A 72,089-nucleotide genomic window follows, 5' to 3' on the forward strand; every position below is an offset into this window, starting at 1 on the left:
CCAATTGCATGTTTTTTAAAGGAAAAAGAATTTTTAACTTCTATTTTTTATTGCTTTTGATTTCTAAGCCAGGCCTTCCGCTGTTCTTGTTTTTGGTGTGGTTTCGGGCCTTCAGCCCAGAAAGCATCTCAAGTTCTTTAACTCTGTAGCCATATTGTTTATTTGTGATTTTTTAAAGTAATGTGTAAATGAGTGGTTTTTAGAAAAATAAAGTTGTGTGTTTGATTGTGCAACTCACAGTAACTGTTTACCTTATCTTGTGCGCACTCTGAGCACCTACCTACCTAGTCTCACTGCCAATGTCAGCAATGGTCTATCTGCAACGTTCGGTGCCATCCTGCGTCATTGGTAGAAGACTAGTAGGACCCAGACTTGGTGATTTCTATTCCATGTGAATCTGCCGATAATATGATAACACACTCGTCTTCGTTTGGGACCGTGTTTCGTGTCGCACTGTGTTCAGCGATGACCCTGGCTTCTGAACATCTCAAATGGCTATCGTCGGCGGGTATGGCAGCAACTAGGACAGAGGTCCTATTCTTCCAATGCTTGGGAGTCCTTGCGTCATGACGTTTGGAGCCATCGGCTGTAACTCAAGTCACAGCTGGTAGCGGCTGAGGAAACTCTGGCCATTATGTGTCTTCGTGTGTTACCTGCTGTGCGACAGTATTGTGACGCCATTTTTCAGTTGGAGAATGTTCGCCCACATATGACACGTACATGATGATGAGGTACTCCTGTGGCCAGCCTGATACCCAGATCTGTCCCCAATAGAACATTTGTGGAACCAGCTCGGACTTCAGTTCTGTCCCAAGGCCAGTGTCCAGGACACTAAGGAATTGTTACAACAGCTGTGGGCCAAATTGCCTCAAGAGAAGATACAAGGTCTTTATCACACCAGTTCAAACCAAATCAGTGCGACCAGGTGCAATGTCATACTGATAAGTGGACTCTTCATGAATATGACTCCATCTTGTAATCACCAAAGAACCATCACATACCTCCTCAACCCGTGAAGGTCCATTTCATTCCTCCTCCCCTTCTCCGGGAAAGGAATGTTTTTTTTTTTTTAATTTTTTTTATTGAAGGGTATATAGTAGCAAATATCAACACACTCGAATAATACACATGTCTTAAAGCATGTTTCAATTTACAGGTATAAGTATTTTCTATAAGACAACCTGTTATCGACTACAGAACAAACAAACTGTACTGTAGTGTTAGCTTCTGACACCGAATGTAACAGAATCACCAAATGTAGTGGGTAGAAGGCACCACATTAAGACTTGTCAGAGCTTTCCAAGTGATTTATTGTTTCCATCTACAGTGCTGCATTCCCCTCGGTCTGTGTCACCGGGTCCCGCAATGCTGAGGACACCACTTCGCTGCCTGCAAAACGGCTTGGCATGTAATGGCTGCCTCAGCAACACGTGCACGCACTGCTGTGTGTTGGTCTTGTATGGCCGCGGAGTTGTGGCATCATCAGGATGCTCTGGTAGCCGAAAAAGCAGCCTTCTCCTCTGCCACCCCAGCGCTGTCTGGTGTGAGCTGCAGGCGGCCTGCTGCATTTCTTATTTGCCATCGTGGTTAAGACTGTGGCGACATCAAGCGCTTGCAATCAGGTGTCCAAATCTGCGGCCCTTGCCTGAGGATGCCTCCAGTGTGTGTGTGGAGCCAAGACGACTGCCTGCGGTAGTGAGCAGTGGAGTGGCCTGCTGCTGGCTGGCTATGGACCCCGCGTCGGCCTCAGAGGGTCAAACCAGCGACCCGCCAGGTACTGGAACGTTGGCGTCCCAGCTGTTGGTGTGACATGCCCTGCTGTCCAGGAGAGCTGCTACACTTGAATGCCCCACATTGGCCTCAGAGGGTCGAACGAGTGACCTGCCATGGACTGAAATGCTGGCGCCCCATCTGCTGCTGTGTGTAGCCAGTGGTGTGACGTGTCCCACCATCCATGATAGCTTTCACAATGTGGGAGATTGGTCCTATTATGTTAGAAAACCGGCATCTATTTCTAAGCAGCTGTGCACCTCTGCTTTGCTAACCCCAGCTCCGAGTCATGTACTCACAACACCTAGGTTGCGCCAGTGGGCCCCTTTTGCCTGTAACTTGCGCCATGCAAACTGCTGCGTTTACTCCGTTTACTCTTTTCAGTGATTCGACGATCCTGTGGGCTCCATTCTACTTCACAACCGCTGGTCAGCCTAACTTACTGTCAACAGGCCTGCGCCTGGCTGTAACTTGTGTGCTCAGTAATGTGGCACCAAATGTAACTTTCCTATCTTAAACTGTGATGCCGCTACATTATTCCCCCCTTCAGAAAGACTCAGTCCCCAGGTCAACCTCTAACTACTCTTAAACTTGTTTGAATTGGCATGTACTTATGATTAGGAAACTTAGATGTGGTCTAGTACTCTTAAAACACAAGACGTAAAACAAAACGTAAAGATTCCTTACTGGATAACCACTGCACTTAAGCGGGGTAGGATGTCAAACGGGCCGACTTGGAGCAGGAGAGGCACCACAGGACATTTTATTTTCTACTGTCTACACATTTACAAATAAATTCATAAAACTTTGTCAGTATGACCAGGAAGGATTCAGGTTCACACTTGTAGCAGTGGAAGTGCAAAAACATAACAAAATAAATCTTTTTTTAGATATGAAATTTCATCATTTTTTCACTTACTGTTGGATGCATTTGTTGCTATAGGTACATTTTTCTTCACAAGTAAGAGAGATTCTTTGATGAATTTTGCACAGAATACAAACCATACTTACAGGTGTATGAAACTCTAGAATTTTCCAAATCTATTAAAAACTGTGGTAAAATTGAGATAATTAACTACAAAATTTGATTTTTTTCTAAACATAAAGTTTAAAACGTAACAGCTCATTCATTTTTTCATAAATTAAATAGATTCTAGAGTTTCAGAAACCTGTAAGTATGGTTTGTATGCTGTGCAAAATTCATCGAACAGTCTCTCTTACTTATGAAGGAAAGTGTACCTACAGCAACAACTGCAGTCAATAGTAAGTGAAAAAAATGATGAAATTTCACATGTAAAAAAATTATTTTGTTATGTTTTTGAACTTCCGCTGCTTCGAGTGTGAATCCTGAATCCTTCATGGTCATGCTGACAAGGTTTTATGAATTTACTTGTAAAAGTATAGACAGTGGAAGTTAAAATGTCCTCTGGTCCCTCTCCTGCTCCAAGTCGGCCCGTTTGACGTCCTACCCCCCTTAAGGCTCGATCAGTCCCTTACCTACCTGTCTTGCACCCTCGGTATCCAATCCACTGGGATTTAGACTACTGTCGGTTCCCTCTTGCAATTGGCTCTCTGCCTGATCAGAATGAAAACAACACACAACAAGTTAAGACTGCGATGTCACTTGCCACAGTGATGCTCAAGATGATTGTTACTTGTCGTTGCCTTTCGCTATATTGAGTGACATGCTGCACAAGCTGTTCAGCTGATATGCGCCCCTCTTGCTCTGAAACGAACTGGTTTACGGATCTAAACAGACCTGACTCCAGGCTGTAATTTAACAAGGTCAGATTCTACCTTGGCAAAAACTCTAAAGTTGCTCCTGGCCAGTACAGCTGTGGCTGAGTAACATTCAAGTGCGTGACTCCTGAAGTTGACGATGGCAGGTGGGAGGTTGGTCCTATTATGTTACACACAGTTCCATTGATTAAAATTCCGCTCCCCTTGAGCTCTATACATTTCGCTTCGGCAAATACTCCCTGCTCAAGACAACTTGCTACTACTATTAGGTGGAGAAGATGCAATGCATCCTGACTCATTGCAAGCTCAATTTTGGCTCCACGATGTCCCTTGGGCAGTCTATTTCTTTCCTCCTGGCTAAAAATAACTGCACCATGCACTTGTCAGGCTTACTGCTTATCATCCTGGCTGGACATACCGTTACCTTCCCTCTATGACAGCCCCGTAATTCCTCCCTTGCCATCTCGGCGTACTGGCTGTTAACTGCCGAGACCAGCAATATCTTCTCAGTTTTTTATTTTTACCAACTTGCTCAACGCTCCCCATTTCAGTGATCTGAGGACAGGGATCATCATTACTCTTCCCCCCCTCTTCTAAACATCACTGTACCTGGCAGGCTCACAATATTCGAAAACACATACAACATAAGAAAATACAATGCCTAATTAATCTACGCAAACCCAATGATACACAACACGAAAACAAAAAAACTACAAATACTCCATTACTTTCTGGATCGCAAGGCATACAGTACATCTTGCTGTATTGTATCTTCCTGGTTTTCTCTGTGCTGAATACCTCTCTTCACTCTCTTTCTTCTTCTTCCCTTCTTTTGGTATGCCTGGAATCACATCCGGGAAACTCTTAAATAGCTGTAAACGCCCAATGTGTACTATAATTGTTCTAGTTGGCAGCAGAAGGGGGATATGGTTTCAACAACTTGGTACGGCCCCTTAATACCTAATGAGGAATTTCTTCGTTTCCCTTTTTACGTGTAGGGGCTGTACAGCATTACCCATTGGCCCACTCTATACTGTGGTAAACTTCCTTTCCGTTTCACTGCATCTTCCTGCCTTTCCAAAGCCTTCGTATTCACCTTTTGTACGCGTTTCCACACATCCCCAATTGTTCTCACGAATTGACGTACAGATTCACCGCTCTTTCCTTTCTGTAGCTTCACTAAATCAAATGGTGACGGCATATTTCGCCTGTACACTACCTCATATGGAGACAAACCGGTATTTGTATGGATTTTCGCATTATATGCGCATACAATATGCTTCAAATACTCGTCCCACTGATGGTGATGAGAATCCACATAAAAGCTCAGCATCTTCTGATTGTTCTGTGTACCCGTTCTGTCCTTCTGTTCGCCTGTGGATGCAACGCGCTCGTCCTCAACTTCTTTACGTTCAACAGCTTACACAGTTCCTTCATTAAATCCGACATGAAGTTGGTCCCTTGGTCAGTAATTATTGTCTCCGGTACACCAAACTTCAAAATCCAGTTGTTTACTAACGCTTGCGCGACCATTGCTGCCTGTTGATTTGGCATAGCGACCATTTCCACATACCTCGAAAAATGGTCTATTATTGTCAGAACGAATCTGTTCCCCGATGGTGTTCACCTGAAAGGTCCTAAGACATCGATCCCCAACACAGAAAATGGACATGTCACTTCCAGCAATCGTTGCAGTTGTACCTGTTTCCGACTCAAATCTGCTCTCTGCGCACATGGTATAAAATTCTTGACGTATCGATCCACGTCTACTTTCCTACCTCTCCACCAATACCTCTCCGTCACTCTCCTATTTGTCCTTGTACACCCTGCATGACCAGATAGCACGTGATCATGTGCTTCCTTTAAAACCTCCTCCCTCAGCATCGCTGGCCCTACTACCCTTGGTCCTAACTTCGTTTCTCTGTACAGAACACCGTCGTACATATTAAATTGTGGCTGTGTCTAACACAATTTACAATCGTTGTCCGGGTCCTGTAATTCTTGCCATACTGCTGGGTCATAACCTATGACTTCTACTTTTGCCACCTTCCCACTTAGTGCATCCATATTACTGTGCTTCTTCCCAGGCTTGTGCACCACCTCGTAGTCCACTAAGCCTCACAGCCCATCTAGCGAGTCTAGTGAACAGATCCTTCAACCCCAACAACCACTTCAATGCAGCAACATCTGTCACTACCCGAAATCTCCTCCTATATAAGTAGCATTTAAAATATGTGATTCCATAGATTAAAGCATCTCCCTCCCTGTTGTTGAGTAATTCCTCTCTGCTGCATTCAACTGCCTAGACGCTTAGGCTACTGGATGTTCTTTCCCATCAATTTCCTAAGAACACACCCTAATGCTTGATTCCATGCATCGCAAGCTAGTATAAACTCCTTTTCAAAATCTGGAAGCACAAGACCCGGACTTGATGTGAAAACTTCTTTCAGTTTGTCAAACGCTTTCTAACACTCTTCTGTCCACTCAAATTTCACACTCTTCCATAACAACCGCGTCAACGGCTGTGCCAAATCTGCAAAACCCTTCACGAACTTTCGATAGAAATTACAAATTCCGATGTATGACTGCACTTCCTTAACTGTTTTCGTTTCCCAAAAATCCCTTACAGCCTGTACCAACCTCGGATCTGTTCGCACTTCGTCCTTACTGATGACAAGACCTAAATATTTCACTTCTTCCAATGCAAAATGACACTTCTCCAGGCTCAACGTTAAACGAGCTGCTCTTAACCTCATAAAGACCTACTTTAACTGCTGTCTATTCTGCTCCATACTACTTGAAAGCACTATAATATCATCCAAATAGACCAGACACTGCCGTGATTCCAAACCCTTCAACACACTGTCTAGCAACCTCTGAAACGTTGCTGGAGCGTTTTTCAAACCGAATGGCATTCTGATGTACTAGTAATGACCTCCCGGTGTAGAGAAAGCAGTTTTTGGACGATCCTCTGGAGTCAGCTCTAACTGATGATAACCACTTGTCAAATCCATTGTACAAAAGTGCTGGTACTGTCCTAAATGATCCACAGTCTCCGATATGTTTGGAATAGGGTATGCGTCAGTTACTGTCGTATTATTGAGGTATCGGTAGTCACAACAGAACCTGTATTTCTTAGTTCCATTCCTAGGTTTCTTTTAGGCACAACGACAATGCCTGCTCCCCAGCAACAATTACTGTGCGCTATAATACTGTTCGCAAGCTGCTGATCAGTGAAATCCTCCACAATCACCTGCTGATACCTCTGTTATCTGTATGGTTTACGGTAAACAGGTGCTTCATTCTCTGTTGGTATCCTATGTTGAACTAATGGAGTTGCTGGCTACGGGCCTTGCGGAAAAAACAAATCCTTAAATTCCACCAATAATTCTTCCATATGCTCTCTTTCTCCTCCTTTCAAATGCTTAATTTTGTCGTGCAATGGAGTTCTATCAGCAGTTAGTGGTTGATCGCTTCGCCTACCTCTCAAACACCAGTCTTCGTCATCTGGCACATCCAAATTTGCTACTTAAATTCCTTTTCTCAATTTCGCGTCTACAGCGCTAAAATTATCCACGTTTACGGGAACTACTTGCTCGTTGTTCCTCTCCTGTACCCATACAATACTACGTTTCACAAAACAAGCCAATGGACCCAAAGCTTCATTATCCTTCAATGGTTCAATAACACATACTGTACCCACTGGTAGATTCGACTCCACACTTACCCAAAGCGACTTCCCAATGCCACCACACACACACTGCGGTTCATTTGGTTTGTTCATTACACTGAATGCCCCTCGCAACAGCTCTGCATCGAGAACAGTTTCCCCTAGCTGAAATAACATTCCACCAAGTTCAACAGTTCGTTGTTCAAAATCAATTTTGGTATGATGTTGATGCAAGAATGCTACTCCTAGGATCATATTGTAGCCCTCGCTTACCCGTGGTACTACCTCCATGCATGCATCAAATTGGACTTTCACTATGCGAAAGCCAACTGTCACTGACCCCAAAGGTGTGACCTCCTTATCCCCCCTCCCCCCGTCCACACAACATATAACATGATGGGTCTACCTTCCTTCATCCCATTAAACTCTTAGTAGCCACTGACACTTGCGCTCCTGTGTCCAACAAAATCTTAAAGTTTTTAGTTCCTATGGATCCTACCACTGAACATTCCACCTCTACATACGTATTTGTAGCATTGAAATTAAACGGGAGCTCCCTTAGGTAGGTCTTTGGCCCCCTCTGCCCTTTAACGGTTGTCCATCTCTACTTACTCCACTTCTCCATTCTCCACACTGCTGATTTCCACCCCTTCCTTTATTCCTCGGTGACTGGGTACATTGCCTCTGCACATGTCCCGTACGACAACACTTATAACATTTTATACCCGCTGTAAACACTGCTTGTCTATCACGTACCCTCTTTGCCACGTCTATTTCCTCACATTGGATTTCCAGCTGAATGTCTGAACACAAATTTTTCGGAGTCCTTTCACACACTTTCACCGATAAATGTGCCGATAACCCCTTCAAAAATACATCAAGTGCCCTTTGCTCGTCCTCCTGAAACAGAATACCATTCGGTTCATCGCTCTGACCCAACTCTTAAGTGTACTCGTTAATTTCTCTTATTCTGTCCGCAAATTTCTATATGTCTCCCCTTGTCTCTTCGTCACTGTAATCAACCTCTCCCTAAAGTACCGAGCACTATTGTGTTTCTTGTACCTTTGTAAAAGCCCCTCCTTGAACTGCTTAAACTGTTCTGCCTTCCTTGAGGCCTCAGAACACCTTACATATGTCTTTGCTTCACTCGTTAATCAAATCTTGGCTACATGTAACAACTATTCATCCAACCAACCATTCATTACAGCTGAAGTGTCCAAGTCCTCCACAAACGAACACACATCATCAGATGCGTTGCCAGAAAACTGAATAATCAAACTCACGGCAGCTGGTTCAATCTCCTACTGCGACACCCTAGGCAAAAACGATTGATCCGATCCAGTTTCCTGCTCACTTCTAGATGTTAATTCACTTCTCAACTATGTATTGTCCGCTGTCAATTGTACTACATTTTCCACCAAAATCTGTACCGCTTCTGGTACCGACACATCTTGCGTTCCTGACTCTGCCAATGTGTTGCTTTCGTTCCCAGTTAGTCCCTAAACAAAATATTTAAGTATAAGAATAACCTGACTCCCTACACCACAGTATCATCATATTCAGTAACATCATACTCAAACCAGTACAAAAGTAATTAAGTGCCACGGGAGGAAAAAAATCTTACTGCCCCAAATACACTAACACTTACTCTGACAACAAAAAATACTATGCCCACGCAGAACATCTACAATGGCCTGCCATAAGCCAGACTCAAAAACACAAAAAAGAAATAAAACGTCCAACACTCAAAAGAAAACTGGTCAAAACTCACCACATCTTGTGACTGTAATGCAGGCAGTGGGCTCGAACATTGTACTGTACAGATGACGTCTGCTATTCTGACACCAAATGTAGTGGGAGCTTGTGACACCGAATGTAACAGCAACACCAGATGTGGTGGGAAGAGGTAGAAGGCACCACATTAAGATTCGTCCGACGTTTTGAAGTGATTTGTTGTTGCCAACTACAGTGCCGCATTCCATTCGGTCTGCGTTACCCACATGCTAGGGACACCACTTTGCTGCCAGAGAAACAGCTTGGCATGGAGTGGCTGCCGCAGTGACATGTGCCTGCACTTTTTTTTTCTTTATTGTTATTTTTAAGCCTGCAGCAGCATACGACGCCGCTCTTTGGCCTCAGAGAAACACAAAAGATACAAATGAAGACAATTAGAGGAAAAAATATGGTGGACATATAAACAGAGACAAACACTTTTTAAAATACATGGAGCTGTTCACGGGCGTAGAGTCCAAGATAAAATTTGTTCAGACACTTGGACACATAGCCGGCCGGTGTGGCCGTGCGGTTCTAGGCGCTTCAGTCTGGACCCGCGTGACCGCTATGGTCGCAGGTTCGAATCCTGCCTCGGGCATGGATGTGTGTGATGTTCTTAGGTTAGTTAGGTTTAAGTAGTTCTAAGTTCTAGGGGATTGATGACCACAGATGTTAAGTCCCATAGTGCTCAGAGCCATTTGAACCATTTGAACTTGGACATATACATAGACGAAAATTGTCACACTCGAACGTAGGTGCACAAAACGAATAACACTGAACCACTTAAGCACAAAACGACGGCACACACAGAAACACGAGGCGTTGATCTCTGGCGCGCGAATGTTCACTAGGCGTGTACGAGTCCGGGGACCTGCCAAGAGAGGAGGAGGGGGGTGGGTGGGAGAGGGAGAGAGGAGAGCAGAGATGCCACGGGCAGAAGAGATAGGGGGAAGTGAGGAAGGGGGAGGGGGAGCTCGGGGGAGGAGGGGTGGAGGAAGGGGGATGGGGGGAAAAGGAGAGAGGTGGGAGGGAGGGTGCCTAAAGGAAAAGACACAGGAAGTGGGGGGGGAGGATCAAAGTTGATAGGAGGGGTAGATGGAGGGGAGGAGGACATCATCAGGGAGGGGGAGCTGGCGGAAGCCACCTTGGGAGAGGGTAAGGAGGTTGGAGAGATGGAGACCGGGTGGGACGTGGGAATACAGGTGCGGCAGCGGGCGGGGGTGGGAGAGGATGGGCGAGACAAGCGGGTGAGGAGGATCGAGTTTACGGGAGGTGTACAGGATCCGTAGCCTTTCAAGGAAAAGGAGGAGGTGGGGGAGCGGAATGAGATCGTACAGGATCTGCGTGGGGGAGGGGAGACGGATGTGATAGGCGAGGCAGAGAGCATGGCGTTCAAGGATCTGAAGGGATTGTGCATGCACTGCTGTGTGTCGGCCTTGTACGGCCACGGAGTTGCGTTGTCGTCAGGAAGCGCCTCTGCCACCCCAGCGCCGCCCAGTGTGAGCTGCAGGCGACCCGCTGCGTTTCTCCTTTGCCGTCGCGGTTAAGATCGCGGCGACAACAAGCGCCCGCGATCCGGTATCCGAATCTGCGGCCCCCGACTTGGGATGTCTCCAGCGTGTGTGGGGAGCTAAAGACGACTGCCCGTGGTAGCGAGCCATGGAGTAGCCCACCACTGGCTGGCTACAGACCCTGCGTCGGCCTCACAGTGTCAAACCAGCGACCCGCTTTGTACTGTAACGCTGGCGCCCCATCAGCTGCCGTGTGTGGCTGGTGGTGTGACACACCCTGCCGTCCAAGAGAGCTGTCACACTTCAATGCCTTGTTAGGAAACCGGCACCTATTTATACATGGTGAAGAGCCACATCCTACACGAGGTGACCCTGTTAACACAGAACACGGCGGATCTATAGGAGAAAACCTTGAAAAAAAATCTCACATTCCAAATCCTCAATGCGTCTGTACTCGAGTCGAGCGGCAGCGAGGTCAGCGTCTGTCCATCTAGTAGGTGCGGCTGTATTATATGCTCCAGGAACTTACAATCCCTGGTTCTAAACACCCAGTGGAAACACTGGACCATAACTTACAAGCTATCATGATTCGTGAGAGTAATGACAGAATTACCCCAGGTGGTAACCAATCCACTCGTCGACAGATGACAACTGGGTTTTCGGATTCTGGGGAACCCGGGCCATCACGATCAGAGTTGTCAAGCAAACTTCGTCCCAAGGTTCCCATGTACATTGGTACCTTTAACATTCAGACCCTAATTCAACCTGGAAAATTACACAACTTAGTAACAGAGCTAGACCAACAAAAAATTAAGATCTTAGCGTTACAAGAAACTAGATTCACGGATGAAAATACAATAGACTATGGAAACTATCGCATCTTCAAGAGCAAGACTGACAAACGAATTGCCAATGGTACGCCACTCCTGGGCATGGCATTTGCGGTGCACAGAAATATATTAGGCTCAATTAGAGAGGCCTCTTCCATAAATAATCGCCTCATGACCATGCGTATCCAGTGCGCCAACAAGAAATACACATTGATAAATGTTCATGCACCCACAAACATAGACAACAAAAAACGCCAACTACAAACTGAAAAATTCTGGACTAAACTTGAAGATGTCATGGCAAAAATTCCCCGGGATGATATCAAAATCTTAATGGGAGATTTCAATGCACAAATTGGCTGAGAGAAAGAACACCAAAAAACTGTAGGAAAATATCCAGCACACAGATTCACCAACAGAAACGGTCTGAGATTTATTGAACTATGCCAACAAAATAATCTAAAACTAATGTCTACATCTTTGAGAAAAAAAACTAGAAAACAAAAGACCTGGAGGTCCCCCATACAAGAGATCGGCGAATATCAGATTGACCACATTGCTATCTCCTATTTCGTGCAGAAAGAGATCCATGATGTCCAAGTCCGCAGAGGGGCGAACATTGACTCAGACCACTACTTAACACGCATTAAAGTGAAATTCACCCCAAAAAAATTCTATCCGAAGAAAACACACATGATGAAATTTGACACACGAACAATCAAAGAAACCAATCTGAAGGAGGAGTGGGAAAAGGAACCAGCTGACTCTTGGGAAAAATTTCGAACAAAAATTACAAAGAAGGCAAAAGAACTGATCTCATTGAAAAAGAACACAAAACACCCGTGGTGGGACTCTGGATGTGAAAAAGCGCTGGAAGAAAGAAAGAAAGCCTTTCTGAAGTATAACAGTAAAAAATCCTCAGAAAATCTAGATCACTTCCACAACACCAGAAGACAAGTGGCAAAAACAGACAAGTCAAGAGGAAGTACCTCAAGGAACAGTGTGAGTCTATTGAAGAAAATTTCCCTAACTATGATGTACGAGACTTCTATAAGACCTTTGCTGGGAGAATCAATGGATACGGCTCACGATATCTATGTTTCAGAAAACCAGATGGAAAACTACCGCTCACAAATCGGGAAAATTGTGAGGAGCTGGCAAAATACTTTTCCGGACTCCTCAATTGCCCTGAACCTTCTTCAAGATTCCCTCAAGAAACTGCTATCTACACAAATCCAGAATCCCCACCACCTACACTAGAGGAGATCCAAAGACATATTCATAGACTGAAAAACAACAAGGCATCCGGAGAAGATAATATCACTGCAGAACTACTTAAAAATCTTGGACCAAATTCCCTCAAAGAACTCACTCAAATCATCACAGACATTTGGCAGACAGAAAAACTACCAGAAGATTGTAAATGCGCCCTAGTTCATCCACTGCATAAAAAGGGAGACATGGCAAATATAAACAACTATCGAGGAATCTCCCTTCTCCAAGTCACTTATAAAATCCTCTCAGCTTGTCTTCTTCAACGAACACAAGAACAACTCGAACACAGTATTGGTGAATACCAAGCTGGCTTTCGCCCTCACCGATCCTGTGCAGAACAAATTTTCAATTTGAAGACAACACTAAAATACAAAGCAGTCAGAAACAGTCCGATCATTTGTTCCTTTGTTGATTTCGCAAAGGCTTATGATTCAATCGATAGGCAATCTCTCTTTATTATCCTTGAGGAGCTAGGACTCGATCCGAAAACCCTAAACCTTATCAAAGAAACGCTCACAAACACAACTTCTAAGATAAAATTCCTGGGTGAAATATCAGAGCCCTTCCTGATCAAAACCGGCGTCAGACAAGGTGACGGCTTGTCTCCACTCCTCTACAACCTTGTCTTAGACAAAGTAATCCGAGAATGGGAAAAAGAACTGAAGAATCAAAATTACTGGAAGCCTATACAACTAGGAAAATCTAAAGATGGTATTAAAATTTCATGCTTGGCATTTGCAGATGACGTGGCCATTCTAGCAGAAAACGAGACTACAGCAATTAAACAGATAGACATTCTCAAAGAATGCGCCGAAAAAGTTGGGCTACAAATTTCCTTCCAAAAACCCAAATTCATCTGCTCAAAATTTGAAACTCAAAAACTGACTACAAAATATGGACAAATTGAGAGAGTTCCATTCTTTAAATACTTAGGCGAGGTCCTAGAACCCACAGGGGGAGAGAAAACTGCACAAAAGTTCGACTGCAAAAACTGAAAAGAGTGAAACGTCCCCTTTTGAACAATTATACATGACTGTGCTTAAACTGACACACAATATTTTGTTAGCGCAACGCAATCTGACTTTCAAAATTCCTACAAAAGAATGGCCCTGACTAACATTAAACTATACCTTTCACAAATCACTTACCTCACAAAAATCTTCGCTGCTCAAGCTACTGCAATACAGCGAGCGCCACTACTGCCAGCTAAATAAAAGATTCAAACTATGGAAGGCACTAACTACTGATAGGGATAGTTAGCAAATGAAAGATATTAATAGAGAACAAATAATGTATTTACCTTGATATCATCATATTTAAATATAGCAGTTCATGACAAATTTCAAAACTCCGCCATCTCTCTCCCCACATCCACCACTGCTGGCGGCTCACCTCCAACTGCGCAATGCTACGCGCTGTTCACATCCAGCTGCCGCTGCCCAACACTACAATGGCGAGTATTACAACAATGCAAAGCAGCCACAGACTGCACACAGCACAGCCAGTGATTTTCATACAGAGTTGGCGTTACCAATAAAAAAACCTAACCAGCCTACTTACATAGCCCCCATGCTCCCCACAAAAAATTTTACAAATTGGATTGGGCAGTGGCCAATACAGATTTGAAAAAATTTTTCATAATTACAATAACAAAGAAATCAAATGCACACACTTATTGATACAATGTTGGTCAAAAGCTAAAATTTTCTCACAGTCCATAAAGACAGTCCTCATCATCCGTCACAGTGAAATTGCAGTGTTTTTCTCAAAGTCTGAGCAGTAAAAGAAAATGCACACAGAAGTAGTGGATTTCCATGCAGTCTTGAAGAAGTAGTGTTGTCCTTCCAACGGAAAGACAGTGCTGACTCTTGACATGCATACAGGTAATGGGCGACAACAGAGCAAACCCACAGCAGAGTCAGTCGAAATTTTGAAGAGTATTGGTAGGTCATCACAGAGCAGACCCACTGTAGCCCTGGTAGAGATTACGGTATTGGTGGGCCACCAGAGGTGCAGACCCACTGCAGTCCTTGTAGAAATAATGGCGTTGGTGGGTCATCAGAGATGCAGACCCACTTTAGTCCTTGTAGAGATGGCCAGCAGCCATCTGTTGCGATTGTGCAGGTGCACATTCACCATCGAAGAGTCTTGCGGAGAATATAGCAAGTCCATAAACCACCACTTGTGCACTCACAAAAAATTTGTTTGACATGTCCTTAGAACCAGCAATGTTGTTATCCAGTCCCTTGCTGAATTATTAACACACGTGCAAACACTATCAGTCCCTACTTCTCACATATTGTCCATATACTATGACCAACAGAAATGTGTGCAGTGAAATGTAACTTACAAGTTAATAATTTGATGAACTGGTGACAATTACAATTTTATAACATGAGAATATAATTACAAAGATAAAGAAAACATCATTAAAAACGTAATAATACAGATAACATTTGTAGTAATACAGGCTTTACAAATAGAAATAGACATATACGTCAGTGTAACAGGAATTATGACATGAGTACATACATAAAGATCAGAATAACTTTTGAAACATCACCTTCACATATGAGCATTAAAACAAAACAGAATAAATAATGTCTAAGCATCTTTACAAAGAAAATAACATAGTATTTGAAAAATTCTACAACATAAATCTTATTAGCTAAACACATAAAGACAGGAAAAAGACAAATACACAAGGGTACATAAACATATAGCGGAATAACACAAAAGGGAAAGGACAGGGTTCGTTTTCAGTGTAACATGTGGTACTGCAGTCCAACCCAAAACTTCCTATATCTTTCCTCTTATTTCATCCTTTGTTTCCACCAAAAAAATTCTATCTAAGCATGCTTTCTGTATTTATATGTTCACACATTTCTTACCTCAACATTTATTTCCAAGAAAATCCTACCTAAACCTGTTTTCTGTACTTTTTTTCGTATAACTTCTGAATGCATTTCTTCCAATTCATCGCAACTCATTCTCTTAGAGGCTACCCCCTCTTAAGCTAACTTAAATCTACTGAGCTCAGATGCTAAACTAAGGGACGAGGCAATGCAGCAGCACATAAAACAATTAATATAAACAGCAATGAAAAAAAACGCAGATTTGCAAAGCAAGCAGCATTAAGAAATTAGCAAAGCAATTGTAATATTACAACTAATCTAAGGCAATGTGCAGCAAACAGTCAAATTCAATAACACTATGCCTGGCAAACAGCAGCAACTTATACCTAAACATGACATAGCTCAAGCAGAAAAAATATTACAGTAAAAACAACAATGCAGATAAGGGAAATGTATGTTCACATCTTAATATCTATGTAATTAAAGTGGTGCACCACAACAACTGATTGTAAAAAGAAATATTACCATGTACTTGAAAAGAAAATTATGTGTTACTGTTACTACTTCCTTCTTATTGTTCTTTCCTTTCCAAGTGCTCCTTTTTTAAAGAATGTGGATCGTAAAATAATTATTTAATAGATCTGTTGACAGAAAGTGTTCACATTAGCAAATGCATTTCATTTTATAAAAGCAATGCTGCAACACAGCTGGAAACCAGATATCAAATGAAATAAGCAACTATGAAAAGCAAAGCATAAAAATATCATTCAGTAGTCATGTGACATTTCATAAGTTAGTAGAAATTCTCTCAACTCTCATAGAAAGACGCTTGTCATAATCAGGTGTGCAGATGTAAAAATATTTCTTGTCATTTTATTAGGCATTTCAGTAAATATCATATATTACGAGCTCCACATTATGCTTTCAACAAGGAAATGTCAGTAGCACGGACAATGGCTTCCCCTTTTTTTTTTTTTATCTGTGCCGCTGAAAGGCTAATGGCTTTTTTTTTTTTTTCGGGCGGCTGTCGCCCAGGTGGGTGCCCGCGACGCATTACGTGCAGGTGGTCACTTAACTTTCTTACGGAAATATTTACGACAGCAGTTTCCGCTACAGTGACAGTCTCACATAAAAATATTTCACAGGTCAAGAATTAGCGTTGCAAATCTGTAGAAAGAAAATCCTATAAATATAAGTGTCCAAATAAAATATTCGTCAGCATTGTGATACAGTCACGCATTTACACACATTTCATAACTCTTAAAGCACGATTCTTGGTTTCCAACATACTTCTTATTCCTCATATACGGTAGCCTCATCTTATTGATCATAAACATATCTCAACAGCATAGTACACATCGTCGTCGTAATAATATCATAACATCTCAGTCAATTCTCACAATCGTCGTAGCTTCCTCCAATAATTTCAAAGCCTAAAAAGAATTCTCTGCTCATTTAAATAGTGTCACCTACCTCAAACGTACTTTAAAAATCATGATCTCATACCAAATACATCATTCAAAGCTCTCATAGTATCACAATGGGTCCAAAAAAATATGAACAGTTCACACAGTACAGACAAAATACAATTTCATAAGTGTGAAGTAATCCAACTCTGTAATTGCGTAAACATCTGTCACTGACGTAGTAAAAAGAATGTTTGTTTCTCTGTCAAATAATCAGATAGCTGTGTAATTCTGTGTTAGAGAAATATGGTACCGAAGTGTAAAGTTGTATAAGCAAATACCATATTAGCTAGGGCTCTTTGTGCTTGCCAAACACATGGTACACAAAGTAAGCGTGTACCCCCCTGAGGATTATTGTAATTATACCCTCAGGTGTTACAGATTACAGCAATGGAATGAAATGTATCACGGAAAACTTTCTTTGTAATTCAAAAATCTTTAAAAATAAATGTTTTAAGTACAAAATTAATCACTCAAATACGTGTCCTGTAGCGCTAAATATGCGTCTTGCTGTAAGATAATCTCTGTGGAAGTGTCGTAGTTATCGTCCTCCGAAAGCTAAGTTCTGCAGAAGACAATGTACTTACCTCATGATAAACGAAAGTGAAATGCTTTGCGTATAGATATCTTAGTTATTACGCTTATTGTTGTGGTGAAGAACGTACTGTGCTGTAACGTATTGTTGTGCTACGGAAAACCCTGTCTCATTGTAGCTATACTACAAAAGTTACTACTAAAACATGTTTTACTTTCCAGAATAAAACAGAAAAACTGTGCAGATATAAAACAGAAACACCGCAAAAGCAACATTGTATTTTGTCACTCATTAGTAGCGTCGTGATAAAATCGTGTAGCTGTCACATAAAGTAACCACTGTGTCATCTGGTATCTCACAGAAAGTACTTTAAATCCAGAATATATTTTCAAGTAAACCAAAATGTTGCATTAAAATCTCATTAGCAGTACCAGTATATGTTTGAAGTATGTGAGCCTTATGGTCGTTACGTAATCGTGCCACTAACAAACAAGAATGTACACACACAATAACGATGTGTCGTCAGTTCACTATAACAATGCATTCTTAATTTCTGTTTAAATAAGTTCTCTTGGTTCTTGACTGGATATTTAACTTCAAACATTGTTGCATATTAACAGATTCTAAGTCTGACAAAGCATACTAGTAATGTAAAGTGAAAAGTTATATGGCAAAGACAAAGTTAAAAGGCAGATTATCTTTCAATAAACGGTTTTACATGTGAAATGTGGTGTAAACCTTTACTCTTCCTAGTACGCAGAGTTTCAACTTCAACGCAGTTATCATGTGGTATACGTCGGATTCTGTAAGGTCCATTGTAAACTAGAAGGAATTTGTGACTCAAGTGTTTCTTCTTATGTGACAATGAATGAGCTTTAATGAGAACTTTCTGACCAATATACAATTTCTTTGCATTTGCTTTACCGTGTAGTTTTCTCCTTCTGTCTGCTGAAGATTTTATATTTTTAAGAGCCAAATCAATTATGTCTTTGTGTCGAAGTTTACGTGTATTTGGGAAAGGTACAAGCTCTCTGACTCTGTTCGGTGGTTCTTCATTCTTTAGTACAAGAGTAGGTGGTAAAGCAGTGGAATCATGAGGCATTTCATTCAGCACATTTTGAAATAAGTGTAAATATCTGTCCCAATGGTGATGCTTTCTGTGACAATAAAGTCTGCAAAGCTTATTGATTTCTTTCATAATCCGTTCAGACGGGTTACAATGTGGTGAGTACAATGAAATAAAAACTGGTTTGATTTTATGATTCCGAAGCATGTGTGACCAAACAGCAGATCTGAATTGAGGTCCGTTATCTGAAATGACTTTGCTAACGTGTCCAACTTCACGTAAGAAATTTTTAACAAAGGCGTTGGATACAGATCGTCCAGTGGCTTTACGTAACGGAGTGAAAGAAACAAATTTTGAAGTAAGTTCAACAGCGACTAAAACGTACGAAAATCCATTAGATGTTCTGACAAGCGGTCCCAAGAGATCAACAGCAGCAAATTCTTTTAATTTAGAAGGAATAATAAGAAATAACGGAGCACGATGTGAGACAGTAGATGGTTTCGCCTTTTGACAAAGTTTACAAATAGACAAGACTCTTCGAATTCTCTTTTCCATATTGTTAAAATAACAAGTCGTTCGAAGAATATGATAACATTTTCGTGGACCAAAATGTGCGTAGCTGAAATGAATGTACCAAATGAGCTTATTAACAAAATCGTCTGGAATGCAAAGTACCCATAGCTTGTCATCAACAGTGCAGCGTTTGAAGAGTATGTTGTTTCTAACCAGGTAATAATGCCGAATCTGTGTGTGTGTCTTTTCATGCCATTTGCTCTTGATGTCTTTCCAAATTGGATCTTTATCTTGTTCATGAGCAATGTCCTTTAAAGATGTGGTGATGAAGTTTTCAAAGGCGACTTTCTGAATGTAAAGAATACTGAAATTTTTCTCGAGGTTGCCTTCTGTGTTACTTTTCTCAAGCCTAGCCGGTGCGCGTGACAGTGCGTCCGCAACAATGTTCTCCTTGCCGGGAATGTAGACTATTGTGAAGCAGAATTCTTGCAGAAACAATGCCCAACGTTTTAACCTGTCATGATTTAATTTTGAAGACATAAGAAATTGTAATGCACGATGATCACTGTATACTTTTACGTGCTTACCAGAAAGAAAGAAACGGAATTTGTTAAATGCCCAAACGATAGCCAAAGCTTCTAATTCAGTAACGGAATAATTTTTTTCAGATTTTGTTAGCACTCGGCTAGCAAAAGCAATGGTTTTCTGAACGGTAGTGTCATTTTCTATGGCTTCTTGAAATAAATGGGCACCAAGACCGACTTTAGAAGAATCCGTGCTAAGGCAGAAATCTTGTGACAGATCTGGATGAGCTAGTATTGGCGCGTTAAGTAGTGATTCTTTCAAAGAATTGAATTCCAACTGTGCTTGTTCGTCCCAGTTCCAAATAGTATTTTTTCCAGTGAGAGAACAAAGTTTTGGTGTAACAAGAATTTGCATATTCAGAAAACGACGGTAAAAATTTACGAGACCTAGAAAACTGCGGACTTGTCTTTTTGTAGATGGAACTGGAATGGCTCTGATTGCTTCTAACTTTTCAGGATCCGGCTGAATGCCTTCAGAAGAAATAATATGTCCCAAAAACTTCACTTTTGTCCTACCGAATTCAGACTTTTCCAAGTTAACTGTAATTCCAGATTCTGCAAAAATATGTAACACGCTGTTGAGGATGCGATTGTGTTGTTCCCATGAGGCTTCTGCTGTCAGAATATCGTCTACATATAAGGTGATGTGACGTTTTAAGAATTCAGGTAATATGGAATTTAGCCCGCGAATGAATGCTGCTGAAGAAATGTTCAAACCAAAAGGAAGTTTCCGAGACTGATAACCAACGCCGAAACAAAGGAAAGCTGTGTATTTTCTACATTCTGGATGAAGTTCGATCTGATAAAAGCTGGATCTGAGATCAATGGAAGACAACACTTTTACACCATTAAAATTTTGAAGAAGTTCTTCCATCGTCTGCGGCCTGTCTGTTTCAGGAATAATGATAGTATTGATTTGTCTCGAATCTAAGACAAGCCTGATCGATCCATTTTTCTTCTCAACAACATGTAACGGATTGTTGTATGAGCTTAATGCAGGCTCAATAATGCCCTCGTCAAGCATAGATTGTATTTCTGTTCTAACACGGTCCCTATAATGTGCTGGAATTACGTATGGTCTAACACAAAATTTAGTATGCTCACGAACACGATATTGGTATTGAAATCCCTTGATTGTTCCTGTTTTGTGAGTAAAAACTGTGGAATGTGCTTGTAAAATCTCAAAAAGGTCCTGCCTATCAGTGTCATTACAATTCTCAATTGTTTGAATTTTATTCTGAATTAACTTATTAGTGTCAAATGCGCCGTCGATATCATCCCTGTCAGTACTTGCAGAATGATTGTTAGCGTCAAGTTCCGTCGAAAATTCCGAACTGTTGTCTAACAGGAGGTAAAGCCGATTAATTTCTTCGTCATGGTTTGAGAGCCAATCTTCAAATTTCAAAGCTACTGACTTACCTTCTTTTTCTAAAGTTATTTCAGCATCGTGAAAGTTTAAGATTGCTTTGTATTCATTCAAAAAGTCTACTCCCAGTATAATTTCCGTCGACAATAATGGAACAATAAGAAAGTTCATAGAGGAGCTGTGGCTTTGACAAAAGAATTCTAAGTTGGTTTGTTGGCGTACATCTACACTTTTTCCAAAGATTGCACCTTGTAATTTAATCTTACGTAACGGAAGTGTGGGGCAATCGTTCGATTTGTTGCATTTGCTAAAGGCTGTTTCACTGATTACTGAAATGGGACTGCCAGAGTCAAGTACTGCCGTAAATTTTACGTCATTTACTGTAATGTGAATCACAGGATATGCAATGTTGTTATGTTTTACGTCGTGTTCTTGGAGTAAGATGTCCCTAATGTCTTCCATTTTTACGTAATTACTAGCTACGGCAGCTGCGTCGTCAGTTTCATAAGTACGTTTTGTGGCAGCCAGCGGTGTGAGTCATTGCCTATGGTCTCTTTGTTGGCGCGCATCGTTATTGGGGTTTGGAGACCTAACTTCTACAAATTCACCGTGACGAGAAGGCCCTGCTCTGTTTGAATCCCGCCAGTTCTGATGCAATTCAGGTCTGTCGTTACGATCACATCGTCTGTCGTCATGTCGGTAGTTCCTGTAGTTTCTTTCTTGTCGGTTAAGTGGTGGAGAATTTCTCCCTGAATCGTAACTGCGCGCTGGACCGTTGCGTCTAAAGTTATTCTGTCTCCCGTAGTAATAATTATTTTGGTTCCTATATTGTCTGTTTCTCTGATTGTCTCTGTGATAGTCACTACCACGGAGAGGTGATCTTTCCCTGTAATTATTACTACTCTGCCAACGGTTGTCGTACGGGTGGTGTCTATTTTGGTCATGATTTGCGTTGTAAGAATAGACCTGTCGTGTCCAGTTATTGTTTCTGTCGTCACGGAATTGTGACGGATGTGACCTGTAGTGATTGTTTTCCTGTTTTCGCATCCCGCGACTGTCTGTGTCAATTTCCAGTTCTTGTAACAGTCCCTGAAAAGCCTCAATGTCTTCTTTGCAACGTCCTGCTAAAATAATATGTCGTAAATGTTCAGGCAATTTGAGTAAGCAAATGCGGATGAGTTCTGAGGGGCTGTATGGGTTTGAAAGATACTGATTCTTATGCAACATGTCTTCAAAATATTTCACAAGACTGGAAAATTCAGATTGTTCGAAATGTTTCATCATTATGATGCCATGTTTTACTCGGTCTTGTGTGGCTTGAGACCAATATGCTGAGAGGAAGGCATGGTAAAATTCTCCTTCACTGTGGCAATCGTGAATGACCGATCGCATTCTTACAGCTGGTTCATTCTCTAAGTAGCCACACATAAATTCTAATCTGTGTTCTAACGACCAGTTGGGAGGAAAACAATGAGAGAATTGGTGGAGCCATGCTTGTGGATGAATGTTGTTGCCAGAATTCTTAAATGTTTTGAATTTACGTGTAGTAATGAACAGCTTATAGTCAAAATCGTCATGTCGGCGAGTCGCATGTCGGTCATTGTTACTTCGTTTCGGCGGTTCCATCTCAAAATCCAATGCGCCTTGCCAATTTCTTTCATAATTTCCGAAGTGTCCTGTGTTATTATTTTGTGGTTGTTCCGTATTTCTATGTCCCTCTTCCCGTATTGGAGCGCGAGTGTCCTCTGAAATACGTAATTCTTGTATTACCTGCGTCAACTGATCTTGTACTTCCCGGATTTCTCTTTTGTACTGTGTATTGATTTGATTTTGATTTTGTTTGAATTTTCTTATTTGTTCATACTCTTCTGTGTCAGTGAAGGCTACGGGTCTTGTGTCATTCAGATCATCATCTACCTTTGTAGATAAGTTAGTGACCTGATCCGAAAGTTCGGCTACTTTCTCCGATAGTGTACTTATTTCCTCCATGTGTCTTTCTGAACCAATTTTCAGGGTATCTACTGTGTCCTTTAAGTTTTCCTGAGTTCTTGCAAGCTGCGTAACCGAATCGGTAGATGCAACTGAGTCAATTTTAGCTTGCAAGGTCTCATGATTTTCATGAACAATAGTCTGCAGTTCTTTTATGGCTGCTTCGTGATTCTGTAATACATTTTCATGACGCGAAAAAATAGGTTGGAAATGCTCACAAATTTGTGTTTTTACGTCATTACAGACCTTTTGACATTTCGATTCGATGTTATGTAACTCAGTGGTTAAATCTTCATGTGTTTGTTCAAGTGTAGTGTCTAACTTTTTGAGATTTTGTTCCACTGTGTCTAACTTTTTGAGATTTTGTTCCACTGTGTCTAACTGTTGCTGTGTTTGTCTCTGGTGTTGTTCCATTGTGTCTAACTTTTCAAGCTTTTGTCCCATTTGTTGCATTAATTGTAATAACAATGCACTGGTGTCTGAAACATGTTCCTCAGTGCTTTTCGGCAGTGAAGTTGCACCGGCAACATTCACATTTTGACAAGCAGAAAATGTGTCTTGACTCATTTGAGAAAACGGTGAGAACCCAAAACCTGAGTCTACAGTATTTGCAAAATTGTGTCCTGTCATTCCCGATTCCTGAGGCAAGCTGTTGCCGACCGATCGATCGATAATGCGTCCCTCTTCACTAATTGTTTCACTGTCCACGCCATTGTTTGCCGCCTGCTCCATTTCCCTATGCACAGTTACCAAATTACTACTTTGAATGTCTGTTAATTCATTACTCTGCGGCGCTATCACACTGCTTTCGTCTTCACTGTCATTTCTCAGTTTACTTTGGAGCCTAGTATTACGTTTTTCACACGCCATTATTGTCACAATATTTCACACGACAACACAGAAAAGCACAATTTGAAGAGCAAAAATAAGAGAACACATTAACATAGCACTGAAAATAATATCTAGTTAATTGCAAGCGCAGCTGCGAAAAACTTGCTGCAAATCTACATGCATGCCACAACTGTTTTACTGTACAACAATGAAAGACTGCAACTACAAAGGAGATTCTCTCTACAATTACGCGCTAGCAATAAACAAAATCTACACTAACTACACAAACTACACGTTACGTGCTAGCAATAAACAAAATCTACACTAACTACACAAACTACACGAAAAAATCAGAAGATTCCAGTGAGGTATCCTCGGCTAAGGGTCGACATATGAAACGTCCCCTTTTGAACAATTCTACATGACTGTGCTTAAACTGACACACAATATTTTGTTAGCGCAACGCAATCTGACTTTCAAAATTCCCTACAAAAGAATGGCCCTGACTAACATTAAACTATACCTTTCACAAATCACTTACCTCACAAAAATCTTCGCTGCTCAAGCTACTGCAATACAGCGAGCGCCACTACTGCCAGCTAAATAAAAGATTCAAACTATAGAAGGCACTAACTACTGATAGGGATAGTTGGCAAATGAAAGATATTAATAGAGAACAAACAATGTATTTACCTTGATATCATCATATATAAATATAGCAGTTCATGACAAATTTCAAAACTCCGCCATCTCTCTCCCCACATCCACCACTGCTGGCGGCTCACCTCCAACTGCGCAACGCTACGCGCTGTTCACATCCAGCTGCCGCTGCCCAACACTACAATGGCGAGTATTACAACAATGCAAAGCAGCCACAGACTGCACACAGCACAGCCAGTGATTTTCATACAGAGTTGGCGTTACCAATAAAAAAACCTAACCAGCCTACTTACAAGAGCATACTGGAAAACCCACAACATCTACAATAAAAAGTGTCTCTCCATTCACTCAAAAATACGACACTACAATACAGTAATCAAGCCCGAAGCACTATATGCCAGCGAAACACTCACACTCCATAGAAAAGGCGACCTGGAAGGCATCCTGAAAGAGGAACGCAAAATTATCAGAAAGATTCTTGGCCCAAAAAGAACGGAAGATGGATACAGGTTACAGTCTCGGAAAACTACAGAAAAATTATCTAACCTCGCCGCAGACATCCGGAAAAGAAGACTAAAATTTTACGGTCATATCCACAGACTCCCAACACCCAGACTCTCCCACAAAATTTTAATATACATTGAAAAATTGAAAACCATACCCTGGATACAAGAAACCAAAACAGGTCTAGCAAATGCACAAATAAATTCTTCAGAAGTTATAAACAGAAATGTATACAGGCAAAAAATCAATAGTTGGAAAGTGCAACCCAAGAATGAAGTTCGCGAGAGACAGGGGACAAAATGGACAGAGGAAAGAAAGAGAATTCATGGGGAAAGAATGAGAGAAGTTTGGAGAATTAAAAAATTGAATCGGAAAAGCTTTGCGTGGTCCGTATGGGTCCAATCGCACATAATAATAATAATAATACATGGCTGTGCGCCTTTGTTTTGCTATCGCGCTGCTCTGAGTCACGTACTCACAATACCCAGGTTGCGCCAGTGGGCCTCTTCTACCTGTAACTTGCGCCATGCAAAACCACTGTGTTTACTCTTTTCAGTGGTTCGACGGCCCTGTGGTCTCCATTCTTCTTGGCAACCGCTGGTCAGAGTAACTTACTGTCAACAGGCCCGTAACTTACTGTCAACAGGCCCGCGCCTAGTTGTAACTTGTGCACTCAGAAATGTTGACCAAATCTAACTTTCCTATCTTGAACTGTGGTGCTGCTACATTACGGCAGTGATGGTGAATAAGAGAACGCAGATAGCTAACGTGATGGCGTGACTGATGTGTCAGTTTTCGTGCTTACTGGCAAAGGTAAAGCATTTAAATTAATCTGTGCACCGTATCTATAGCAACTGTAGGAAGACAGTGATTAATCTTGAGTGACTGAACAGTGCTCAGTGCTTTTATTCGTGGATGAACAAACACAGTCTTCACCAGTGCTGTGGGCGCAGATCGGAGGGTTACTGGTGAACCAATGTGTGGGCACTATCTCTGGTTTGGTAATTTCGAGGACTGTGCCTTCATGCAAACAAGGGTGAGTTGCATCAATCACTGATCTGAGGTTGTTTCGCGGCTTCTACGGAGTAGGGCAATGTATAAAGGAATATACTCGGTAAATACGTCAGTGCCTCATATTTCGTAGTGTGCGCACTCTGGAACTGCAGTCCCACGACATCAAGCTCAGAACGGCAGCTGTGATGGTACATGGGTCTTCTCTTTACTTACAATAGATTTATGATGCACCTGGAGACATTATTCTCAGTACAGAATCGTCAAGTATCAGCTTCGTAAGTCATCGTCAACACGCTTTCTCGGACTCCCAGAACGAATTGAGGTGCAGACAAAGTAGAGAACTTTGAAGAAGACTCATAAGTCATATCTGATGTCAATTGAAAAAGTCTTCTCTTTAAAATAAATTGTTGTTCCAGTTGTAATACTGTAATCTATCTATCTCCGAAAACATTATCGCTGCAACACGTAATCAAGCGTAATGAATATTAGGAAGGCGTCGATACCGGTGGGTGTCATCATGTCATTCGTAAAAAATAATATGTTTACGTAAACCGATTTCTATGTGAACAATGTACTTCGTGAGCTGCTGGATTCATCTAACACGAACAGAATCATTTTGAAGTCTTTTTGACCAGAAACATACTTATGTAAATTTCATAACGTTATTTACAACACTATTTTCACCAAAAGTTTGTTACATTTACTTAAAAATATGTGTAAAGTCAGTTCAAATACTTTTGTTGCGTTACGTAAATTAATAAATTCTTTGCCTGCAATTGTGATCTTTCTGATCTCTCTCTCTCCTCGCGAAGAGAGATTATGTAAACTCCGATATGTTTGTGCAGTCGGAGTGAGCAGCTGGAGTTTTGTAGCACATGTCAGGTAATGGAAATAATTACTGTGTAAAATTAGTGACTACTGTGAACCAATTGATTGAGTGATTAAAAATACCGATCTTAAAATGAATGAACTTTCATTATTAAGTGGATAAAGTCATCCATTAAACTATTACGATTCTGGGAAGTTTCCAGATTTCTTTGTACAGGAAAAACATACGCAGAAGATGACAACGAAGCCAATATAAATCTACATTCCAGATTCAAAAATTAGCAACGTCGGCACGAATACTTTGAAAATTACCCAAACTTACATATATCAGTAGTTCGATGTGTCAGTGGAGGTATGTTGTTGTTGTGGTCTTCAGTCCAGAGACTGGTTTGATGCAGCCCTCCATGCTACTCTAACCTGCAAAAGCTTCTTCATCTCCAAGTTACTACTGCAAACTAAATCCTTCTGAATCTGCTTCGTGTATTCATCTCTTGGTCTCCCTCTACGGTTTTTAATCTCCACGCTGCCCTCCAATACTAAATTGGTGGTCCCTTGATCCCTCAGAACATGTCGTACCAACCGATTCATTCTTCTAGTCGAGTTATGCACAAATTCTGCTTCTCCCCAATTCTGTTCAGTACCTCCTCATTAGTTACGCGATGTACTCATCTAACCTTCACCATTCTTCTGTAGCACCACATTCCGAAAGCTTTTATTCTCTTCTTGTCTGAACTAGTTATCGTCCATTTTTCACTTCCATACATGCCTACACTCCATACAGATACTTTCAGAAACGACTTTCTGACACTTAAATCTATACTCGATGTTAACACATTGCCCTTCTTCAGAAACGCTTTCCTTGCAATTGCCAGTTAACATTTTATATCCTCTCTACTTCGATCATCATCAGTTATTTTGCTCCCCAAATAGCAAAACTCGTCTACTACTTTAGGTAACTCATTTCCTAATCTAATTCCCTCAGTATCACCCGATTTAATTCGCCTACATTCCATTATCCTCGTTCTCCTTTTGTTAATGTTAATCTTATATCCTTCTTTCAAGAGACTGTCCATTCCGTTCAACTGCTCTTCCAGGTCCTTTGCTGCCTCTGACACAATAACTATGTCATCGGCAAACCACAAAGTTTTTATTTCTTCTCCATGGATTTTTATTACTACTCCAAATTTTTCTTTTCTTTGCTTTACTGCTTACTCAATATACAGATTGAATAACATCAGGGATAAGCTACAACCCTGCTTCTGTCCCTTCACAACCGCTGCTTCCCTTTCATGCCCCTCGACTTTCATAACTGCCATCTGGCTTCTGTACAAAATGTAAATAGCCTTTCGCTCCCTGTATTTGACCCCTGCCACCTTCAGAGTTTGGAAGAGAGTACTCCAGTCAACATTGTCAAAAAGCTTTCTCTAAACAAATGTAGGTTTGCTCTTCCTTAATTTATCTTATAAGTTGTAGGCTCAGTATTGCCTCATGTGTTCCAACATATTTACAGAATCCAAACTGACCCTCCTTGAGGTCGGCTTCTACCAAGTTTTCCATTCGTCTGTAAAGAATTCGTGTTAGTATTTTGCAGCTGTGGCTTATGAAACTGATAGTTCAGCAGTTTTCACACCTGTCAATACCTGCTTTCTTTGGGATTGGAATTATTATGTTCTTCTTGAAGTCTGAGGGTATTTCGCTTGTCTCATACATCTTGCTCATCAGATGGTAGAGTTTTGTCAGGGTTGTTGGCTCTCCCAAGGCTGTCAGTAGTTCTAATGGAATGTTGTCTACTCCCGGGGCCTTGTTTCGACTTTGGTCTTCCAGTGCTCTGTCAAATTCTTCACGCAGTATCATATCTCCCATTTCATCTTCATCTACTTTCTCTTTTATTTCCATAATATCGTCCTCAAGTACATTGTCCTCTATACACCCTCTATATACTCCATCAACCTTTCTGCTTTCCCTTCTTTGCTTCGAACTGGTTTTCCATCTGAGCTCTTGATATTCATACCAGTGGTTCTCTTTTCTCCAAAGGTATCTTTAATTTTCCTGTAGGCAGTATCTATCTGACCCCTAGTGATATATGCGTCTGCATCCTTACATTTGTCCTCCAGCCATCCCTGCTTTGTCATTTTGCACTTTCTGTCGATCTCGTTTTTGAGACGTTTGTATTCCTTTTTGCCTGCTTCATCTACAGCATTTTTGTATTTTCTCCTTTCATCAATTAAGTTCAATATCTCTTCTGTTAACCAAGGATTTCTACTAGCCCTCGTCCTTTTACCCACTTGATCCTCTGCTGCCTTCACTATTTCGTCTCTCGAAGTTACCCATTCTTCTTCTACTGAATTTATTCCCCCCCTTCTGGTCAATCGTTTTTGGAGGTTATAATTTTCGTGAAAGTGGGCATGTCACAAATAATACTAATATACTCTATACATTTATTGTTTCTTCCATATTCCTTCCAACAACTTTCCCGATTATTTGTAACAGGTTACTCACATACGCTCCCATTCAGTTAGCACGTTAACCAGGTTTCACAGATCCTGACCTCTCATGCAGTAAATAAATATTTTTAGAGTTAAGTAGACTTGGAAACTACCATTACACGGCGTTAGTGCGAACCTATCATAAATGAGCTTCCTTCGACTGGCCGAGAGCGGCATTCTGAATGGTAACTTAAATTGACAGCTGATGTACATGCTTTTGAGGCTGGTTTGTTTACCTTACGTGAAGTGCTGGGGTTAGGTGCATATGTGTATTTCGTGTAGCTGAATGGATTTCTGGGTCCAGAGACGCTTAGTTTTCAACTACACTGGTAATGTATACTTATGGGAAGTGTGTCAAAGACCGACGTTTCTCTTTTCCTGATAGTGCTTTACGCATGCAAATAAATGCACCGCGCTTCTACATAAGCGCAACTTTATTGCTTTTGAGACACATAGAAAATTTAATTAATGGTTTCACCTTAAAATTCTACACGTGGAATTCATTCATTCAGTTAAGCTAATAGGATTAAGTCACCATATGATAACGTGGTCACTTCCAGAATTCAAATTTAAGTCGCCATTCCATTTGTGTTATAAAATTTTGGCTGGCCGATGTGGCCGAGCGGTTCTAGGCGCTTCAGCCTGGAACCGCACGACCGCTACGGTCACAGGTTCGAATCCTGCCTAGGGCTTGGATGTGTGTGATGTCCTTAGGTTTAAGTAGTTCTAAGTTCTAGGGGACTGATGACCTCAGATGTTAAGTCCCATAGTGCTCAGAGCCATTTGAACCATTTTATAAAATTTTGTTAAGCATCCATGTAGACATTAACTAGCATGATAGTGTTTCCTGTACCGATTTCGCTATGGAGATGTAAACATCAGCACTATTTTTTTTAATTATCACGCAGTATTTATTCGGTAACCCACTTCCTCTTCTCACAGCTTCTTTGAAAACGTCTCATGACTTTATCAAAAACGTAACACAAAACTGAATTTGTCTCTGCTGTAGTGACACGTACTGCAGTTACCTGGGGTATCATAAATCACTCAGCTACTGGAGTTGACAGTAAACAAATGGAAGCCTCCTGGAGTTGACAGTAAACAAATGGAAGCACAAGGAAATGGCACACTGGTTATTCAGTCAACTCCATTCAGCTAAAGGTTTTTGTGAGTATAGTTAATGTCTGCCAACGAAGGTAGACACCAAAAACGAAAAACACGACAAAGATGACAATAAAAATTGTGCACCATGTGGATGACTTATCTGTGAAATTGAAACTTCTAAATTTATATTTTACTTAAATCGGAATAACTGAGAAGGTGAAACTTCTGCGTTTTTACTTAAATTGCTTAATGCAACTGTACCTTCTAAAACTATGGAGTGAAACTGAACCTACTGTCTCTTTGCTTTTTTTTTATCATTTCATTTCAGACAATGACATACAGAATTTTCCCTGCCAAATACAACTTAAACTTATCCTATTCATTTATTACCCACAAATTACAAGAATAGCGCATTCTGACTATTAATTAACACAAAAGAATGGTCCTGAATTAGAAGGAATCCTAGCAATAACCCATACCTTTTTATAAGTCACTTACCTCAGAGGAAATCTTCATGACACGAACTACAGCATATACAACCAGCTAAATAGAAAGAATATAACTACTGTAGGCTCTAACTGCTAATATGCATGTGGTTAGCCAAGGAAAGATTTTGTTGCAGAGCAAACAACGTATTTAGCAAATTTTACCTCAATCATGTGACTTCCAGTTTCATAAATTATATAATAGTCTGTGACATCCAATTCCAAAAATTATATACTCGTCAATGATTTCATTGCCCACATTTTACAATCCATGTCCAACCAATATTAAATCTCCATGATGGACACATGTCCAGACCATCCGCTCACACTAACACTGCAAATCTCCATCACTGCTAACCATTAACGTCTAACTGCGAGTCCGACCAGCCACAGAGTCTCTTACAGAGGGCGCACAGCGCTGTCAGTGATATTAATGCAGTCTAAAGCACTGCTGACATATAAACAGACTACTTACAAACAATTTTACAAAGTGTTTTGGGCAGTGGCCAAGACTAATTTGCTAGAAAGAATTTTATATTAACAATAGCAAATAGATCAGATGCACACAATTAGTATTACACTGTTCGTCAATAAGCAAAAATTCTCCTCACAGTCCCTAAAGACAGTCCTAACCATTCAACAGAAGAGTGGTCTATGGCAGTTTTATGCACGAAGTCTGAGCAGTAAAAGAAAATGCTCATGTAAATAGTGTACCTCCATGCAGCCTTGAAGTCGTAGTGTTGTCCTCCCAACAGAAACACAGAGCTGACTCTTCACATGAAGATTGTTAATGGGTCACAACAGAGCAGACCCACAGGAGGGTAAGTCGAAATCTAGAAGAATATTGATAGAATTGATAGGTCACCAGAGAGCAGACCCACATTATTCCTTGTAGAGATTAAGGTAGTATTGGGCCACCAAAGGTGGAGACCCACTGTAGTCCTTGTAGAGATGGCCAGCAGCCATCCATTTTGACTGTGTGGGTGCACAACCACATTTGAAGAGTCTTGAGGAGACTGTAGCAAGTCCATGAACCACCACTAGTGCAGTCACTAAAGTTTTTTTTGCAATATCCTTAGAATTAGCGATGCTGTTAACCAGTCCCTTGCTGATTTATCAAGACATGTGCGAGCACTAACACAGTCATATAACCTCTGAGATTTTGTACATATAGTATGACCAACAGACAAATGTGTGCAGTGAAATTAATCTGTACTGTTTACCTTACTTGGAGAAATAGTGTCTATACAATCACAATTTTACAGCAGAAGAATACGATTACAAAGGTATAAAAAACATAATTACAGTAAAGAACATGATAAAACAGATAACATTTGTAGCAATACAGGATTTTCAGAAAGAATGAAAATAAACATATACATGAGTATTACAGGAATTATGACATACGTAAATAAATGAAAAATGAGAATCTCCTTAGAAATATTAACTTGACACGTGAGCATTAAAAGAAAACATAATAAATAATGTCTGGACATCTTCCCAAAGTAAAGAATATGTTATTAAAAGAGATTAGATTTGAGGAGAACAGTATTCCTCATCATAGTGAATGCAGCTTAGTATTAGAAGGGAAAACAAATTCTATCAAATTTAACTTATCAGGTAAACACACAGAGATAGGAAGAACACAGACACACAAGGGTACACACAAATACATAGCGAAATAACACAAAAGGAAAGGACAGGGTCTGTTTTCAGTGTAATATTTGGTACTGCAGTTCTTGTGGTGAGCATTGTATACGTCTTTTTCATTTTTCTCCTTTCAATAATATCCTTCATCCAGATCCCTCTATAACTTTCAACCAAAACTATTTCATTTAATTCTGAGAGATCTCCCTTAGTTGAACATTTGTTCCCAAAAAGAAGTCCTATCTCTCTGTTGTCACTATACCCTTCTTATCTGTTCATTTCGTTTTTCAAAATAATTATTCCTCATTGTACAATACTCTTTGGCCAAACCTTTCTCTTATAGCTTCTCAATGGATTTCTTCCCAACTCATCACAACTCATTTTCTTATATAGCACACCGTCTCTTAAACTGACTTAAATCTACTGAGTTCTGATACATCAATTAGAGAATGAAGCAATGCAGCAGCACAAAACAATTAACAGAAACAACAATGACAAAAATGCAAATTGGCAAAGCAAGCAGCAGAATATCTAAATTAGCAAAAAATGCAACATTACAACTAATATCAAGCAATATGCAGTAAACAAGAAGGTAAATCAGTGGTAATACAAAGTAAAATTCAGTAGGATATCACCTGACAAATAGCAGCAGCAAATGCAACAACTTATACCTGAACATGACAAAGCACAATGAGAAAAAAATATTACAGTAAAGACAGCAATGTAGATAAGGGAAATGTCTATCCACATCTTAATGTCTATGTCACATCTTAACACTAGGGTAGCGCACCACAACAACTTATTCTACCAAAAAATTACCAAGTCCTTGAAAAGAAAATTATGTATGCAACTCCTGTTACTAGTCCGTTCTTCTTATTATTGTTCTTTCCTTTCCAAGTACTCTATTTTTTTTAAGAACGTGGATCACAAAATTATGATTTAATGGATCTGTTGACAGAAAGTGTTTACATTAGCATATTATTGAATTTTATTTTATAAAACCAATACTGCAGGGCAGCTAGAAACTAGATATCAAAGAAAATAAGCAAATATGTACAAAGCGAAGCATAAAACATAATTCACCAGCCATACAGCTTTTCATAAGTAAGTAAAAATTCTCTCAGCTCTCATAGAAAGACACTTGTCATAATCAGGTGTGCAGATGGAAGAATATTTCTCACCACATAATAAGCATTTCAATAAGTAGCACAAAGTACAAGCTCCAAAGTGTAATCATATGTTTCCAAGTAGTAGTGTCTCCCGGTTTGTGGTGCATTCTCCAAAGAAATATCAATACTGAGGTCGTCGGCCTCTCTTTTCTACAGCTGTGTGAGTGCTTGCAGCGTGCTTCACAGTGGCTTACATGACACCATTAAATTTGAAAGGTAACACAACAATGGGTTTTTCCAGGGTGCTAGCGCATAGCCAGTTGCAGCAGAGCATTATGTCAAGGTCACCTACAGTTTTCACCAAGATATTTGCGACGGCAGTGTCAGCTACAATCACAGTTTCATACAAATAAATTTCACAGGTGGGAAAATTAAAGGAGTAGTGTGTGGAAGCGAACTCTCATCAATAGCAGTGTCCAAAAATTTTTGTCGGCATTCTGGTACTCACACTCACATATATACTCACTTTTCATAATGATCATAACCATATCTCGACGTCATAATACACATGGTAGTCGTAAAAATATCGTCATAACACATCAATCATATCTCAAAATCGTTGTAGCTTCCTCCACTAATTTTAAAATCTCCAAAAAAATGCTCTCTTGCTCGTTTCAATAGTGTCATATACCTCAAACGTACTTCAAAAATTATGATCCCATAAAAAATACATCTCTCAAAGCCTTCGCAGTTTCATAATGGTTCTGAAAATATATGTGAACAGTTCACAAAATGCAGACGAAGTACAATTTCATAAATGTAAAGTAATCGAACTGCGTAATTACTTAGGTATGTGTCAGTGACATAGTAAAAAAAGCTTATTCCTCTCAGTTAAATGACCAGATAGGTGTGTAATTCTATGTTAGAGAAATATGGTACCGATGTATAAAATTGTATAAGCAAATACCATATTAACTAGGGCTCCTTGTACTTGCCACATGCATGGTACACAAAGTAGGTGTACTCCCATGAGGGATAATGTAATCATACCTCAGATGTTACAGATCAAGACTGCTGAATGAAGTATCGCCGAAAATCTTCTCTGTATCATTGTAATTCAAAAATATTTCTAAAAATGTTCCAAGTACAAAAATTAATCACTCAATTGCGTGTCCTGTAGCGCTAAACTGTGCTTCTTGCTGCAAGATAATCTCTGTCGTTGGCTAACGGTAAAAATGTGACAAGTGTCGTAGTTCCCTAAAAATCAATGAACTTATCATATACAAAAGTAAAGTGCTATGTGTATAAATGTCGTAGTTATTACGTTCATTGCCGTGACCTTGAAATTACTATACTGTAATGTATTGTTGTGTTAAGAAAAATACCAGTCTCATTGTCGCTATGCCACAAAAGTCATTACCTAAATATGTTTTACTTTCGAGAAGAACGTAGAAAAACTGTGCAGACATAAAACAGATGCAGCGCAAAAGCAATAGTGAAGAATGTGTCACTCCTAAGTAGCGCCGTAGTATACTCGTGTAACTGTCAAACAAACCAAATACTCCGTCATCAGTGACCTCTCAGAAAGTACTTTAAATAAAAAAAATCTCATTTCAAGTAAATCAAAATGTTGCAGTAAAACCTCATTAGCAGTATATATTCCAGGAATGTGAGCATTATAGTCGTGATTTAGTCGTGCAACTAACTAGCCAAATGTACAGACAATGAGACTGTGTTACCAGTTCTCTATAAAAATGAACTCGTCAAATTACTATCTTAAAAAATTCCATAGGTTATTAACTAGACAGATAACTTCAAAACATCGCTGCATGCGAAATGTGACAAAGCGTAATAGTAACTTGAAATGAAAAATTTAATAGCAACGACTAAGTCAGAAAGCAAACTATTTCTTAATAAACGGTTTTACACGAGAAATGTGGTATAATCTTTTGTTAATTTTTTGTTTGTTTGTACTCTAATAACCAATTAGGAGGAAAGCAATAAGAAAATTGATGAAGCCAAGCCTCTGGATGTATATCATTTCTAGAATTCTTGAATCTACTGAATTTACGCGTTGTGATGAAGAGCCTACACTCTAAGTCATCATGACGCCGAGTCGCAAATCGGTCATTCTTACATCGTGTCGGCGGTTCCATCTCAAAGTTCAGTACACCCTGCCGACTCGTTTCAAGATTTCTGAAGTACCATGTATTATTGGCGTGTGACTTTTGTGTCATAATCGTACCTAGTGCTTCCTTAAGGTTTTCCAGATTTTTTAATTTTTAAAATTTTTTTTATTTTTATTTTTTTTACACGTTTCGTGACCGTATCGGTAAATGCAACTGAGTCAGTTTTAGCCTGCAAGGCGTCGTGATTTTCATATTTTCATGAATAATACTCTGCATGTCTTTTATGTCAGCTTCATGATTCTGTAATGTGTCTTCATGTCGCGGAAAGGTAGGCTGAAAATATTCACAAATTTGTGTTTTTACATCTTCAGAAACGTTTTGATGTTTCGATTGGATTTCGGGTGTCTCAGCGGTTAAACCTTCACGTGTTTGTTCAATTGTGTTAAATTTTTGGAGCTGTTGTAGTACTCGTTCTTGATTTTGTACCATTGTGTCTAACTTTTGGTTTATAAGTTTCTGATTTTGTTTCATTTGCTGCATTAATTACAATAACAATGTATGTTGTGAATGAACCATGTTCGTTTGTGCTTTTCAGCAATGCATTTGCATCGGAAATATTCGCATTTTGAAAATCAGAGAGTGAGTCTTGACATAATTGAGAAAAGGGTGAGGTCGCAAAACCTGCATCTACGGTATTTGTAAGATTTGGTTCTGTAATCTCGCATTCCTGAGGCCAAATCGATCGACAATACTTCCCTGTTCACTGCTTGTTTCACTGTCTATACCATTATTTGTTGTCTGGTCCATGTCCCTATGCAAAATTACCAAATTACTGTCTTGAACATTTGTCAGTTCGTTACTAGATGGTGCTAACAAGCTACGCTCGTCTTCACTGTCATTTCTCAATTTGCTTTGTAGCCTAGTGTTACGTTCCAGAATGAGATTTTCACTCTACAGCGGAGTGTGCGCTGATATGAAACTTCCTGGCAGATTAAAACTGTGTGCCCGACCGAGACTTGAACGCGGGACCTTTGCAGGAGAGCTTCTGTAAAGTTTGGAAGGTAGGAGACGAGATACTGGCAGACGTAAAGCTGCGAGACCGGGCGTGAGTCGTGCTTCGGTAGCTCAGATGGTAGAGCACTTGCCCGCGGAAGGCAAAGGTCCCGAGTTCGAGTCTCGGTCGGGCACACAGTTTTAATCCGCCAGGAAGTTTTAGTGTTACGTTTTTCACATGCCATGATTATCACAGTTTTTCACACGATAACACACAAAAAACAATTTGAAAGGCAAAAATGAGAAGACACACTAAAATAGCACTGAAAATAATCAATATCTAGTTAGTTGCAAACACGACTGCGGAATACTTAGTGCAAATCTGCGTACAAGCCACAACTGCTGTGCTCATTACAATATAGTACAGTAATAGGAAACTACAACTACAAAGGAAATTCCATATGTACAATTATGCGCTAGTAATAAACAATAACTAATTTCTAATCATACACTAATTATTCAAACTACAAGAAAATCAGAAGATTCCAGTGAAGTATCCTCGGCTGAGGGTAGCCAGATGAAAATTCTAAATATTTTTTCGTACTTAAATTGTAATAACTGAGATGGTGAATCTTATACGTTTTTACTTAAACTGCTTAATGCAACTGAACCTTCTAAAGCTGCCGAGTGAAACTGAACCTACTGTCTCTTTGCTATTTTTTTATCATTGCATTTCAAACAATGACCTACAAAATTTTCCCTGCCAAATACAACTCAAACCTATCCTATTCATTTCTTACCCACAAAATACAAGGATAACGCAATCTGACTGTTAATTAACACAAAAGAATAGTCCTGAATTAGAATAAATCCTAACAATAGCCCATACATTTCATAAGTCACTTACCTTAGAGAAAATCTTCATGACAACTACAGCCAGCTAAATAAAAAGATTATAACTACTGTACTCTCTAACTACTAATTGGCATGTGGTTAGCAAAGGAAAGATTTTGCTGTAGAGCAAACAATGTATTTAGCAAATTTTACCTCAATCATGTGATATCCAGTTCCAAAAATTATATAATCGTCTGTGACATCCAGTTCCAAAAATTATATACTCGTCAATAATTCCGTTACCCACATCTTACAATTCATGTCCAAGCAATATTAAATCTCCATGACGGACACACGTCTGGACTGTCCGCTCGTGGTAACACTGCAAACCTCCATCACTGCTATTAACTTCTGACTGCTAGTCCGACCAGCCACAGAGTCTCTTGCAGAGTGCGCACAGCGCTGTCAGTGACATTAATGCAGTGTAAAGCGCTACCAACATACAAACGTATAAACTGGCTACTTAGAAAGTGACTGCATTTTATTTTTCCGATTCATAACGGGGCTAGTACAGCGACCAGTACGTATGATATGAAGAAACAAGCAGCCTTAGTTGCAGTGTTAAGTATTTTTATAATTTCCCAATGACGCGTTTCACATTTTTAAAAGTATCTTTGGATTGACTAGTATTTGGTACCGATGGGTACATGGAATACGGCACATAAAATACCCCAGCAGGTAAACGCCCCTTGTCAGAGCTTTCAAAACACTACGCGGTGAGATTTCTGCATGCAGTGCAGTCCGATGCAAACCAAACTGGATCAGGCCTGCAGTAATGCTTTACATCGTAAACATGTCAGAGGTGTAGTGCATATTGTCCGGCATATTTTCGATGTAAAGCTTTACTGCGGCCTGATCCCGTTTGGTTTGCATCGGACTGCACCGAGTACCGTAATAGGGCTTTGACAAGGAAATTTACTTGCTGGGATATTTCATGTGCCGTATCCCATGTACAAATCGCTGCCAAATATCGGCCAATCAGAAGATGCCTAAATAAAGATGAAACGTGTTACTGGGAAATTAAAAAAAATTAACACTGAAGCCAAGTCTGCTTGTTTCTTCATATGCACTTTATTCGTACGATACAAATCTGGAATGAGATTTTGGCTAGTCAAAATATATTTCGAAAGATATAGATGCATTTTACAATTAATAAATTAATATCATTATTAATTGAAGCTTTGTCTTTTAGTTGAGATGAGTTACTTGTATGGACATACTTTGATGTAATTCGTCTGACACCTGAGTTGCTTCTGAATGCTTGCCACGGAATACGTCAAGTAGTAAGTTGATCCGCTCTCTTATCAGGCTTCGTGGGTTTAGTTCATAGAAGCTGTCCACCAGAAAACCTGTTACGTCGCTGCAAATAAGAGATAGTTCTGACTTCCAATAAAGACTGAGGACAATTTCTAAATACTAAACCAGTTGTGAAAACCTGAATCACAGTATGAGAGCTAATGAAGAAGGTATAAATGATAAGACTGGTGTGAAAAGAGATGGATAATTTCATGTAGTTTTACGTTGTAGTTTGTTTAGTTACATCAGAAACAATAACTATCATTAAGATCTGATACTTGAATTTTTCCTGGCAGAGTAAGTATGCCATGAGGTTCCATCCACAGGGCGTTCTATGGATTATTCTGTCACGGAAATCTTTGCCACGACGAAACCCATTTTGAAAAAACTTTTGGTGGAAGATCTTATTGACCACGATGACGTCTTTCAACTTAATAAGGCGACCCGGTGTTTCTTTCATATCTACAGCAATAATAAATAAATTCCCTGTTTAGACATCTGAAGTTTAACTCCGCGGGATTGCAGTTGGAAAGAAGACGTGCATGTAACTCTAACGTTGTGGATGCACCTACGCGCCTCTGATGAAACAACATTGGACAGAAGCCGCTAAATTCGTCACAGGGCGCTCGTGCATCAATAACCTATGGGCGTGCTCCCCAGCGCCAATTTTGCTACCGACTTAGCGATGTGCACCATCGATTTCCAGTGTAAAACTCTCGCCTCAAGATGGATGAATGGTTTTCAGTAGAGATATCGCGGCAAGATGCCGACGCCATCCAGATGCAACCTCATGGTATAAGTTTTATCGCTGCAAAATTTAGATTATGATGAATTCAGGGCCTTCATTCAAAAGTATTCCATTAGATATGGCTGGAGAACTTCCGACTGATCTTAGATTGACAAAAATAGCGGAGAATTCAATAGAATTCTGCCTCAAGATACGCTGGAGAATTCCACAATACACATTATTTTAATGGGCTATTTCCGTCCGAACAGTCCACGAAACCCGGACGGTACCAACCGACCGCCATGTCATCCTCAGCCGACTGGCGTCATAATGTCAGTTTTCGTGAACTGGAGCCGCTACTACTCTGTCAAGTAGCTCCTCAACTGGCATCACGAGGCTGAGTGCATCCAGGTAGATCAACAGCTCTTGGCGGCCCGGATCCAAGTGCCAAAAACGCGCGACAGTGCTTATGTTCGGTGATGTGACGGGAACCGCTGTGTCCGCTGCGGCACAGCCGTCGACAACTTATTATTTGATAACCCTTTAGTTTTCATCTGTGCATTTACGAATGCTACCAGCTGTTCAGTGGCCAAGAAGAGTTACGGGTATGAAACGTATTAAATTCACGATATTTAGACCGACAGCCGTAATCGTTTTTTAAACAGTAGTTTAATCAACCTGGCTGCTGGATGTTACAAAAGCTATTTCGTTCAAAACGACTTTGTTGTCCGTTCATCGTAGACACATTACTAAGAATTGTTTTGTGACGTAAAGCGGTTCCTACGGAGAACGTTTTATGGTACCCAGTCTGCATGTTGGAATCAAAACATTCCGCTCCCTCCGCGTCGTGAACACTTCGAATCTTTCAAACCGTTGGTCCTCAGAACCCAAGCCGCCCTCGACTTCGATCTTTAGCAGTAGTAACGTTATAGACAACCGTGGCAAGTAGTAAGACGACCGAACGATACGAGACACTGTCTCACTGGAGGCAGGGGCAGCCAATTAACGAGTTAGCCACCGACGTAGCGCATTTCTCTCGCCTCAATCAAGTAGTCGCTCATTTGCTCTCTGACTCCGAATTTCTGTTTGTTAATTTTTGTAATTTGAGCATAACGCAAACTAACTTTATTGTAGTTTCATCCACCATGCTGGTCAGTCTATACACTGAGCAAGCAGTAAAGGAACTATGGAGAAATCCGGAGGAAATTACATTAAAAAAAATAGTACACTAGTTTTGCTGTTTGGGCAACATAGTAACTGGTGACGCAGATGTAGAGAGCGTGGCACTAGCGAGGGAAGGTTTACTGAAGAACAGAAATATTTCAGTATCAAATATAAATTTAAGTAAAGGAAAATTTATGGTCTAGCTGCACTGAGCGTTGAAACAATTCAACAGGTGCTGTTGAAAATTTGTGACCGGACGGGAATTCGAGCGCAGTTGCTCCTTTTCTCGCTATTGGTCGCCTTGACCTCTTCGGCCATCCAGACACCCTTCCCGTCCGACTCAGAAGCCTCAAGCGATGCTCATTCCTGATTTCCGACTCTCTTCATTTTCCGCATTGCTCGCAGCCTCATTGTATTCCGGCAAGGGGACGAACGGTGGTATGCATCCTCATTGAAACAGTCGTATTGCCCGTCGAGGCGTATCTATGCAGTTACATGTGTAGTGGTACCTGTTCTTTCGGACACGTGCTACAGAAGAATGCGTAAGTTTAGGTGAGTAGCTAATGGAGAGGTACCAAATAGCGTTTTGGAGAAAAAAGCTGAGTGGTGCAACAAACCGAAGGGATAGACTGACATACTCACTGAGGGGTCAAACAGCAGTTAATTTGCTAATGGATGGAAGTGTGAGGTAACAGCTTAGACTGTATCTAGTGATTGCTTGGCAACTTTTCTCGATGGATAGCTGAACGCGGGTAAAGGTGGACAGCAATTGCGCCTGTTGTGTACTGATGTAGAGATGATTGGCCATTGTCCGTAAACGTAAGGAGGGACAATGTGAAGCGTTAGATACGAAAGTAAAATTCTATCTACAGAACTAACAGAAAATTTTACAAAATTTTATTCTAATCAAATACCAAGTGAGGTGCTGATGAGGCACAGATACCCAGTTGGGAATCTTTGTTAGGGTTTCTCCAGTTATGGTGTTTGATTTCAGTGAAGAGAAACTTTCAGAAAATCTTGATCAGAACCTCGAGTTTCAATCGTTGCACTAACAATAAACCAACAGACAATAAGATATATGATGTGAGATAGAAAATCAGAGGGAAGGCAACTGGATCCGGTGGCGTATTTAAACGACTCTACATAAAGTACTGGGAACAACAGCAGACGATCAAAGGTCTAAGGGGGACATAAAATTGCAAGTGTTTGAAAAAATGCAGAATTCGTTCCGATTTCAAGAAGGGTAATCGAACAGATATCCACAATTATAAACCCATCTGTTGATGCCAATACGTGAAGAATTTTCGAACACGTTTTACGCCCCCTATAATGATCTTTCTGGAGACCGAAAAATGCCTCTACAGTAGTCAACGTGGATTCCATAGAGTGATGACATTGTCAAATACAGCTCATCCTGAACGTATATGAAATGCAGAAGTCCGTATATAGCGGCATACAGGTTTTTGTCGCATTGCTTGTCTTCCGGTAGGCACTTCGATACATTTGCTTAGTGAACAAAATACGAGCGTACGGAACGTGAAAACATCTGTCGTATAAGAACACCCAACAAACAGACCTCGCTGTTCTTGTGGGAGAAAAATTTTCGTACGTAGAAGTGTCTTTGGAAGTAGCAAAATGGACTGTTGTAGGGTCATTGTTCTTCACGGTATACTGAAATGGACTGGTAGGCAATGTCCAAAGGCCATTTCTAGATGATTCCAGCGTACGCGAGAAAGCCACAATGCTAAAAAATTGTTGCGAAATGCAGGAACATCTCCAGAGTATCGATGCATGCAGCAGGAAATAGCGGTTGACCCTCAACATAAATAAATGTGACGAATTTCTCATAAATAAGTGGAAAGAGAACACAAAATAAACTGGTGGCGACACACCTCAGGACCAGACCAACTAAGAAAAAGACGTGGTAAACCCCATGCAATGACCTTGTAGAATTCCTGGTTAACGACGTAGAAATCAGTCAATCAGTCGGACAAACACTGGAGACATCGCGAAGACCAAAGTTAGAAAGAGCACGAGAATTTGATCAGTACCTTACAGAAGTCAAATCCCAATGGATTACAAACTGGTGAAGACAGTCACAGTCAGAAAGACAGAGACAAATTAAGATGCAATTGAGTCAGATTTTAGGAAAGAACTGAAACGTACAATGAATGGGAAAACATGGGGCTGAACAAGAGAAAACAGGCTGAGCTAAGGTGAAAGGAAGATAAGATAAAGAAGCTTTGGTGGTGCAACAAGAACTGTGAAGAAGTGGCAGAGAATTGCAGGAAAGCCTGGAAAGACCAGAGCAGCAAGAAGGGCCCCAGGAAAATGCGTTTTCCTAGGAATACGGAAGAAAGCGACCAGAACAATAAGATGGATCAGAGGACAGAGGGTTATGCGGGGACTGGACGAGACAGAGGACAACTTTATGAGGAACAATAGTAGAGACCTTTTGGCGAAATGGGGAACAAGTCCGGTGTTTTTGCCAATAGAAACATCATCATAACGTTTTTAAATTACAGGTCACATGCACTGTGGATACACAGTGTGTGTCTTTAATGCAGGGGTTTCCATTGCCTTCTGCTTCCTCAAGCCGTTGATCATGCCTGAGTCTTCCGCCTTTTAGGGACAGTTTCCCACCCCAGGGCCAAGAGAGTGCACTAAATCTCTGTCTTCTCCTTCGCCCTCTTTGACAAGACTGTTAGAGAAGTGGGAGTGACTTCTTATGCAGGACTCTTTCGTTGCTGATAATTTTTGTTTAAAAATTAAGTAGTATCTGCGTTCGAACTCGGGACTAAGGACTTTTCGATTACTAACCAAATATGCTACTCCCACACCACTGTTATGTATGCCATAAAGAAAGGAACTGGAAGTTTAGGTAATAATGTGTTACTCTCAATTCCATCTGACACGTACGAAACCAATTTTCAGTTCTTAATAACTGAAATAATGTTAGACATTTCACTACGAATAATAATCTGGATCGAACTAAATTCGTTATTATTATTATTTCCATGTTACCACAAATATAATCATAATGAACTCACAACTGGCCGTTGTCACAAAAAAGGGTCGTATCTGTCAAAAGCCACAAAAAGATAGTAATTACGTATATAAGATCAAAACTCATAGATATTCACATCTTGCTAAACGAACAACGTTCTTTTCTTGTCTTTCAGCTACACAACTATATTTGTTTTTAAACCACAGTTTTCCAAACCGATTGAACTTCACTTTCGATCTCATGCTTTCATCAGTTTCATGAAGGAGTCGTTATGCAGCCCCCTTTAATTGCAGCATCACCTTATCGTGTTCAAAGACAGCATAATATTTCATCCTTCTGAAAATTGCTCATCCTCAGGCATTTGCCAACCACACCTATAGGAATATGAATTACTGGTTCACCAGTTTTGAAAAATGAAGAAGCCGCAGGATAGTTGCTTGGTCCATAGTCTTTTACTGTACGCACGACCGATTTCAGAACACTTCAAGTTCCATCATGTTTCATTATTTTGGTAACTTTTGCAGTCCGGTCGTGATGTCCGTTTTTTTCGGATTTTTTAGGTCCCTTTTACCCTTTCGACACGGAAGCTTTGGTTCCATGACAACGTTGGGCTGAGGATGACCTCAGTTGATTAAATGATTTTATTTGTTAGTAACGTCCTGGTCTCTGTTCTAATTTGTTTTAATTTAGAAATTTTAGGCGCACAGTTCCTCATCTGATATTTTAGACTTGAGAATCTCCACCCTTTCGCCTGTAACAGAAGTTTTTTAAATATTATAGATTACATCTTCTGAAAGAACTTTTAAGTGTTCCGCAACCGATCGTGTACACAATAAGTGATTGTGGATTAAAGAACTGTCCTACGGCTTCTTCATTTTCCAAAATGAATTTGTACAGTTGCGGCTGCCCCATAAGAAGAACTCATTGGTTCACCAGGCAGGCTACTTTGTACTGAATGATGTTGCTTCAGGAAGTCCAGTTACAGCTCGCTTTTTCATGGCACTTAAAAATATGTACCCGTGTGTTAGAAATATTATTATACATTTATCCACGAACGCATAACATATTGTAAGTTTTGATTGTTTATTACAATTCAGAATGCTCTTAGCTTATCTTGTCCCTTTATTATAAGCCATGGAGAATACCACTTATTCACCTTTTCTCTGTCTCTGCCGTTTTATATGTTATAAAATTCTGAAAGCTAATATCAGCTTTTTATTTCAGGCTAAAGAGTGTAACCCTTTCATTTCACCCGAATCTTTCGGCCGAATCCGGCCATTCGGGATCCACTGCTAGCTTTTTATCTATAAACCGCAATTAGATTTAATAGTGTAAAAATCTTTTTATGAAAATAAACTTATACTTAATCTATTATTGCTAAATACATTTGCATATTATAATTAATATCAAACACCTTTTTCCTTATCTACGCAAATTCTCATATTCTTTTATCTTCCTGTTATCCACTAGTACGTATGAATAAAGAACAAACAATTGTCTAAAGTAATACAGCCAAGATAGAGACTATGACTAATAAAAATTAATTTCTTGTATTCTAAATGCAAGCCACACATTTATATTTAAACATCCATTACTCAGAGACTCCTCATATTTGCCATATAGAAATTAATAGACTGTAGCAAAGCAATGCCTTTCAGTGGGTTCACATAAAAGCTCACTTCACATACTAGTAGTGATTGTTTCTTAACCACAATAACAGTATTATGCACAAACATACAAATGATATTAATATTTGTCTTTCAATAATAGAACTTACTTTGTGTACAAGGTCAATTCAAAGTAGTCCTTTATCACTGCAGATATTCTACGGCCACATCTGCTGTATCTCTTGTTTCAACCATTGAATGCAGTGTGAGGTTTTACAATAAGCCTTGTGTGGATTAATCATAAGATGATACTGATAACTACCAGTTACTCCAGTTTTTTTAATCTAAACTTGGCCATATTTTAACAATAAATCTCTCAGTTCAGGTTGCTGGTGAGGGTTAATAATGATCGATTATAACACTTCTCACTAATGTTGTCATTACTGTTGTCCTCTGGTTATCACGTTCAGGAAAGCGTTTAACTTCTCCATCCGTGGTCAGAAGGAGTTTGATTTGTGCACTTCGACTAAATTTCCCCTTATCAAATCTACAGTACAGTCTTCTCTATTGACATACAGTAGCTTTTTTTCGAGGAGAGATCGATTCGAGCATTCCTGTCACTTAAGAGTTCTGGGCCAGAGATGCAATTTTCTATTAATTCTTCAACTACGACGAATATGCATTTTAATGCTCCACTCCCTATTACCACTTCTATTTGCTTTGTCCAACATTGATCTGCCACCTAAAGCACAGCCTATCCTACAATTCTGTGCAGGATAGGTGGGGACTTTCTGAATTGCCTTAATCTCATTAAACAAATTCTTCGACATTACGTTAGTCCTGTCTCCCGTATCAGCCATTACAGTCATTCAAATCGTCGTGACAACGAGTATGCTTGCATGTATAACTTCCTCATGCTCTTCTGAAGACTTCTTGTTATTAGTAGATAATTCCTTTCCAAATATCGACGTTGTCATTGCATCTCAGCATGTTGGTTGAGTGAATTTGATTACCCCGACCCCAGTCCACGGCTGTCTTTGCAATGTTTATTGAGGCGGAAAGTAGGTGAGTAATTGGTCACAGATCGTGACTCTTCAGTAAACTCTATGACATTGACTGTGGGACTGTGATCTCTCCAATCAGAGTCAACAGTACGATTTCTTGCTGAATTGTTTCGCAATTGAATAGAGTTTGTATTGCACTACGGTTGGTGTTAGTGGCCAGTTTTCTACTGACTGCAAGTGCTGTGACAGTTATTCCACATGGCACATTAATTATTGTAATATCCTGAATGGTATCTATTCTGAGCCCTCCTTTTTTTATTATGGCTTGAAGATCATCAGCTTGCTTTTCCATTACCTGTGGTGCCCTAGACGGTGTTATCAAATTACCATGATAGTCATCTGACCTGCCGTGGTTGTTAATTGGCGGGTAAGTTGTATTTCACTTACTCGCCCCACTACCGATATAACTGTTGTTACGATTAATCCTTGCATCCTCATTTATTAAATCAGTGGGGCACAAAATAGCCATGAAATTTTTAAATTGGTTTCAGGTACAAGTTTTTCCCGAATATAAGTCGGTATTTTAGCTGTAAATATGTATAATGCATGTCTGTGAGAGACAGGTTCATCCCAAAAATGGGTTTTAATTGAATGTAGTTCATAATATTTCCGTTAAGTACCCTCGCCTAATGTTATATGGTTCAGGGTTAAATATTTCTTTGCGTGACTCTCTTGGACATACTTTGACCAACATTTTAGCAGGAATGCCTGTTCGTATTTTTGACAACGTTATGCCGTTTTCGGTGCACAAAGGGAAGCTTCGTCTTGAATAAAGCCTGTGATAATATGTATCTTCTGCTACTCTGTCCAAGTTTTGGGTCATACATCTTTGCACGATTTGATGAAAATCACAGACTGTATACTTTTCTTGTCAGGAATAAACACCTCAAACTGTTGGAGTTTTAACAGGCTTTGCCGTAGTAACACAGAACATATTGAAGGTACTGCCCCATCCTACAGGACACATGGCTGGATTGCCATCCACTAGTTCCTGTTTCAGCTTGATGCATATCATCTGGAGATCCTGGACTGTGACTGGCATCGCCTATTCTAGTTGCAATGGGTATTGAATCAGTTACTAAATCCTTGACATCGGACAACTCTCTCTCTCTCTCTCTCTCTCTCTCTCTCTCTCTCTCTCTCTCTCTCTCTATATATATATATATATATATATATATATATATATATATATATATATATATGCTACTGATTTTAGCATGTACACCATGCCGCCCATAAGGTAATTCTTGAGTTAAGCTGGTCCTAATCTGGTTTAATTCCCTCTTAATTGACAGCAGTTGAGTGCCATGGTCAGTATATATTTCAATTACAGTCTGTTGTATTCGATTCCTGTATGATTTATGTGGGCGAACTGTTGGCATAAAGATTCTTTTAAATTCCCTTCCCGTGACCACAGAAATTTTCAGTCTAACTTTAATCTAGTCTCAGTGATGTGAGGAGTCGCTAGGAACGACACTTGGTTGGGATTCCACGTTAAACTTGTAACCACCCGTACCCTTACAAACTGTAGGTAGCCCTTTCCCCAGTGTGATATCTGGAATGGATTAGGGACGCGGAAGACGCTGAAGCGGCTTCCGATGGAAAAACTTGCGGCCAGTCATAGAGACACACTATGTAACTAAATATAAAGTTTGCTTACGTCATAACTATGCTTCTTATAGTTGTAATATTCAAGAACGTTAGTGCACATAAACCAACAGTAACATAAAAATTTCTTAAGTCGAATTGCCTGGTTTTCGAAAATAAAATAAAACGATCAGTAACAGGCTTTAACAAACTAGAACAAGAAATGAAATTCATAGTTGGATATTAAGAAAACAAATAATTCGCAATCTATCCTGATCAGTTCAAATGGCTCTGAGCACTATGGGACTTAACTGCTGAGGTCATCAGTCCCCTAGAACTTAGAACTACTTAAACCTGAGTAACCTAAGGACATCACACACATCCATGCGCGAGGCAGGATTCGAACCTGCGACCGTAGCGGTCGCGCGGTTCCAGACTGTAGCGCCTAGAACCGCTCGGCCACTTCGGCCGGCTATCCTGATCAGTCATCGATAGGTAATATACTAAAGGAGAAATAAGTAAATGTAAGTATTTATTAATAAAAGCTATTATGTTCTGAATAGTAGTAGCAAATATCAGTCCCACTGTAAAAATCAGTATCGTTACATATAATATGGTTAACTGTAAAACATATAAGAAGTAGATATCATCTTTGTCAGATTATTTTTCTTTTTAAAACTTCTTTATTTTAAAAAAAGTATTTGAAAACAGTGTTAGCAGCTAAAATGTAATCATCACCTACCTTTTGGATGTGTGTGAGAACTCGTGACAAAGCACCGTGTAACTGTTCATACGAAGAAACAGGCTCTGATTAATACAACCCTTTTAGGAATCAGTTAGTTTAGCTGTTATGATGCACTCGTCTAAGTGAGTATCCACTAATATTCTACCATTAATTAATCCCCGATTAGCGTTACGATTTTAATTAACATAATGATAACAGTTTTCCTGGCAACTGGTCTAGAGGTAAACCGGACGGATTTGAAGAGTTAGTTAAACAGATGGTCAGTGGATGGCATCGCCTACATTGTTTTCATAAAAATGTTTGCAAAATAAAGTTTTTAACGATAACAATAGCGTTAAAGTTTTGTGTACTTTTTGTCATTAGTGGTGAGCGAAATCTTGAAACTGATGTCTCAGTCGTTAATTCCGATTAAATAATACGGGAGGTACGGCGTACCGACAAGAAAACACCATTGATAAATAATATATATGATTCAGTTTCCTTCATCTGTATACCATGAAGCATTAATAAAGGTCAATAGTTCGCAGTGTTGAAGACAACCATAACCACAAAAACCTAAATTATAGCGCTAAGCTACAAGGAATAGCATAAAGAAAAAAACGGCGTAACAAACACGAACTTTCTACTCCTCAGTTTCTTTGGAGCAAGCTAGGAGCGTTTCTTTAAAAAAGAGGGACTTTGTTCTCAGAGAAAAATGTAAAAGAAACATTCTGAATCAATAACAAGCTATAGTCGATAGTTGCGACAGCATACACATTAAAAGCGAAAGTTTCACAAAGTCATATAATGTTTTGCACGTGGATGATCAAACGAAACCAAACGACATCTGCAGATACTCAGCAGTTGCTGTATAGGAGAATATTGATACTTTTATAGACAAATATCAGAATTTACGGCACTGTACAATTGTAAACCTGTTGCCTGAGGCTAATTATAACCATCAAGTTTTATTAATTTATCAATATTCTTGGCTAAGCACTAACAAACGATAAAAAAACTGTCATCAGGCCGAGTAGTTTGAACATCATAGTGTATTAGGTATGGTACTAGCAGAGAATGTTGCATTTTCTTTCGTCTGACATGTGAACGGGCATGCATACCAATCACTTACAGGAGATACAGTTAACAATGGAATCCGTACAGCGTGCAGTTCGATAAAATTCACATACAAAATGCATTGCTAAAAGAGAAAGGAGTGTTAAAAGGTAGACTAAAACCTTCATTACCGGAAAGTCAGACAACTTAGAAACTTCAAATCTGTTAACTTACACTTACCTACGTTTTTTTCACTTCAGTTAGTTGCCGTAATTGGCAAAGTATTCTGTTTGAAAAGTCTGTTGAACGTGGATATAAAACGGAAATAAAATTAGAGACTGCAGTTCCAAAATTGAGAGTATTTAAGCGAGGATTTCCGATTACGGTATTTGCCTTTCAGCCAAACAAAACCTCTTCTTTGGCAATATTACAAGATCACATACTAAATGAAAAAAATCTCTAAATGAGTTCATGGAGGTTTTGAGAACTTCATTAAAGATTCCGAAACATGTCGGGCAAAAAAGCTCTCTTCATGTTTTCCCCTCAGGCATATTCAGCCTGAAAGTATTCTGTGTCAAAGGTAGTGTATGTATTGTTAGATTCATTTCCGTTACTTCGGCAAAATTCTGAGATGCCTTGAACTTACAGTTGAGGGAATGCGTTGTGAATGCAGTGTGTGATGTGTGTCACGTGCCAGGTCCGTTAAGCAGTACAGCGAATTTCAGAGGCAAACATCTTACAAATCTGTCGATACCAAACATTTCCACTAAATCTCGATTTTGTGAATTGGAATCTCTAACATAAACACTTCGAATTCACATCCAGGTAACTCTAGAGAAAATCTCTGACCAGACAAGAAAAGGAGAAACTGTCAAAGCTGCTTATGGCACTATTTTGTAAAAGGGTCTCATGTGATTGTTCGTGGACATAGTTTATATAAACATGGTCTACCTGTGGCTCAGTTGATGTGTTCGGATTCATTGACGAGTAATGAAAAATGTAGGTCGCTTCGACTAGTCGTACAAACTAGAAATCTGATTCATAAGTAAACAACGAGGGACCTTTAAGGGGATAATTATAATCTGTAAAACGTTTCGGTATTTACTAGCGTATTTACAACTGCACTACTGTGATGGACTCGTGGATAACACATATTTTAAACTTCAGGCTTATGTAGACAACGGTTGCTGATAAAGACTGGAAGATCTCCAGCAGCATAAAAATTTTTTCGCTTATACTAAAATTGTTCATGTATTAAGAACGGTTTTATTTAAACGTAGACCAATAGTGCTGTGTAAGATATCGATCGATAAGAAATAAAAATTGCAGAGTAGCGAAATGGGTTGTATCTTCATTAAAGGATTTATGAATGTAATTCTGATAAGTAGTGGACAACGAATACAGAGAAGGCCATATATTTAAGCATCCAGGGTGATAAACTGAGCCTCCAACGAATAAGTATAAATACGATGAGGATTCAGTCATATAGTGTAACAACTGTTTTCGAATAATGTAGGCTTTAATGACAATGATTTTCGGGAGTTTGAGGAAATAGCACTTGAATAAGTAATTCTAACACCTTCACAGTGGTAGCAGTCGAGTACAGTGAGCTCTTCGTCCACTTCGAGAACCAAATAAACATTGCCTCATCTCCAATAATCGTCTCAGTTGCTACATTATCATAACGAACATTCGCGTCTGTTTCTTGTTATGATGTCGGAGCTTCAGAGTATTGCGGCAGAGGTGATGCAAGAGAGGCTGTAGCTCATTTCTAAGAGACAATAAAGCACTCAGACTTAACTTAATACTGTTATACTGTTCCACTTTCAATGATCCCTTTCTGAATACATGTTGCAGGATGCCTTATCTTCAGAACAAAAGGAAGTCAGATCCGCAGTGAATGGAGTCGTAAAATGTGCGGCTGCTTACACATCTCAGACTCGGCATTGTCACAGACTACAATGGGATGCCTGTCTGTTACTGATCTCAACTCATATTATGACAAATAATTACTTACAACCAAGTGGCGTGTCTTAATAATCAAATTTATTATTTAAAACAGTAATGAGAGTGTCGCAGAGGAAATCTTACTAAGAAGTAACATGATAACTTCATTAAAATTTCAAAAGTTAAAGAGAAATAAAAGCACCTAGAACATGGCAACTATCTCTAAGCATAGGTCCAGTACCAAGAAAATTCAGAAAGTCATAGGCAATGATTTAAATAAGATCTGTATCGTGCGAAAAGCGTCCATTGAGCGTAAGCAATAAAGAGTGTGACGTCTTCTACATGAGCACTGGGAAAGTCCGTTAAATTTCGGTTACACTATAAATCAAACAAGTTTAAAGGCTGTCGGTTCAGTTAAATACCTAGCAATTACAAATACAGCTTAAACTGGAATCATGAAATAGCAGATGTTGTAGGGAAGGCGAACCAAAGACTGCTTTTTATTAGCAGAACACTTAAAAGATCATTGAACTCTAGAAACTGACTACACTACGCTTGTCAGTCCTCCATTAGAATATTGCTGTACAGTACGGGATCTTAACCAGATACGGTTGATGAAGACATCGAAAAATGCAAGGAACGGCAGCTCGTTTTGTATTATTGCAGAATAGGAAAGAGAGTGTTACGGAGAGGGTACGTGAGTCAGGATTGCAATCAGTAAAACAAAGGCGTCTTTCGTTGAAGCGAGATCTTCTCACGACATTTCAATCACCAACTTTCTATTCTGAATCCCAAATTATTTTATTGACTCTCCCCGAGGTATGGAGAAAAGTCTTCCGTAAAAAAGTAAAAGTAATCAGAGCTTGTACGAAAAGATATAGGTGCTCGTTATTCACACGTGTTGTTCAAGAGTGGAACGGTCAAGCAATTGCTTTCAGCACGTCTGCCAAACACTTCAACATAAATCACAAGAGGACGGCTAAATAGAGCAATATTTCAGCTAAAGACTGTCATTTTTCCACGTGGTCACCACCATTACTCATGAACTTTTGAGAACGATGAACCAAAGCCTGTATGCCACGCTTGTAAAAATCGGAACCAGCTGAGGCCAACCGCTTCCTTACAGCTTTGACAACAGCATCCGAGTCTTGAAAATGTTCGCCACTTAGTCCAGCTTTCAGAGGCCCGGAGAGATGGAAGTCTGAAGGCGATAAATCGGATTGTGTGGTGGACATGGTAAGACAGTCTAGCCGAATTTTGCAATGAGTTGCGTAGTCGCAAAACTGGTGTGGGGCCTGTCGTTATCACGTTGCAGGTGAGAGTTGGCCTTCTTTTCTGGCCTTACCCTGGAAAATCGGGATGTCAGTTTAGTCAGTGTCGTCTTGTAACGTGCTGAACTGACAGCTTCTCCAGCCTCCAGGACATCCAAAAGAACCACACACTGGCTATCCCAGAAGACTATTATATCACTTTGCCTTAACACGGCTGTGTATTGAATTTCTTCTTTGTCGGAGAATTCGCATGTGGCGACATAGACTGTCTTTTGGATTCCGGCTCTTAGTGGTGACGATGCTGTTCAGAAAATTGTTAGCTTCAGTTTCATATTGGTTCAGTAGATCCCGACAGATTCCCATTCGATGAGTTTTTTGTTCTCCTGTAAGCATCCGCGGGACACATCTCGCACAGACTTTGCGGTAACCAAGACGTTACAGTATTGTTTCCAAGGCATTGCAGCCGACGTTCAGCTTTGCACACAATTCTCTGGTCGTTATCCACTGCTCAGCGTGGATGAGTTGATCAAGACGCTCTTCATTACCAGGGATGTCAGCTGTGCAGAATCGACCGGGCCGTGGCTTGTCATGCACACCATTTTCACCGCCTCTAAAATGCGTACCCTCAGTCATACATTGCTCATGTCTTTTGTATCGTCTCCATACACCTTTAGCAAGAGTCGATGGATTTCAATCGGCGCAATTTCTTCAGCAGTCAGGAATTCAATCACATTGTTTCATACGCACTCCACTTTTGGAACACCACACTGCTGGCGCCTACTACCACAGAACAACGGAACCACCTGCAAACGAAATAGGAAGATTCAAGCATTAGCACTACACCAACGACGTCTGGCGCCGACATCCAGAGTCACCACAAAAAAAAGAGGCACTACTTTCGGAACGACCCTCGTATGAGCAACTTCACCTTTTGCCCCAAATGTGATAAATTATGTATGAGTTGCTGTGGCACTGAGAGCACACTTGAAATAAGCACGTACACACGACCTGCGGAACTTAAGCCTAGTTTACACGACGGCACTAGGTTCCGGGCAACTGCGCTACCGACCACTCCTCTTGCGCTCCGCGCGTTTGCGCAACTCGTCGGTGAAACCAAATAGTTTCGGCGTGTTCCAACTATGACGACACTAGTTGCATGAGTTTTGAGGTTATGTGTGTTCGTAGAGTGTAGACAAACTGAAATATTAAGTGGGGAACGGAGAATAATGCTTGCTTTTTGGATATCTTATCCTTTGCATAGGCGTTTGTGGGATTTCAGTGATGCTGAAATAAGCAACATATTGCTGCTCCTGAGGCCGTCACATACGATCAGAACATAGATAGTTTGACAATATCTGAGCTGCAGGGCAAAATTTATTGAATTAGGAGCACATATGCAAAAGAATTAAGAAAAATACAAGCAAGTGTAAATCTAGCTGTAGAAATGCTCTTGTCTACAAGACTAAACTCTCATCATTCGAGTTGGCAGACTTTTTTTTTAAGGAATATTGCTGACAGGAGGGAAGGCTACACAAATCAAGAAGCTACATTCTTTATTCAATATTCATCTATTTAGAACGTCGCAGCAGTGCGTCCCATTCACATATGTTTTAATTTTTTAATATTTCCACTGTACAGAGAGTAGTTTGCAAACCATTCTCTTCTTAATGCGGCCTACTTCGAATAATTACTGCTGCTAATGTTAATAATTCCATACAAAATTTGTATGGAATGTAGCCATGTATGGAAGTGAAACATGGACGATAAATAGTTTGGACAAGAAGAGAATAGAAGCTTTCGAAATGTGGTGCTACAGAAAAATGCTGAATATTAGATGGGTAGATCACATAACTAATGAGGAGGTATTGAATAGAATTGGGGAGAAGAGGACAAAAAGAAGGGACCGGTTGGTAGGACATGTTTTGAGGCATCAAGGGATCACAAATTTAGCATTGGAAGGCAGCGTGGAGGGTAAAAATCATAGAGGGAGACCAACAGATGAATACACAAAGCAGTTTCAGAAGGATGTAGGTTGCAGTAAGTACTGGGAGATGAAGAAGCTTGCACAGGATAGAGTAACATGGAGAACTGCATCAAACCAGTCTCAGGACTGAAGACCACAACAACAACAACAGCAATGTTAATAATCATTACTGTTAATAATTATTGGTCATAATGAAAAAAGCGTCATCACCAACTAAAGCCGCATCTTATAGCATGCCAAGTGTTCTCGATTGTAATGCATGCAATGTGATATGTAATTTCAGTTCTGGCGACAGTGCTTCATGCATTACATTATCTTTATTCCTTATCGCATAATTAACTCTATTTAGATGAAACGGTAACAGTTCTAGTGACATTCTAAGATAATTAAAAGAACTTCTTGGGTCTTCCATTACAAATTATTTCAGCAAGGATGCTGAGAAACCGAGCTGATATCTTTTCTTCATCCAGTCACGAAACAAAACACGTTTCTTATTGCTTTATTATGCAGCGATTCCACAAAACAAGCTTTAACTCCATCACAACTCGTGCGATGTGCAGCTGCCAAAACTTTCATTTCAGACACGATTCAGGAACCCACAAAATGAAGAAACTGAAGTGTATACTGGTTTCGCCTTGTCTACACTCAAATATGAAACCATTTGCGTGCCACTCATTCCACGCAATGAGTGGCGCAACCCAATGTCGTCGTGTAAACTAGGCTTTATAGACTCTAACAGTTTCACATATTGATGTCTGTACTGTATCGGCCTCAGGGTACTGGGTGTTAATACCAAATAATGTTATGTGCGCTTAAAAATGTTTGGTATTCTCACTTTTTTTGTCTGTATATTTACAGTGTTTATTGGTGGCATGTTTTTGCCGCAAGTTTTGCAGCATTTTGTTCCATTTTGCAAGTAAGAGGTACAAATTATCATTACTGTATTGGATCACTCCATGGTCATTGGAAACCAGTGTAAATACAGTATTCGAAAGTATATCTAATAACGGTATTGGTGGCACTTACTTTAGTAACAGGCCTGTTTACGATTTTATTTAAAAAGGGACAAAGCTTTCCAGAGGTTTATATCCACAGTTTAAGAATCATATGTATTATTGATGTCATGACTGTTGGCAAATATCTAACGGGAATGCTTCTATTTGTTATTACAATTCGGAGATGTGCCTGATGCAGCTCTTCGCGCTAGTCTACCCTGTATCTTTCTCTTCATCTCTCCACCTTCATTGTAATTTACATCTATTCTAATCTGCTGAGCGCTGTCAAGCCTTGGGAGCCCTCCATTGTTTTTACCTCTCCCCCTCTATTCTCTTCTTTCCGGTAACAAACTGATGATTGCTTGATGCCCCAGGATTTGTGGCATCAACCGATCCCATAGTTTAGTCAAGATTTGCCATCAGTTTCTTTTCTGTCCGCTTCTATTCAGCTAGTCTACAGCACCCTTCTCTAGTGTTAGAGTTAAAAAAAAATAACTTTTGTTCTCTTCTTCTCTGTACTGTTTATCAACCACGTTTCACTTTCATACAAGGCTACACTCCAAGCAAATATTTTCAGAAAATATTTCCTAACAATTAAATTTATATTATATGTAAATATAACTCGTTTTCAAAACGATTTTTCTCATTGTTGCCAGTCTGCATTTTATGTGCTCTGTGCTTCAGCAATAGCTATTTTGCTGTTCAAATAGCAAAACTATTTTTAGTGTGTTATTTTCTAATCTTATTCCTCCAGCAGTATCCGATTTAATTCGACCGCATTCCATTACTCCTGTTTCAGCACTTTTATATTCATGACGTAACGCCTTTTCTAAACTCTGTCCACTCCGTTCAGCTGATCTTCCAGGTCCTTCACCGTCTTTGACATAATAGTAATGTCATCGGCAAACCTCAAAGTTTTCATTTCGAGTACCTGAACTTTAATTTCCTATCAGAATTTCTCTTTGCTTTTGTTAACTGTTTCCTCAATCTACAGAATGAATAACATGAGGATAAGCTACAACTCTCTCTCACTCCTCTCTCAACAACGGCTTTCCTTTCTTGTCTCTCGACTTTTATAATTGAGGTGTTGAGAGCCAAAGAAGGACATGTCATTCGACAGCAGTTTAGAGATATACTGAACAAACTGTGTAATCTTGAGTAATATTATTCCCAAATCTTATAGCCACTCATACATGCTCAGCAGGAAGAATACAACCCTATACCAACATCTGTAATCATAGAATAAAGGCAGAAAACAGGAAATGGTAATAGAAAAATGACTAAAATATCCACTTTTTGATTTAAATAACATTCATTTTATAATAAATCACTTGTAAATAAGAAATACCATATTTTCAAGCGAAATACTCTGTTTAATCACTTCAACGTGTTCATACACATTCCTATTATTTGTATAAACATTCATAATTAAACAATACACATTAAAATAGATAATATAATGTAAGACAATAACCTTTTTAGTGCCTTGGCTTGTAGCATTGGAGAGTTTATTCCAAATATTTTGCTTTTTAAAACAACCCAGTTTATTTTGACAAACACACATGTTGATAAACTAGACACTCTTGATCACTGTCCCAAATTTCACTTTCAGATTCATTTCCTTCCGCTCCAGCAGTCACTTTAGTAATGGTACGTTCCTTTACGATATTAGCAAAATACTCACAAAACTGCAAAGGGATAGCATCAGTCATGCGAGAAAAATCCTGTGGTTTCTCAGATTTCCACGTACGCTCTCGGCACGTTATGAGAATGAGGAACTATCCCAGTCTTAAATAGAGGAAATTCCCATTTCGCTATTCCATTGCTGCTGGGTGAAACAAAGACGTATTTTGACTGAACAGTGTAATCAGATATTTTGTTTACTGCATCCCGCTACAGTGCTGCCATCACGCCTCATGTTCTTTCTCTCGACATAGGGACTTGTGTTTGTGACAAGCCTCCTTTCTGTACGAAACGAAATTTCGGCAGACAGGGCAAAAGTCACTGAACGAGCCCCATTTTAGAACTAATAAATGTGAAAATAACAACTACAGTAATAACTCATACACCCCATAAATGATGACATGTCCCCTTTTTGATCTTAACGTCTCAATTACTGCAAACCAAAATTGTTGTAAATAACAGTTCGTCTCCATATTTTAACCCTTCAAATTTCAAAGTGATCATTGCAGACGCCTTGCTTTCTTTATATCAAGAAATGCTATAAATGTAAGTTCGCCGTTCTTCAAACTATCCTCTACGAAAAGTCGTACATCTACATCTATATGGATACTCTGCAGATTCAAAATTCTCTATTATTCCAATCTCGCATAGCGCGCGGAAAGAACGAACAACGGTCAATATAACCTCGCATGTTCCTACATTTATCAGGAACCGAAACTAATCATCACCATCGTCAGCATTTATCAATCATTCCTTTGGCCTGCACATAACTCGTGTTAATATTTTGTGTTTGTGAGTTTTTACATAGAAGATTTGGAAACATTCACGCCTGTCAGTACCGGCCTATTTCACAAGTGGAATGACGACATTTTTTATGAGTAGCGAAGGTATTTCCTTTGTTCCATTTATGTTGCATGTCAGGAAGATCAGTTTGGTCATTGCTGCTTTTCCCAAAGGTCTCTATAATTCTGAGGGAAAGTCGTTTCCTTTAGGTTCTGTGATTTGACTACGAACTATCAATTTTTCTCACAATATGATATTGTTCATCTCAACGTCCTCTGTTTCCTCTCCCATGTTCATAATATGGTCTTCCTTCCTCTTGTGCAGTCGTTCTATTTATTACCCTCACCTTTCAGCCTTCTCTTCTATCCTTAGTACTAGTTTACCATCTGAGTCTTTATTTTCATACAGCTGTTTCTCTTTCTCCAAAGATTTTTTGATTTCTCTATTCGACGCATCTATTTTTCCTTGACCCATTCATGCTTCAACAGGTTTGCATTTCTCCTCTAGGCATGACTGTTTTTTCATTTTGCACTGTCTGTCAATAATATTTTCTAGACATCTAAATTCCCTTTCACTGCATCGTTTCCAACATTTCTATAATTTTTTCTTTCTTAATTTAAATATATCGTGTGGTATCCAAAGATTTGTATCGTGTTTTGTGCACGTACCAGTTCGATCCTCTGCTACCTTCAGTACTTCATGTCTTAAAAGTATCCGTTCACATTATATCCCTTGCCCCTGTTTCAGTTGCCTAATGTCTCTTTTGGATCGTCCGCCCCGATACCTGAGTGATCAGACCGGCCGGGGTGGCCGAGCGGTTCTAGGCGCTACAGTCTGGAACCACGCGACCGCTACGTCGCAGGTTCGAATCCTGCCTCGGGCATGGATGTGTGTGATGTCCTTAGGTTAGTTAGGTTTAGGTAGGTCTAAGTTCTAGGGGACTGATGACCTGAGAAATCCCATAGTGCTCAGAGGTATTTGAACATGAGTGCTCAGTGTGACGGAAAGCCGTCCTACGGGCCCGGTTTCGCTCCCCGGCTGGGTCGGGGATTTTCTTCGCTCAGGGACTGGGTGTTGTGCTGCTTTCATCATCATTTCATCCCCATCTGGTGCGCAGGTCGCCCAATGTGGCGTGGGACGTAATAAGACCTGCACCAAGGCGGCCGGACCTGCCCCGCAAGGGGTCTCCCGGCCAATGACGCCAAACGCTCATTTCCATTTTCTTTTGGAACACTCAATAGTATCTCGTTCTTCAAGATTTTAAACATGGCTGAAATAGCAACTGTTGAAATTCCCGTTCTTTCAATTTGTACGGGTCTTACCTCCTTAATTCACTACGTCTCTGTTAGTCTTTAAGTTTTAATCTACAGTTCATAATCAATAAGTTATCAGCAGAGTCCACGTCTACTCTGGATATATTTCGGATTTTAAAATTTGGTTTCGAAATCTCTTTGTCTCCATTGTATATTACATCTTAAACCTTCCAGGATCTACAGATCTTTTACGCGTTTCATGATTCATAGACCAAGAGTTAGCAATGATCAAACAGCACTCTGTGCAAAAAAATTTCTTTTTGATTGCCTATCAAGGTCCTCTATTATTTTCCATGTTCTGATTTTCTTACTATCAAATTTCAGCGCCCCATCATAATTTCGTCTCCCTCAACGAACTGATAATACGTAGTACACTGATGCGTTCAGTAAGTCACCTGTATGCCTATTTTCTCTTTCATTATTATTCTTACTTTTCAGTTTCTTAGTTGGTTACGTTTTGGTAGGTCTGTACTCACCGGAGCAGAAATTCTGTATTTCTTTTCATCGCACTTCTCTAATTCCTGTTATATCTGACTTTAACCAATGCATCCTGACAAAAAAAGAGAAAAGTACCCTGAAGGGGAGAAAGAAACGAAATGAAACTTCACGTGTAGGGAGGGCACGTGACATTATTTCAGTGAATACAAAATCGAATCATATTTATGGAGAAGTTGGTCCGCTTGTCAGTATGATGTGGGACGCCCTCTGGTCTGGCTGTATGTACTGATTCAATTGTAAATAGTGTCATAAAGGTCGTGTATTCTTTCCTGAGGTAAGCTGGCCCACAACTGTTGTAACTGGTCGTTTATACCCTGATACTGGCACCAAGACGAAGCGAACATACGAGCTGGTGCCACACATACTTTGGACAGATCTGGGGATATTTCTGGCCACATGAGTACTTCAATATCACGGAGACAGTTCTTAGAGACATATGCCATGTGGGATGACCAATGTTCTGTCGAAAAATGGCATCTCGATACTATCGCTCGAACGGTAACACATGACGCAGGATGTCCTTGAGGTACCGTTTTGCTGTCAGAGTTCCCTCAGTCATACCTGTCATACCTGACAGCCCCCCACACCATGATCACCATGATGCCAAGAAACACCCCGATGCGTCTCCAAAGCATTGTAAGACTGCGACTTCTCGCCGGGTGGCAGCCATACTCGCTGACGACGGTCTTTCGAGGTAGTGGGTAACCGTTGATTCACCGCTGAACACAATGCGACGTCATTCATCATCACTCGATGTTTCAGCCACGGCACCACTCTATGAACGAGCCATTAGCGTTGTCGTGTTAACGGCAGCTGACACTTGGGACGGTAATTTCCTAGTCGGGCTGCTGTTTGGCTCCATCCTCTGGTGTGGGACGACACAGGGAGTCCATTATTTGTTCTTGATTGTCAGCCGCAAATGTGAAGGGGTTAAGATGTGTTTGGTGCACAATGCGGCAGTCCTCCCTTATGGTTGCCAGACGTGGTCGACCTCAACCATGGCGACAAGTACAACTGGCCACACGTACGCTTGCAGCCCAGTTTGGGCCACTGTCACATCTGAGTGCTCCACAAAGCTGGATATTGCACGATCCGACCAGCTTGCCAAATGGAGTCCCACAATGAGGCCCCTTTTAAACTCTGTCAGGAGCTGATAGCCCTGTTTGACAAAAGTACTTAACATCTGCGTGTCCTTCACAGTGACCACTCGACATACAATGCAGTTCACGCTCCTTTTATACCCTACCATGCCTGGTAACAATACTAAACACGACCGACTCTAATCAAATGCGTACCAACTAATGGTGTGAACGAAATTACCCTGACATTCGTCCTTGTCTTCTGGAAGTTTCATTTTTTTTTCTTGATAGGGCGGGAGGAACATTGCGAACATGGTCGTTTCAGTGATACAGGTGTTACGGCGTGTCGAGCCATAGTGTTGCATGAGTGTACTGACCTCCAAATGCTTCTACATAGTACAGTCACCGGTGTTCGTTATTGCAACGCTCTACTCCTTCCTCATTCATATTTTCAAGGGTGCAATCGTCGATGGACTGGCATTTCCCTTCCCCGACTTACATCCCGTCGAGAACGTGCGGTATGTGCTGGGCAGACGTACTGCAGCACGTGCGTATGCACCAAAGACCATTCGGCATTTGTGAACCTCGCTGCTGGAGCAGTGGAACGACCTACCACCGGAACTCCTTATCAACGTTGTGGCCAGCATGGGAGCACGTTGACGAGCATGCCTTGCCATCCGTCGTAGTCACACGCCCTATTAAGAACCGTGTCTCGTCTTTTGTAATGTCCTGAGAACCGTCAAAAATTGCAGTGACTTCAGTGTAATTGCTGTCTTTCAGTAACAGCGTCATTTCTGTTTCTCTCATTGCGTAATTCTGTCTGTTATCTTCTGTACTATACCGTAGCAGTTCTTTCTATGTATGGTCCAAGTATCGTCGAGCTATGTTGCTTGTCAGCGACACAACATGCCAAAGTTACTTTCGTCCTTAAGTTTTGCACACCAGTGTATTTACATTTTCCAGACGAGTATAATCTTACTGAGAAAGATATTACTCGTATTTCCTGTGCCTCTCATACTAGCATCACGTTTCATTGCAATACTTGTATTTTCGCATTATGTCTTTACCCATTCTATGCACAAAATCAATTGTCATCTGCTAACTGCCTCCTAACGTAAGAAGAACGGTAAGGAATGTAAACAAATACAAGTTGTAAGGTGACAGGTAATTTTTAAATTCATAATAGGAGAGCATAACTTGAAATGCTATCAACTGTAGTCTTATCTCCAAATTACGAAAGAGTCATTCGGTGCTTTCGTAACTAAATTGGATTCTCTTTTCAAGTTACGTTAATTCTGCTGATAGCTGCGAACTATTAGCTGCTTCTACTACCGTCGTCGTCGAGAGCAATGTTCGGTGTCCTCCTCTTATAGGTCAAGTACGTCGGACTCTGAAACATAACAAAGCTGAGCGGAAAATACGAGGCTCGCCTTATTAGGCTTGGGCACCTCTCCTCCCCTCCCCCACGTGATGGCGTTGACACTTGTCAAAAGGGCGAGGGGAGTACTGGAATTCATAGATGAAAAGATTTTCTTTATATCTATGCGTTTCGATCAGTACTTGTCGTTATATAATTTCTGAAAGATACTGTGTAACATTTGTTTCTTTTGATGGGTGAATTTACAACTCCGAATAAACAACAGGAGTGTATTGGGTCTATTTCGGTGTACTGTCTTACGTTAGTACTGTAAGGTAATTTCTACTACCCCAATAACAATGTATCTTGGGCGTAATTGAAAGGAAAATTAATGCTAGCGACGCAGATATCCACACAAGTCCGCAAGTGAGGAATTAATTGTGTCGCCCATCGATGAAATCAGTAGTCTACGAAAAGTGTCGCTGAAACAAATGAAGCTTAATTCGATTCACCTGCAATCACAGGCCTTAGAAGTACACCACTCCAGCTGTAACAGAAGACGAAGTAACAGCGCAAGTAAAAAATACGACATTACTCATACCTGATTTTCTCACATACAATACCTCGTAAGGGCACCATTTCCTTTATGCGTTAATTTTTCTACATAAATATTAGTCAAATTGATGACCCTTCTTTTTCAGGGGAAAAGGAGTTATTATTGTCGATTGCCTTGTAAAGCATAGAACAATAAGTGGTAGATACTATGGAAATATTCTGGGCATAATGCATGAGCAACAAAGGAGAGGTTTGGAGTGAGAAGAATAAAACCACTTTTCTTCAGATCATTACATCTGTCCTCAGAGGAACTTTGCCTGTGAGAAATTCTAGGCTTTTGAAGTAAGACTTGTTGAAACGTAGAATATTTATACTATTCACTACATCAAGCACCATCTTGTTCCATTCTGTGCCCATATCTGTAGATATTTTCGAACTGGAAACGTTTCCACTTCAATAGAAAAGTTATGGATTTCGTACGCTGGTATTTTTCAGACCTTCCAAAATCGATATTTAGACATTGACTCAACTCACTGAGATAAAATGCATCGATCCAAAAGAGGACTACGTTGAATATCGTCTATTTTTGACCGACAAGACCGAGAACTTCTCACCTGACTTGTAGGCTGGAAACCACACAACAATTTCCTGTTGATGAAACGCCACATTCTACATGCAGGGCTTCTCTTTCTCTAAACAGCGGTTCTCTCCCTATTCGTTTTCAGCAGTTGCCTTTTGTTTCACATATCGTCGTGATATTGTAAAAGTTTCATAAGGCGCGTCTGTTCATTCCACTGTGGGTCACGAACTAGCACATTTATAATCGTCCATGGAGTGAAACGTTGGACTGTTCACTTCTGCGTCAGAACAGGCAGATAACAGAGGTAGAACGACTTACCTGAAGGCACGTCATTATTATTTGTAGAAGAAAGATTATTCGCCTTTTGCCAAACAAAGCGTCTCGGTTTTCGCTATGAGTCCACGACAAGCGAAGCGGGCCAAATACTATGTAATGCCGCTGTATAGGACAGAAAATCGTTATAGGCTCGGTGAACATTCTTAGCACTTGCGCACAGAATTTGTTTACCTCTAAATCTATTTATTATTCGTTAGAAGGCGTCTCGACCATAGCAATCATTAGATACAAAAATAAAAAGAACGGCTGATAAATTTATTTCGTCTGAAACGGTAAAGAACTTTACATTGACGGCTTTGGCCGATATGCGTCGTAAAGAATAACAAATATTGTACATTGTTATTCAGAAAAATTCTGTGTGTTTGGCGCCAACCATTGTAATGCGAAGTGACTAAATTGTTATGGTCAATCAGCACAAGACGATGAAACCAAAGGTTTGCAAACACATTCTTGAAAATGAAATATACGTGCGACAGAATGTAGATTTTTACCGCATCATCTATTTTATTCAACAGTCATGGCAACAACCACGAATAGATTAAAGTGGGACGTTCATTGGATACTATACCTTCCTCTCACGAAATGTTATTGGTTTCGTAGTGAGGTATGGTGTTGCCTCTCACTCAGCACTTATGTGCCTGGATGCAGGTTGTTTTGGATCTCAAATGTGGTGTACATTGTGTTAATTATGTGTTCATAGTGTTTTGTTCAACACAAATATGTGTCACGGTTTCGATGAGTGGTGCAGTGTTGAATTTGTGAGCTGTGTTAGTTCCAGATCTTATTGGTAGTTCAAATTGTAATTGCAATAAGCGGTCCGTCGTATGACGAGACAGTATTGCCTGCCATCTGAGTGGAAACAGAGCAACGAAGTCCTTAACTTGGTCGGAGAACGTTCCACGTGAACTGGCTGGAACTGTGCTACTAGAAACAGGTTGCAGGCTCGGATAAAACTGGTCACTGGCAGGGAGTGAGGGATTCGCCGCGGGCAGGGAATTAGGCGTCCCTTCTGGTGCGCCGCGCAGCCGCCGTCTGTCTGTCACCCGAGGCGGGAGCGAGCAGCCCTCGCGTTCGAGAGGCCGCCAAATGAACCCGCATTGTCCGCAGTTTACCGGCTCCGCCTCTCGCTCGACTTGGCGGTCGAGCGTCCTCCGAATAGCAAGTCGGCGGCTCGTGGGGTGGGCGCGGGCAGCCGCGAAAACCTGGGGGGCGTGATGCAGCCCTGCTCCCGGAGAAGGACGGCTGCTGTGGGGTACACCGAGGCGCCGTGGAAGGCTGACTCACACTGCGTGGACAACACATCTTAACAACGGATTTAGCACAGTTGCTATACGGTAACGTTAATATCCACAGGAAGGTTACTAGCTTATTTTTTTGATTTCAATGTAAACGGTATCAACTCTATTTTTAATCGATGTGTCACACTTCAAAACTGTACGCTGGTTGGTTCAAATGGCTCTGAGCACTATGGGACTCAACTGCTGTGGTCATAAGTCCCCTAGAACTTAGAACTACTTAAACCTAACTAACCTAAGGACAGCACACAACACCCAGCCATCACGAGGCAGAGAAAGTCCCTGACCCCGCCGGGAATCGAACCCGGGAACCCGGGCGTGGGAAGCGAGAACGCTACCGCACGACCACAAGATGCGGGCCAAACTGTACGCTGGATATTTTTCGGACAGAAGTCTTGAATGGTCGTTATATTACGCCGCAAAGATTCTGAGTGCAAGGTGCAAGCAGCGTGATCTTCGGTAATCAATAGCATATTCGTTGCCAGCAGCATTCACAGAAAAGTGAGGGAACCGGATGTTGATTACGCCACTGAGCGATCTGTAAATAACTACCAGAACACAGAGATGCAAATTGCTTTTTGGAAATATGTTTTGGTAAAGATTGATTTGAGAAGTGTGAAGATTTTTAGGTAACGTTGTGGCCGCACTACCATCTCGCGCGTAATTTATCATAAGTTTGAGAAACATGAATACTTAGCAATTTCCTCTTTATTGGTTCGGATCAGTTAGTTTGATTATCGAGACGGGGTTAAGTACAATTATTTGTTCACTTAGCTTAGAGCTGTAGATAGACCACTCCTTTACCACTATACTATCTAATTTCATGGCAGCGTCACACTTTTTTTAATAAGAAGTTATTTGTGTAAATATGACTGCAGTTGGTAAGGAATAAGATTCACAATACACTCTGAAGCACCAAAGAAACTGATGTAGGCATGGCTATTCAAATACAGAGATATTTAAACAGGCAGAATGCGGCGCTGAGGTCGGCAACTCCTATGTAACATAACAAGTTTCTGGCGCAGTTGTTAGATCGATTAGTGCTCCTACAATGACAGGTTATCAAGATTTAACTGAGTTTGAACGTGGTGTTATAGTCGGCGCACGAGCGATGGGACAGCATCTCCGAGGCAGCGATGAAGCGGGGATTTTCCCGTGCGACCATTTCACGACTGTACTGTGAATATCAGGAATCTGGTAAAACATCCAATCTCCGACATCGCTGGGGCTGGAAAAGTATCCTGCGAGAACGGGACCAACGACGACTGAAGAGAATCATTCAACGTGACAGAAGTGCAAATTGCTGCAGATTTCAATACTGGGCCATCAACAAGTGTCAGTGTGCGAACCATTCAACGGAACATCATCGATATGGGTTCTCGGAGCCGAAAGCACACTCGTATACCCTTGATGACTGCACAACAAAAAGCTTTACACCTCGCCTGGGCCCATTAACACCGACGTTTGACTGGTGATGACTGCAAACATGTTGCCTGGTGGGACAAGTCTCAAATTGTATCGAGTGGATGGGCGTGTACGGGTATGAAGACAACCTCATGAATCCATGGACCCTGAATGTCAGCAGGGGACTGTTCAAGCTGGCGGAGACTCTGTAATGGTGTGGGCGTGTGCAGTTCTAGTTATATGTGACCCCTGCTATGTCTAGATACGACTCCGACAGGTGACAGGTTCGTAATCATCCTGTCTGATCACCTGCATCCATTGATGTCCGTTGTGCATTCCGACGGTCTTGCGAAATTCCAGCAGGACAATGCGATACCCCACACGTGCAGAATTGCTACAGAGAGGCTCTAGGAACACTCTTCTCAGTTTAAACACTTCCGCTGACCACCAAACTTCCCAGACACGAACATTGTTGAGCATATCTGGGATGACTTGCAACGTGCTGTTCTCCACCCCGTCGTAATCTTACGGATTTATGGACAGCCCTGCAGGATTCATGGTGTCAATTCCCTCCAGCACTACTTCAGACTATAACCGAGTCCATGCCACGTAGTTTAGCGGCACTTCTACGTGCTCGCGGAAGCCCTACGCGATATTGGGCAGGTGTGCCAGTTTTTTGTGGCTCTTCAGTGTAGTTTTGAATACTAGTCTCTTTTCAGCCACTTAATAAGTCGAGTTTCTTCCATCATCACTTCGTGCAAATTTTGTTTCATAAGTGTGTGCCGCAGCGTTGCATGGAACGGAACACAGTCATTCAAAGTAAAGCATAATGTGCTTGGCATAGCTTCTTTTCCTTGCTCCGCACTGGGCAAGGTGTCTTTTCTTTAGCTGATTTGTTGCTGCGCTGTATTTTAATATTTACCACTTTCGACCAGTACCGCGTTTCGTCGCCACAAGATAAGTCATGAAACCTTTGTTAGGACGAATCTAATATCAGGCAGGACACAGTAAAATCATTCAAAGCCATGAGCTGCATTTCAAAATTATTAGCAGTGTCAGTTTAGACGAAGTTTACTTCAGACTTCATTTGTTTGTCAGATAGTCGTATTCTTACAGTCGAGTGTTACATCCGCGTGTGCATCATTTAACGTCGCGAATTGTATTTAGTTGATTTGCGTACGTAAAGTTATGGGGTTTTTCTATACAAGCATTTTGGACATTTATTCTTTCAAAATTCGATTTATCTTGTGTAGAATTTTTATACTGTTAGTTTTGTGTACTGGAATTGTACTGTGACGTCACGCACTGTAGCACTATTCACTGCACTACGCAATACAGAATTTTACATGGCAGCTTATTTAGTACACAATTTTACGTTTCCTAATTATTTTTGGTAATTGTTAATTGTAATACAGCTATACATTTTCACTTTGATTAGGCAACTCTTATCAGACGGCACCCCACTTGAATTGTTCAGGATAATATTCAACACAAACATGCACGAAAGTTAAGAGTAGGAAACCAGTTTAGTATACAAGAACAACACACAGAAGGCCAACATAAAAAATAACAGTTTCACCATTTAGACAAATGTAGTGATACCTGATGATGGAAATGGGCTGCAGTTGTTTCAAAGACTACTCAATGAAAAGCGAATCTAAGAAAGTCACGTACCGTGTAAATACATTGAAAACATCTGATTGTTTCTGTCGCCTAATGGGTATCATTAGGCTTGTTTAGTGCTGTCACAGAAGACTTAGTTGAAAAGAATCGTCTTTAAAATATATACGGGGTGTTACAAAACAATATCGACAAACTTCGGGTGGTTTTAGAATGTGTCTTGAGGAGTAAACAGAGGTCGGGAGCACGTTTTCGGAAACACCATCCAACGACGCTACAGAGTGTAACTCTTACAGACGCCGGCGCCTCCTGCTAGACCGCCCCTTCGGCAGCGAACGTGGCTCTATACATTGACCGACCACGGGTGGGTCGGATCGAAATAGACCTGGAAACTTTCTGGGCTTTACGTGGAGCCGAACGAGCCCACGCATGTCACAACAACACTGTAGCGATAGCTAACAGCAGCGGCGACAGAGGGGCAAGACTAACATACACTGTAGAAACACAGCGCTTCTTCATAGTTTGTCTCCTGCTTTTGCATCACACCATTGAGATTTTCAGTTGGTCCGAGCAGTGCAATATGCATTTCGTCCACAATGAGAGGAGAGGAAATGGGTCCATATCTTTACGCGTCTACGGGCAAAGATATCAAAATAGGTGCCACCCACACGATTTCACGTTTGCACCTACTCATTAGCGTCTAGGTAAACAGGTGGTTTCAAAGGACGTGAAAACAGAGAAGGTGGTGTGAGAAGCTCAGGCACGGAACTATTTGATGAGGGCACATTAAAGAGATTCGACGCGGGTCCATCCACACCCACGCTGTGGCGGGGCGCACTGCAAAGGATTCACGTAGCGGTTGGAGGTTGATGCATGAGGAGGGAAGGTATCCTTTTCATTTTCAGAAGGCACAGCATCTGACAGCCCATGATTTTGCTCCGTGTGTGGAGTTCGGCAGTGGTTTTTGCAGCGTTGCGCTGGAGAGACACATTACACTGCATATACAGGGTGTTTCACTAAATGTGTTTGCCTCTGTAAGTTACGAAGTAATAGGTGACGGTAATATTTATTGCGGTAGGTCACCATAAGAAACGTTACACTGTCTGCGCAGCTATGAACATAGTTTATTGTGTTATTATCCAAAGAGTTGCAGCAAAAAGATACATTTTTTAAAATGGAAGAATAGTTGTTTCCATCACCCACTCGAATCAGTAACACCAGCTGTGTGTACATCAATTTAAATTACATTCCTATCACTTTTAGTTTGGGAGCTACAACCGTTCAAAGTTACAGGGGCAGATACCGCACGCTGTACATAATACATGGCTGTGTGGTTGGTGATGGATGTTCTGCCGGTGGGAAGTTGATTTAAATGAGATGTTCAAAAGTGTGTCCATGTTCCTCATTGCACAATGAAATGCGCCTTCTAAAGGATCTGCGGACGAGATGTAACATCGCTGGTGTCACGTCCTCTGGGGATGTGGGCTCAGTGACATAAACATGATCCTTTAAATATCTCCACAAAAAGAAATGTAATGGTGTTAAACCGGGCGACCTTGCGGGCCATGAATGAGGACCATGGCGACCCAACTACCTTCCTGCAAACCTGTTGTTTAGTTCTTCCACAACAGCACGCGCAGAATGGGCTGGGTGACCATCGTGCTGTATCCATATATGGACTCTCGTGTGTAGACACACATGTTCAAGGAGACCACCCGAACTGTCGACTATAAACGCGCGATATAACTCACCTGTCAGTGTACCTGGGAAGTAGTGTGGACCGATGATTCCACACCATACATTAATAGACCACCTATGTTGACGGTCTACAGGTCGTACCCACTGAGGATTGTCTGCAGCCCAATAGTGCACGTTATGGCGATTTGCTGCACCATAATTTGTGAACGTGGACTCATCAGAGAACATAACATCTTGTAAAGACTCCAGCGTGAAATTACGCATCGCCCATTCACAAAACGTAGCTCTCGCACGGAAATCGTCCCCGTGCAGCTCCCGGTTCAGTGACAGGTGGTACGGGTGAAACCTGTCGCCGTGTACTATACGCTAACAGATGTGAGACTGACAATAGTGGCTGCAGCAACGGCTCGTAAGCTGACATGAGGATTGTGGTGTACTGCAGCTAAAACAAACACCTCCGTCTCCCCACTTTTTGCAATTCTTCGTCTGTTACTGCGGCGCATTACCAAGCTGCCTCTTTCTCGAAGTCGTTGTTGGCACGTAAGAACGTAATGGTTGCCGGAGCTCTTCGCCTAGGATATCTCACGGCGTACGCCATGGCTAGTTCAGTGGCATCGTGTCGGCACTCTCCGAGCATCAGCAACATGTCAACGTACTCACTGTTCGTGGATGCCATCTTCATCCGATGTCAGCAACTGTGGTATATTGAGCCCCGTTTGTTTGTGTGGCCCGAACTGTCGGGTATGCGGCCGTGTGCGGCGACAGTCGGCAGTCTTAACAGCGCATCGAGGAAGCATCTCGCTCCGTGACACTGGCGACGTTACAAGTCGGCCGCATCACATTTGCGCAGCGTGTATGGTATCTGCCCCTGAAACTTTGAAGGTTTGTAGCTCCCAAACTAAAAGTGATAGGAATGTAATTTAAATTGATGTATACACAGCTGATGTTACTGATTCTAGTGGATGATAGAAACAACTATTGTTCCATTTAACTATTGTTCCATTTCAAAAATTGTATCTTTTTGCTGTAACTCTTTGGATAATAACACGATAAACTATGTTCATAGCTCCAGAGACAGTGTAACGTTTCTTATGGTGACCTACCGCAATACATATTTCGGTCACTTGTTACTTCGTAACTCACAGAGGCAAACACATTTAGTGAAACAGCCTGTACGTTGTTCACCGACGAGCCGTCCTTCAAGCGTGAGGCTGTGTTCAACGCTCACAATTATTACATTTGGACGGAAGAGGAACCCCACGCCACACACGAAAGACGTCGCCAAGGGAAGTTTACCATAAATGTATGGACTAGAATGGTACACGATCGCTTTATTGGCTCCTACATGTTTCCTCCTCGACTTACAGACGATAGCTATGCAGCGCCCATTAGAGAAGTGCTGCCGCAGTTACAGGAGGCGGTGCTACTTGCAGCCCCGTCGCAGTGTGCGGTTCTAGCACGCTGGGACGCCCACACACTTCGGTCTATCTGCCAGGACTCAGATCGCACAGATGTTTGGAGATCGCCGAGTTGATCAATGTGACGCTGGCACTTGGCCGCTTCGGTCGCCTGACCTCAATCCTTAGGTATGTAAAACTCCAGTAGAGTCAGCGGAAGGCTTAATTGCAAGGATACATGCAGCATGTGAAGATGTTCGTGTGATATCCGGTATATTTGAGCGAGTGCGTCAGGCAGTCGCACGCAGGCGGCAGGCATGCTGCACTATTGGAGGCAGGGGTTCTAAACACCTTCTTTAATTTTATTTAATTTCTTGTAACAATGGAGTAAATAGTAATTTCAATACTTGAAACTTGTTTTCTATTTTCTACCAC

The sequence above is a fragment of the Schistocerca serialis genome, chromosome 1 (genome assembly GCF_023864345.2).
Source record: "Schistocerca serialis cubense isolate TAMUIC-IGC-003099 chromosome 1, iqSchSeri2.2, whole genome shotgun sequence".
Lineage (NCBI taxonomy): Eukaryota > Metazoa > Arthropoda > Insecta > Orthoptera > Acrididae > Schistocerca > Schistocerca serialis.